General features: G+C 42.0%; 1 protein-coding gene and 1 long non-coding RNA gene across 3 annotated transcripts in view; both read left to right on the top strand.

Moving 5' to 3' along the window:
- Arhgef28 (Rho guanine nucleotide exchange factor (GEF) 28) overlaps nt 1–1818 on the top strand; it is a gene marked incomplete at its 5' end in the record, with an annotated part of 297038 nt that extends 295220 nt beyond the window's left edge. The window contains 1 exon segment of the mRNA XM_005386067.2: nt 710–1818. Within this exon segment, the coding sequence (XP_005386124.1) occupies nt 710–873 (164 nt within the window). The 3' untranslated portion in view covers nt 874–1818.
- Nucleotides 1819–28811: 26993 nt separating this feature from the next.
- Nucleotides 28812–47166, top strand: LOC102004950. 2 transcript variants are annotated; one of them, XR_261175.1, is made up of 5 exons: nt 28812–29113; nt 31861–31968; nt 34775–34922; nt 45588–45771; nt 46848–47166. It is a non-coding gene; the product is annotated as an uncharacterized LOC102004950 (long non-coding RNA). The 2 variants fall into 2 exon arrangements; XR_261176.1 differs by lacking the exon at nt 34775–34922.
- Nucleotides 47167–72089: the final 24923 nt, after the last annotated feature.

The following is a 72089-nucleotide window of genomic DNA, read 5'->3' as shown; positions in this document are numbered from 1 at the left end:
TAAACCATGCTGTTAGAGGATTTTACCAGGAGAAGGGAGAGTAGACAGTGCCCTGCTGTTGCTAGGTAACCTGAAAAAGAAAAATGCAAACCTAGTCATAGTTGGCATTGGCATGATTTTTCTCTAGAAGTCTGCCTGCTCTTGCTAAGTACTGTGTGCAGCCGTGAACACATTTGCACGATGCTGAGGCTAGGGGGCTCCTTCCTGCTTCAGCTCCTTTCTCCCCACCTCTTGCCCACACTGGGAAAGACCCAGACACATTATTTGAGCCTGGAGGTCAACTCTTGACGGCGACATTACAAGAGAAGTTGTTGTACAGATGCAAATGTGGTTTATTATGCAGAGCTGCTTTGTATGTTTGCAAAGGCTGGATCCATTTTAAAAATTAAGTGAGCCTCCCTTTCCCAGCTGGAGCACAGAGTTGACTGTCACGAATAGGAGCCTTTTTATTTACTTGAAACTTCCCAAGGAGGTGTTTGCAAAGGTGATTTTTAGCCACTGGAGACATTTGTGCATATAGTCAACATGTCTCAGCAGTACTGATAAAATCATGAGATAGCCCGACATGGTTCTTTCTCCCTGGGCTCAATCATTTTCTCTGTGGCTGACTGCAGGGCCCCCGCCTACCCTAGTCTCTGGGAAACAGTGCCATCTGCCTTGCAGGCTGCAGGCTGCCTCTCCTATAACCTGTGCTGTCTTTCTGTTGCAGATCTTGACACCTCCTGGGCAAAGTCTGCAGCCCTCCAGGACTCAGATCCATACTGCCCTCAGCTGCAGACGTTTATAGCAGAAGCAAAGCAAAATCTATCGACGCTGGTCTTGCAAGATGGGCAAGCTGATGATAGAGCAGAAGAAGATATTGTTTACCTCTAATTGTGTTGTCATTATTTTACCAAACAAACCCAGCTCTGGCACTTTTGGGAGAACCTTTCTTCCCCCTTCCTTCTGTGTGTGACCAAGCCCAAATTGCTTTAAGAATACTATTTACTTGGCCTGCATCTAATATTTAAATTATTGAAAACAGCTCTGTATAATCTTTAACTTATCATACCTACTTTCAGGTTTCTGGAGGGGAAACTAACTTGAATAAGCAGGAGTGCATTAAACGTTTCTTTGACTTTAGAGTAAAATTCCATATTGCATTTTATATGCGGTCACCTGGATTTGGAAATCAATGGCTTTTAAAATGGAGATGAAGCAATTTGGGTTTAAAGAGTGATCTTCACAAGGGATGACCTTTCACTGTCACGGCAGTTGGTTGTTGGTATCCAAAAAGGCACAGGCGGCTATGGGGAAGGCCTTTCCTCAGCTTGCTTCCCTGTGTCCATCTCTTTGGGCATCAGAGATAGAGATCTGTCACCATCACCATCCTGTCAGTATGTCCTGGTGGGCACCTCTTCTGGCCCTGTAGCCACCATCCCAGGAATACAGTCTGCAGGTGGTAAGGACTGGAGCTACGTGCTGAGACACACTGTCTTTGTCCTAACACTGGTGAGATCTCATGGCAGCGGTCACAGAATCCTTCAACCCAGAGCTCCCTGGAGACATTTGTGATATGAACAGTGAAACTCCTGAAAACCTCCACTTCCATCAGCCAGGCTGTCTCTGCTGCCCCCTGGACCACGAGCGACTATCACGCGCAAAGGAAGCCTTTCCTTTGTGACAGACACACTCCCAGTGAGCTTGCTGCTGGAGCGCCTTCCCCACAGAGGACACCTGGCTGGCCCTGCCTTTAAACCAGGAGATGTTTTCATTATGTTCTTAAGAAATATTTGTATATGTTTTGGTCAGTGTCAATAAATACCTTTTACGTCATTATTTTACTCTGAAGTCTTAATATTCAGAATAGGACCATAGTAAAACACACCTTTTACTCACACATAAATCTCTCCTTAGAAGTGAACATAAAGGAAGGTTTTTCAGTTCACCCAGAAATTACAGCAGTTACCAGAAGGTATTATGGAAAGGGAAAAAGAATTCACTCAGATCCCAATTTTGTTTTTGCTACTTGAAGTTATAAGTTGTATATCTACATTGTATTTTCACTTGTACAAGTTAAATCTTAAAGTTTTAAAGAAGAGATTTTGGGGGGCACTCTTGATGCCTCTGTTTATTTTTGACATAATTATAGGAAAAAGTTCAGTAATTAACCTTTTTTTCAGGATGGGTATTGCTTTTAAAAATTCTAATAATCACTTTACCTCCAAGCTAAACTCCTAAATTATAAAATGCATCTCCCATTCCTAAACACCTAGAAAGAAAAAAAATCCATGTTCTTTCTAGCTCTGATAAAGTCTATTTCAGAATCCTGTGTCTCTTGAATAAAAATCACATAGCTATTTTAGTCTCAATCCTTGTTCAGATAAGTTCAAATATCTTTCCTTTTCTCATGACAATGGATATGAAAACAGTGAAAATACGTAAAGATATTCAAAACCCATGGGTTATTTAAAAATAGCTGTCTCAGTCAGTTTTCAAGCCCTGCAAAAACAGTCTTCATGCAGTCCCCTTGGGAAGGCCTCAGTATTTTTAAGTAGCTATACTGTCCTATTAGATGTGATTTTTCCACTGCATGTAACTAAATTTCAAAGCTTTCTTGATAATTTCTTTTTACCTCATTCTCATTAGGTAATAAGAGCAGATCCTGCTCTGGTCAGAGCATTTGTGTCCCCTGAAATTCATATGTTGCAGATATAATCATCACCAAGGATGGACACCAGGAAGTGGGGCCTTTGAGAGGCCATTGGGGCATGGGGGTGAGGGTGGGGGTTTTCACCAATGGATTTAATATGCATGTGAAGCCATAGGAGAGCTCCCTCACCCTTCTCTGTGTGGAGGACTCAGGAGGAAGAACCCCCCTTTTATGACCCAGGAAGTTGGGCTCACCAGATACAAAGTGTGCCAGCACCTTTCTCGTGGACTTCCTGGCCTCCAGCACTGTGAGAAGTAAGTTTCTGTTCTTTCTAAACCACTTTGTTTATGGTATTTTGTTACAGTAGCCTGAACAGACTAAAATCTCAAGCTAGACTCACTCTGTGGATCCCACACAAACTCATTAATCTTATGAGAAGACCACCCTATTTGCTAGGTTCATAACTAGCTTTCCCTAGAAGGACCTACTTTACCCACCAAGCTAAGAATTTATGAGAAATTTGTTGACCGGGCCCTAAAGGTATCCCTTTGGAGGAGGCCTGAAGTGGAAAGTGTATTTTCTCAGTTCTGTCCAGGCTGCACAAATGTATGTGCCACTTCACTGTGACTCCAAGTCCCTCTGCACTGCCTCAGATCTGCCTGATTGCTGGAATCAGGCAACGCTGTCCAACACACCCACCCTGCTTATTCAGAAAAGTAGAAAAACACTACTGAGGAGTGTGTGTGTCTAGAACTATGTGCACACTTGCATAAGCACATTATGCGGGGTAAAGAAAGTAGCATCACTGAATCATGGGACAACACAAACAAGTAAAACTGGAATATATAGATTCTTTTCTGTGCCCTTTAAACTCAGAAAAGTAACCCAAGTTTATTGAAGTTTGGCCCCTCTTTGTCTTTCTCGGTGAGAGGCGGCAGAGCGTGGTACTTAACAAAAGGGAATCTGGAGCCAGCTCTGCCTCTCACTGGCTGTATGTCCTTGGTATGTTACTTCACTGCTCTGTTTCCTCATCTATAAAAACAGAGATAATTGCCTTATGGAATTGTTATGAAGATTAAATGATTCTAAGTGTAATTAGAATGGAGCCTGGGGCATAGTAATCAGTATATGCTAGCTATTATTATTATATCATTTAAAAATCTATTAATAAGAACTCAGTCTGATCTCAGTCCCTAGGCACATTGCTCCTGCCCCGCCAGAAACAGTGAAGGAAGCATGTGAGTGCACGCACACGGATGGTCAGAGATTGGAGTGAGGTTTCATGAGGTTAACTCGCAACTCATGCATCTCAAAACCTCCTCCTAATTCCTGTGTTCCATCATTGACTGTCTGCTAAAGGCCAAGCAATATGTGGGGGAGAAAATAAACATGAACTAGGTTGCAAGCTATTGGAGAACAGGAAGAGACAGTCCAATCAGAGAGAGGTACAATGATACGGGGAAGCGCAGGTTGCTATGTAAACACACAGGAAGGACATTTTGGGGCCAGATGTGAAGTGGAGGGAGTCATCCTGCAGCAGGAGATGCCTGTGGCTTGAAGGGTGCATAGAAGGGATGTGGAGAACATGTTGCCAACAAGAGAGGAGTGGAGACTTCACGCTAGTGAAGTCTGGAGGTGTGAAGCAAGGGCAGGCGGGATGCTGCGGCTGACATCTGGACTACCAGGTCGAGCTCCTTCCCTCTAGATTAAGGGGTCTTGTGAGAGCACCATCGTATTTCTGCCTCGCTCAAGCACTCTCATACAAGTATTAGGGAAACGTGGATGTCCTCCCCCACCTCCGTGGGTAATTGATCAGGTTCCACATGAAGCCCACCTCTAGGGTATGGAGGACTATTTACTTCCACACTGTGATGTTACTCTCTCAAAGCGAGAGCAGATACCTCTCACCCATAATCTTTCTATACCCCCTCTACCATAGTATAATAGTGGTTCCGGCCAAAAGGCCAATTGAATGTCTGTGTACTTGGTTCTAACCCCCAGAACCAAGAATCTAGAGTAAAGAGATCAGTTTAAAATTCCTGTTAGAGCTGAGGGGCCTGGAATAGCGCTTAAGGGTGCTGTTGTGGGATAAACTGAGGACTTGTCTGATAACCCAGATGGTGAGATGGTAAGTAGAGAAGGAAAAGGAGAAAGAACAGGCTTGCTCTGCTCTTCTGTTTACTTTTCTTTATTGTTGCCCCCAGCAATTCATTTCAGTCTATCATTTTGAGGTGTATGGAGAATGGAAAATTACAAAAAGGAGGGGGCATATAGAAGATTCCAGAATAATCTTATGCTTGGTATGAAGAGTTTACAGTGTTCTTTCCCAACTGTCTCTCATGCACCAATGTCCCTTTATCAGTGTAAGAGGGGTGGTGAAAAGACTTGGGCAAGCTGCACAGCCCTGGGCTCTGCTTGCTGGAACATTCCCAGGGCACTGTTGAAGCGGCACATTGTGCTGCAGAGGACTCATGCGCCAGACTCCATGGGAGAGGAGCCTCCTATATCAGACAAGCAACTGCGTGGGAGCTAAGTTTGCTCCTCTATGGCATGGGGATGATGACACAAGCCATGCCTATGGAGCTGTTGTGGGAACAGTATGAGTGAAGCCTAGGATGGTAAATGGTACTCAGTTAACACTCTTAAAAATGACTTATGCTTGTGATAGGGCTAAGGCAAAGACAAACCCAGGTGTCCTTCAGAACCAAAATAACCAGGGCATTTTCCTGTATTTTGAGAGACTTCTAAGATGAAGCCGGCCATGATGCAGGGCTGAGTTAGTGTTCCATACTGTGTACTGGGTGAAGGGTGAACGGATGAATAAGAGTCCTTGGAAATCTGTGATGAAAGAGTCAGAAGTAGAGCTAGAACCCTGACCCACTGCATTTCTTTGCCTTTGGCTGGAAAGTTCAAAGCAGTTTCTTCAAGTTGATGACTGAACATGTTTTGGGTGCAGCAACTTGAAGGAGGGATCATGGTTCAGTAGTTCTGTAGAAGTTTTATGGCTGAGAAACCTCAACATACCATGAATTGAATCTTAGTTGTCTGCCTACCAATAAAACTCTGAGAAACAGAAAGTTGGGAATTTTAGCTACTACCTGATGGAGACCACTATGAAGCAGCCCTGAGTAGGACTTAAATTAACCAATTGGCTTTTTATGCTTACTTGTGAATCTGTCCAAAGCCTAGGCCACTTGTCTGGAAGTGGGTGATGAACTCATGGTAAGTGAAATGTGAGACATTATTCCCTACTAAAACCTGTAATGGCAGATGAAGCTGGAAAACTCCAAAGGATAAGACAAGATCACAGTCAAAGACACCTGGATCTGGTGTCTGGATCTGGATCTCAACTAGATAAAGACTATAGGCTCAGACATCTCACTCTTGGGTGGATTAACTTAATCCTTATTAAGGATTAATTTAATACTTCACTTGGAGAAATCCTTGAGTGATTCCGCCGTTCTTGAGTATTCCCCTCTCTTCCACTGATAACCAAATAAATATGGGCCACCAGAGAGGGTCTTGGTCTTGACCCTAAGAGAATCTCAAATTCTGTGAGAGGGCTTTGATCCTCCCAGAGCCCTGAAATCATTCCATTTGCCTTTTTTTATTTAGCATTTGCCATACACTTGTTTGGGAGATTGCAGACCCACTCAGTCTGCCATAACTAAGGGATATCATTAACCTAAGAGCTACCCACAGCCAAGAGTTTCAGAACAATTACCCAAGGACAAAGGGTAAACTTGGTGAGGAAACAAAATTATCTTTTCCTTGCTAATTTAACAAGATTCTCTAGTTATATCAAAGATCTGTCCCTTGTCCTACTAAGTGCTCCCAACTCTTCCTTGCCAGTGAGTCTCTTCTGTTCAAAGGCCTGGTGACCCTACAAGGTCCACACTCAGCTTGGTTCTGTCCCCAGCCAATGCAAGGATCAGTTGTCTGCAGAGATTCAGAAGGTTTCAGTCCTCAGGGAAAGTTTTGGAAATTTCTTTTTGTTCAGAGCCCAGTGGAGTGAGTGTCTCCATTTTATTTCATAAAAGGAATCTGATTTGTTTGCTAAACTGCATTTTTACGTACCCAAGAGTTTAATCCAAGTTCTTTAGTTTCCTCTGCTAGGCTGGGTTGGGGTTGTTCGGCAGTTCCTACAAGGAAGCAGTGAGGAGGGGACAGGGCTAGAGTTCCTGGTTTGCTTCTGGTTAACAGCTCAAGTCAAACACTGAAGGATGGACGCCAGTATAATCTGAAATGCTACTTGGGAGTAAATGCCTGGCTTTATTTCTCTGTGCTCTCCTTACCACTGCTTGCCCCAGCTCCAACCCCATGGATAATGTCTAAGCAGGTTTTCTGGGAAGTTGCCAGTGCTTATTTTTTGCAATCTCTAACATAACAGCTTCAGCATAAACATGAACATAGCCAGCATCAGTGGGAGCATCTGCATAGGCCATGGAGCTAAAATATTCTCAGAAATGTGCTTGACAGTTCTCTTGGCAGCTTCATGGGCTCCTTGGAAAGCCATCGTCCACCTCTCCACTGTTGGCAATCTCCTGTTGGGGTAAGAAGTTGGCAGGTGCCAGCAAAGGACAATGGGCTTTTAATTAAAGTCCCTGGAGCCAAACTCAGAAAAACAAACCTCCTGAAGAGTTTCTTTTAAACACTTGCATTTCTTCTAAGTTTCCTGCAAACAATAAGTGTGTGTTCCATCAAGGCAACTGTGGTCATTAATCTTAGGTAGCACAAGAATTTCGTGCAATGTAAAGGTAGTAAAGGGATTTTTCTCCTTTCCATTTTAAAAAATCTTTCATTTTCATTTTTTGCAGTAGCTTGAAAAATTAGCATTTCTTATTCTTAGTTTAGGGCAGTTGTTTTTACTATGGAGAGCACATAACTCGATCTTTCCCTGCAAACATATCCCATGTGAAGTTTTCATTATATCTGACACTAGAATTAGTGTAAACATATCTTGGTAATGGCCATATTTTGAGTCACTCACTTGGAGGAAGGTTTTCTAATGTGAAGCCTGAGCCTGTTAAGCACTGTTGCTATGGATACTGTGAGAGTTAGATTAATTAAGGCCCTGACAGATGTTGTGAAGTGTGCAGAATGCACCCTGTTCTGTTAGTAATTAAAGAGTGTATGCATGTACGTGAGAGAGCAGAAAAAACAGGGACAATAGGAGACAAAGCAGTCAGACAGACAGATGTATTTGGCACCGGACATGTAGTACTTCCTTCAGTAAAACTCACTGCTGATAACTCTGCTGACACCACTCTATTTTCTCATCCACCCAACCTAGACAGAATAATTGCTCAAAATGGCCAAAAGAGTCCACCCAGTCTTCCTTTCTTGGTCTGATTTGTAAGAGGCAGAGAAATATGCAAAAACATGTTCTTGGATCAGTGGGTTCAAATAGCCCATCTGTCTGAGCACTCCAAAATCAAAATGGACTGTATAAATGGTTTTTAAACTACCTGGCAAGGAGGCCAAATTTGCAGACTGGAGCTAGATCCGTTGTCCAACCTGCTGGGAGTATTGTCATCAGGGAGCTGGGTGCCAGGAGAGGCCAGCTGCCCAGCTGCCTTGGAGAAACTGTCACGGGAACGTTTTCAGGACTAGAGAGTGCAAGAAACATCAATTTGGTTCAGCTTTCATCTGAGGAACATTTGTTTTAATTTGGACTAAGTCTTTGATTTTTAAAACACTATTTTTATTTTCCCTTGAGTAAAATATTAACCTTAGGTTGAAGTCTGAGTTCAGCAAATTGGGTTCCATCTGGATCCTGCATAGGGGTCCCAGTGCCTGCCGTCCCCTTGGGGCCTCCTTTTGGTTGGAAGGAAGTAATTAATGATTTTAAAAGGTCTACAGACTTTTCTTCTGGGTGGGTGCCAATCCTTGGACTGGCAGCTTCTGAAGCACGATCGCTTTTCTTTGTCTCACGGTGGTAGAATTGGGGATGTCTGAAAATGAAGAGCTAGAAAGCATCACAGAGGTGCTTTGTCTCTTGGGGCAGGGTCAGTCTCCTGGTAGCCCAAATTAGGTCTCCTCCCACCACAAGCCCTGGAAAGTGAATCAGAATATAATGATATAATGGGGAATGGGCTGGGAGGCCAAAGAGGGTGTGTGTGCATGTGTGTGTGTGTGTGTGTGTGTGTGTGTGTGTGTTCAAATGTAGAATACAAGCTCTAACCAAAGCTTGGTATCTATTTATACACATGGACCTTTAACCAGTCACCCTCAGACATAACTTGTGCAAGATGTACTAGGTTACTTCATGTCGCCGTACATCCTCAGTATGTGAGGGCTTTGGTCTGTGCACAGGGAAGTTACTTCCATTCTTTTCTATTTTATACAGCTGAAAGAAAGCTGAAGGAGGTATTCTATAACTCAGAGAAAAACAGATACCCTCTAATTGTGCATTATTGAGGGAAGAGAGATGAAATAGATCTCTGTGACTCTATCACAATATCAGGGTGGAGAATTCAAGTTTTCATCTTGATTCTATGTTTTCCTCTGCCTGTGGGATCTAAAGTTCACTTACCCCTAAGTTTGACTGTGAAATCTGTTGTACTTTCCACTTTTCCTCTTAATTGAAGGTTATCTCTATTTAACTCTTAGGAAAAGCACTTAATAAGGCTACAGAAATAGAGAGGTATAGGATTTGCCTTTTAAATCAGCTGATTTCTATGACTCTGATCATGAATAAGAAGAATAATCTATAAAAAACATGTCTCTCTGCCTTTTCTTTCCCCCAACACATATAGGTAAAGGGGTTTGTTTAAAAATTGGGATAGAAGAAAGAAAGAACAGTGGTTTAATATCTTTGAAGGAATATCTGATATAGTAAAAGAGCAACAATGAAAATCTTGAAAGAAATAAAAGTAGAACCAGTTCAGGGAGTTAATTCAAGAGGAAAATATCCATTTCCTCTCAGTCTTCATATTTTGAGAAAATATTTTATTCTTGGGAAAAAGCATGTATTCTGCATCTGTGTTTCCACATGTGTACAGAGGTGTGTGTGTATGTGTGTGCAATGTATTTGTACACACACACACACACACACACACATAATTTGTGATCACTTCAATGCATTGCTGCCACAGGAGACAAACCTTACTGCTATCCTTCTACTGCATTCTTTTATATGTTAAGATGAGGCCAAAAAAACCCAACTGGTCAGTTACCATGGTGCTGTGGACAAAGGCCACTATTCCACTGTCTTAGTCCACTTTTGCTGCTATAAACAAATACCTAAATAGAGTGGCTTATAAACAATAGAAATTTACTTCTTAAAGTTCTAGAGTCTGAGAACTCCAAGATTAAGTCACTGGCAGATTTGGTCAGAGCCTGTTTCCTGGTTCATAGAGGGTTCCTTCAAGTGGTGTCCTTGCATGGGGAAAAAGACAAGGACTGCTAGGGTCTCTTTAATAAAGACACTAATTCCAATTCTTGAAGGTCCAGCTCTCATGATTAGATTTCAACATATGAATTTTGGAGGGACACAACATTCATGGTGAAAAAGACAAGGACTGCTAGGCTCTCTTTAATAAAGACACTAATTCCAATTCTTGAAGGTCCAGCTCTCATGATTAGATTTTCAACATATGAATTTTGGAGGGACACAACATTCATATCCATAACACCCACCAATCCATGAAGACAAGTACAGAGCACAGTGTACTGTGTTCTTACCGATGGCAATTGACTCTTGTTTTAGTTGCTTTTCTCCTTACTGAGACAAAACATCTGACACCAAAAGTTAAAGGAGGCCAGGTTTACTTGGCTTGCAGTTTGTAGAGGTTTCAGTCCATAATTGGCTGGCTCCAAGGCAGGGTGACACATGGCAAAGGGGCATCACAGAATAGTTCCTGGTGCCTACAAGATAGCAAAAGCTACATGGCCCCTTGAGGGGCAAACAGGACTTTTTCTATCCCTTATCTCTAGATACATCTAGACTGCTGGAATTAGACTCTGCTTATTATGGGAACACAACAAAGCTTCTATCCTAAGAAGTCTGCTTGTGCAAGGACACTGCTTACAGAGCCAGAAAAGACCTGTTCCACAGCAAAAGAGCAATGCAGTTCAAGCAGCATCACAAAGCAGTAGAACCTGGTAATAAAATATATACTCAAAACATACAAAGAATTGTCAGAGTCAGGTAAATGGGGAGAGCTCTGAGAGTGGCGGTGTGAGAAGACTTAGTGACTGGCAAGAACATCAGTTTGTTTTTTGGTCCAGGTTAGTGACTTTGAATTTTTCATTGTCTCAGTAGGGTCACACCATATGTGAAGACCATATCTTCTGTAGCCATTGTATAGGCAGAAAGGTGTAGCACTTTTCTTTACCTATCAAAAATCACAACCAACACTACTATAGCAAAAAAACAGGTTATCTGGATGTGGTGGCACACACCTGTAATCCCAACTCTGGGAAGGCTGAGGCAGGAGGATTATTGAGTTAGAAGCCATCATGGGCTATGTGGTGAGTTCAAGGTCAGACTGAACTACATAGGGAGATCCTGTCTCAAAAACAAAAAAAAGGTTAATAAAAGAAAAATATTAAGAATGTATTTACTGAAAGTTTTACATGAGTTTAGTTTCTTACAGGACCCAATGACCCTGGGAAAAGCATTTTTATGCGTAAGTCCTATGAAGGTTGGATAGTCATGAAGAAATGTGACAAAGCATTAGGAGCTAATGGAACAGATTGAAAGGGACAACCAGCAAGACCTGTCCATATTCTTCTTGGCTTTTCTGTGCGGCACTCCTTTCTCCCAAGAGAGAGAAGGGAGAAGGGAAGCAGGAAACTTTCTAGGGTCTATGGCTTCCTTGGAAGATGAAAAGTTCTAGTTCTGTGACACAACCTGAGGGGGAAGAATTTTGATTTCTGTGACTTGCTTTGGGCAAAAGAGAAGTGTTCTACAGGTCCCATCTAATTTCCTTCATTTAAAGTACTCAGTGTGCCAAGGTGCTGCCCTTTAGATGCTGACTGAGCTCCACATCACAGTGACCAGGAAGAACTCCTGGCCTTGGTGGGCAGGAGAAGCAGAGAGCTAACGGTTCTGCAATGGACGGAACAATTCCATCCAAGAACAGTTGGCAAACTCCAACAGTTGCCTGAAAAACAGCTACTGAATTTCAGCTTTTAGAATATCTTATACAATATAAATTCAAAGGCAGGGAGGCATTAGACATATTTTATACCTTCTGAACAGTGGCAATTTATAAATACAGGTAATTTTGAACAGCTCTTGAGTTCTAACCAGCTTTCATATTTTTAAGAATAGTGTTAAAATTCAAAGAGAAGGCTTAGTGTGAACATCCTTAGAAAAATAATTTCCTTAACCTCGTCAACCCCAAAGTGACAGACAGACCAACACAAAGTCGACGTTAACAGGGCTCTGACATTTTTCTTTTAAAAAGCACATTTTCACCTTAACTGACATTTAAATTAAAAAGCCCAGCAGTGTAGCAGGGAGCAGATTGATCTGGAAAGCACCGGTAGGAGATAATGAGGGCTCTGCCATGCTCTTCCCAGTGATGGGGAGTGAATGATCTATTTCTGGCCAAAAATGAAGGAGATGAGGCAGTTTCTGCCTTTTCACTGCAGGAATTTGCATTGCATTGAAACTAAAAGTCATTCAAATACTGCCTTTCTTCTGCTCACTATAGCAGATTTTCATATTAACCTTGGTAACACAGGAAAAACACCCTGGTAGGCATTTCATGTGTCAGAGACATTAATGGTTATTTGCTTACATTTCTCAAAGTGCTTTAGACACACTAGCCTTGTAGCCAGCCAAGCAAAAATTCAATCTGTAAGAGGATTGGTGCTACTTTGACTTGCTCAAAGTAGGAGGTTTAAAAGCCTTGGGTCAACTGGGTGTGGTGGCACGCACCTATAATCCCAGCACTTAGGAAGCTGAGGCAGGAGGATCGTTGCACGTTTGAGACCAGCCTGGGTTACAAAGTGAGCTCAAGGCCAGCCTGAACTGCATAGTGAGACCTTGTCTCAAAAGACAAAAAATTTTAAAAAGGAACAAAAGAAAAAAACCTTGGTCAGAAAGCTAACCTGACTTGCTCCCTGGGGAACTTGCCCTGTGTTTTGAGAAGAGCCTGACTGTATGGCTGTGAGGTGTGGTTAATCAGATGACTGGGAGCAGGAGGAGGCTCTGCCCAAGGGCAGGTGCCTAGGCCCTTCTTGGTTGCTGTAAAACTCTCCTGAACCTGTTTTCCTTATCTACAACATGGTCCTGCGGTAGTGCTCACCATGTCACTGAAGATTAAGGGAGTGAGACTTGTACAGGACTTAAGCTCCAAGATCAACTCCAAGTACATCCAATCCTTAGCGTCTAATTAGCCCAGAAGCATTTATGGAAGCTTCACTGGTAGAGATCTTCAGGAATCAAAATAACAGGGCATGAGAATCCTTCCTTCCATAACAGAAAAAGTAGATGTTCATTTTCTTTATTAGGGGAAGTAAAAGTGCAAGAGGGCTGTCCTCAGAGTCACATTAATAGGCACAAAGTTTTGCTGTCAGAGAGGTTTCTCCTTTTCATCAAGTTCCAATCATTGGTCTAAATTAACTTCACTTCTGACTCTTGTCAAGAAGCCACTGACTCTAAAATCAGGCTTGGAACGGGATTCTGAGCTGCCAGATTATATCCTGGTACTTCCCTTGAGAGGGCAGGCTGCTCCTGAACATGTTAAAAAAAGAGATCATTCTCTTAGAGACCTCAAGTATCAACAATGGCTAGAAGGGAGTGCAGCCAAGCAGTCTCTTGGGTCCTTAAAATATGTGTATGTTATGCTAATTGGACATTTTCTAGACAGATCTATGTGGAATGACTCTTAGGATATTTATCTTAATTTGTTCCTTGGAGAAATATTTAATTATCATTTTTTTAGGTGCTTCTTAAATTGGTTGCTGTTAAACTGTATCTGAAAATAAACTCTTTCCTCCTGGATTTTCCCTCTGGAACCCATCAAGAGATTGACTTTGGGGCAGCTTAATGAAAGACAAGGGCCCATCAGCATTGCTTAAGGAGCTGTAGGAACTGTACTAATTGCCGGAGGCCTGAGTGCTGCTGGCAGCCTGCAGAGCCCACTGGGCACAGCCATTCCACCCTTTGCTCCAGCCCGGACTGCAAAGGAAAAGAGGGCTTTGGGGGACCGTGGAATTCTGACAACTGCCAGTGACAGTCCTGCAGATGGACATGTCTGGGCAGTGTCACATTGCAAATTAGCCTCTAGGAATGGCTGGCATAATTCCAGCACACACAATTTTCTTGCTGGCCCTATTTGTCTATAGACATTTTGCCTCCAGAAACGTCAAGAGAATGTGCACTGAAGTTGCAAAGAACTCCTCCAGGAGGAGCAGTATGGAAGTGCTGGCCAAGCACTAAGAGAGAAGGAGGTGCAGGGGTGGGGCAGAGGTGAGCTAAGGAGAATCCGTCCTGAATTCATGCGATGGGATTTCATCAGCTCAGATGTGCCAGAGGGAATCCTAGCAACTGAAAAAGAAAGTTACCCACACTTTCTCTACTTTTTAGAAATAGCATAAATAGGATGTAGTAGAACCAGGGGCCTTAACAAGCTTATCTTGAATGTAGGAAGCAGCCCAGTTTACAAACTAGAGTCAGTCCACCTTGATGTGAAGCCCAAAGTTACTGCTTGCTGCCAGTTATGACCTTTTTACTTACCTTCCTGAACCACAATTTTTCATGGCATCTAAGGACAGTGATATTATCTGTGAACCAAATGTTTGTGTCCTCTTAAAATCTGTATGTTGAAACTGCAATCCCAACATGGTGGTGATGGAGGGAGGGCCACTGGGAGGTAATTAGTCTAAGTAAACTAAGGAGGGTAGGGCTCTTATAATGGGGTCTTTTCCCTTACAAAAACAGCAGGGCATGGGACTGCTCTCTGTTCTACAGAAGTGAGGGTACAAGATGATAGCACTCTGAAATCTGGGAGGAGGCCCCCACCAGAACCTGACATGGTTGGCCTCATGATCTCAGACTTCAGCCTCTGGTACTATGGGAAACAAATTTCTGTTGCTTTTAAGCTGCGCAGCCTGTGGTACTTGTTACAGCAGCCAGAACTAAGGCAAGCTCATAAGGTCATTTAGAGGTGTATGCAATGCTCCCAAAGAATGCATACCAAACCCTTCATTACCTTCTATGATTATATTAATAGCTATTTGGGGCTTCCTCTCAGACTCTTCATTGCATAAAGCCATCATCCACCATTCCCACCAGTCTCCTAATGTGACTTTCATTCAGAAAGGTCCTTTTATTTGAGCAGTTAGAAGTGGAACACAGAGCTCTCACTACTACTCACAGTATCATTAAGTAGTAGATAAGAGAGCAGGTGTAAGCCACTTTCCCACAGTGGGAAGGAGACATTCTCCTAATAGAATCACCGTCAAAGGTGGGGAAATTACGTTGTTCATTTTCTCACTGGCTGTGTCTATGGGCTTTCACCAGCTCTCTCTTCACCCTCCTATCAAGGTGACTTGACACTGAGAGTCTTCACTTAGGAAGTGCTAATACCTGTCACCCAGCCCTCAGGAACAGACGTGAAGGGAGAAGAGCCTCAAGTTGCCATCACTGACAGAAATTTAAGGATGAGGTTTTGGTTTTCCTCTTAGGAACTTCTGCTAGAATCACCATAAAAATCCACACAGCAAGAGCGAATGGCATTTGCCATTGCTAATTTTAAAAGGAATGGGACCTTATTATTCTAGTACGTTACACAAAAATCAAGAGGGTTGAGACGCTGACTGTTAATTTAACATACAACAGGACTCACTTAATTTCCATCCATTTCCCCAGGCAGGATTAGCGCCTCCCAGACTAGATCTGGAGAGAGAAAAATCACTTTCCAAGAGCAGGGGCTTCTGGATGTCTCATATTGGGTTTCCTAGGAATTCCTAGTGGCTCTGTTTTCTGAGGCAGAGCTTTCTCCCTTACAATTTGTTGAGCCCGCTGGGATGTGTTGCTAAAGAAAATCCCCCTTATCTCTTTAGCCAGATTAGAGGCTGAATTCTGCTCTGATTTTCTTTGCAGACTTTAACTTGTTCTCACAGACCCCAAATTAATTGACCCCTAATATCTTTTCTTCTTTTGTTTAAAAAATTTTTTTATTATGTTGGAGACAGTGTCTCGTGTAGTTCAGGCTGGTCTCGAACTCCTGGTGATCTTCCTGCCTCAGCCTCCTGAGTGTTGGGATTACAGGCATGCACTCCCCAAATACCATTTCTTAAGCCAGTTATTTCAACAGACTCTTCCATTTGTTATAAGGCTAAAGGTCCATTTCTCCTAGGCCAAAATGAAGTTGTCGCACGGCCCTTGTTTCCTCTCTTTGCGCCTACGTCTCAGTGGTGTAGATGTAGCAACCTTTGCACTGCAGTTTATGCAGCGTGGGTTACTCATCCTACCTACCTGAGCTGATAAACTCTGGTTGCAGTGTTAAGAGCAAGCCACATGTGACAACTTAGGAGCCTGGAAGGCAGAAAGCCAGAAAGATGAAAGAGAGGAGTAGGTCTTTGATTTTACCGAAGAAAGTTGGCATGTTAGTGCAGATTTTTCTGTGAGATGATATAACATGTTTCCCAGTGGCAACATGCAATCTAGCTGCTGTACCACTGGTATCACTCAGTTTCCCACTGGAAGAAGCAGTAGGTAGCCCAGGTTTAGCCAAATGCTTTCAGACATTTCGACCTCCACTGCACCCAATGTGTGCCATGCCTGCTCTTTGCACCAAGTTCTGAAATCCATCTGCCTCCAGAAGGAAATGTTCTTGATTTGCTTCTGTTTGACCCTTCTGCTGAAAACAATTAATGTTCTCCCTCATAAGAGCCATTTGATGTCCCAGAAATGTAAGGGGCCTTTTTTTTTTTTATTTAACAAGCTGTTTTATTTTGAATGAGAAAGTCTCCTCCTGCCAAGAATTCCTCTCCATCCTGAAACTCAGAAATCACAAGCAAGTAAGTGTTGCTCCAAAACCAAGCCAAACCACCCCCCAGATTTGTCTGGGATGAAATAATCAGCCACCCAACAAAACTTGCTAATGGCAGACAGCATGGTAAATCCAAGACCTCTAGGCAACACAAGTTTTAGAATCTAGGTAGGGGATGGGTGATAGGTGAAGGGTAGGGAGGGATGCCTAATATTCTGTCTACATAAGAACTAGTGTGACATGCTGGGAGCTGAACTTACTAAGCAGGTCTGAGTGAAGATTGACATCTTCTCAATATGTCAGGGCCACCCTTCATCAAGCAGCCCCATGTGTACTCACACTGCACAAGCAGTACTTCTGCAGGTTCTGTGATCAACCTCAGCTTATAGATGGGTTGGTGGAGAGACTGGGTAGCTTGCCCAATGTCATTCTCTGATGGAGCTCATCTTCAACTGACCTGAAAGCCCTGAAGAGTTTTAAGCATTTGCTCCCCTTGAGTTAGAAGTGAATAAAACAGCTCACTATGGGCCTTGTACTGCAGAGCACCAAGTGTGTTGCATACATCTAAAGCTGTCTGTTCATGGGCATTCACAGTGCTGTAATGTCAAATTCAAAAGCATTTATTATTCCTACAAACTAGAAATGATAGTTGACATTTATTTAGCGTTTACCAGGTATAAGACATTATACCAAGAAACTTAAAATATATGACTTCACCTAGTCACCACCAAAAGGTAGGTGCCCTCATGTTGGGAGCTAGAATTAATTCCATTTTGCAGAAAAGAAAATTAAGCCTCAGATAAGTCATGTAACCTTCCAAAAGGTTAAACTATATTAGATTAACAATTTTGGGGGTAAAAAAAAAAATCAATCATATATATTTTGGCTTGATATTAACCAGCAAAATTGGGACTTCAGTGCAGGTTTACCACCTATCAAATAGTTAACAATGCACAATTAGATTTGGTTATCCTCTGTATTGATTGAAAAGCAATGCCTTGGATCAGGGAGGAATGAACTCTCAGAAGCCATTCAAGGTGTGCAGACTGACGCATGCCTCTTCAGTGAGCAAACAAAAAGATGATTGGAACGCAGTCTGCAGGTGGAATTCAGCCTCAGCCCTTCTGTCTCCATCTTCTTCTTGCTATATACATGGCTCCTTCTGTTTCCCTTTAGCTCTACCCTGTTCCCTTCAGGCCTCTCTGATTCCTGCCCTTGGATTCACCTCAAACTCGTGCTTCTCCTGCCTTGACTTGTTTTGACGGGACTCTTCCTTTGGATTGGCCCCGGGCTCTATGTTGCTCCGTGTGACTCATCTGCTCTCCTGGTTCCCACCTCTCCTCACCCTGGGCCCATGTACTTTTGCTCTCAGTTTAACCCCCGGGGTTTCTGGCTCCTGCTCCCAGGCTTAGCCCTGCCCAGGCAGCTCTTCACCCTGGGGCTGACCTTGATGTTCTCTGAGTTCCCACTTTTCCATGCCAGCCACCTTTCTGTTCCAGACGACTGTGGATCCAACTTCCCTCCCTTTCTCCCAGCCAAATGTGTGGGTTGAGACACAGCAGGCTTTGAAAGTGGTGGTGATAAGTTTGGAGGAGGTGGGAAAGTTCACCTGCTATGTTTGTTCCCACGAGTGGGAAGGACTTTTTCAGAGAGTGGGCAACTCTGGCAGAAGCCATGAGAAGCTGATGGGTATTTATGGTTTCAGGGAGAGGATAACTATGATAAAAGGGTACCCTACTAGATGGGAACATGGAGAAACAAATAGGGATTAAATTTTGTTGGTCTCCAAATCATTTAGCAGTTTAGTTCTTAGAGGAAACCACCAACCAGACAAAGAAACAGGCAGGAAATAAGCCTAATGAAAGAAGGAGGAAGCAGATTCCTACAGCTGAATTAAAAAGAAAACATCAGATCTTTCTTCCTGAGCAAGAGTAATGCTTAGGGATGAGACAGTAGGGAACATCAGCTGTCTGGCTACCTCTTTCCTTACAGAGCATTTCATTTTTCCATCCTGGCCGGCCTACCAAGCATTTGGCTTCATCTCCATGGATTTATATATATATATACACACACAAACATTACTGGGATTGAACCTATGGTTTTGTGCATGCTGAGTGCTTTAGTTACTTTTCTCTCATTGCTGAGACAAAATACCTGATGCCCAAAATTAAGAAAAAGAAGGTTTATTTAGCTCACAGTTTGTGGAGGTTTCAATCCATAATTAGCTGACTCCAAGACAGGGTGGTACAGGGCAGAGGGCAACAGTTCACGGTTGCAGAAGATAACAAAAGCATCAAGAGCAAAAGAGAAGGAGAGAGAGCAAGACTCTTTCCTTCCCTTATATTGTATGCAGGCTACCTGTCCCAGGGCAGGTGCAGAACTCACACCCATAATCCCAGCATTGGACCACGGAACAATCACAAACTCTAGAAGTCCATCCCATGATTGCATGAGGCTTTGTGGGGACATCTAGACACAAGTCATAATGTTCTGCCTCTGGCTCCCCACAAGACTCATGAACATCCCTTTATGCAGAAGGCATTTAGTCCATCTCTAAGAGTTGCCAAAGTCCTAACCATTTCAGCATTGTTGAAAAGTCCAAGTCCCAAGTCTCCTCTGAGATGTAAGACAGACTCTAATGGTGAGCCCTTGTACAAATGGAAAGAAAGATAGCTTCCAACATTAAGTGGTGCAAGATAGACATTTCTATTCCAAAAGTTACAAACAGGGATACAAAAGAATGGGATAGAAGCAAGTCTAACATCTAGTAGGACAAACATTAAGTCCTGTAGTTCCGTGTGCAGTATCTCATGCAACCTGTGGAAAGTTGTGAGCTCCAAAGGGCTTGTGTGGCTTCGCCCCTGCAGCACTTCCAGTGGTAGTGGTAGTAGCTGCCAGGGCTTCTCTCTTGAGCCTGCTTTGCTCCCTCCTTGAAGTTTTCCTCAGATGACCACATTCCTGGCCTCTAACTTTCTGGGTTCTCCACTGTGCTTTTGGCTTTATCCTTACAGCTTCACACAAGGCCTTTCAGGGGCACAAGGCCTGGCTTCCCAGGCCTTCTGAAATCAGGGTAGAAGCCACCTTAACCCCACAACTCTTGCATTCTCCATGCACCTAAAACAAGTGCCATGTGAATGACTCCAAGTCTGCTGCTGGAAGGAGCAGTAGCCAGGCTTTCCTCTTTCTTGGCTGTAGGTGTCAGGCTCCTGGATCACTGAGCACTCTGAATCCAGTTCTGAGGAACAAATTCTTTAGGCCACCACCATTCTGGAACATGGTGAGGGCACTGCCATTCAGGAACCTGGTGTGGCTGCTGCCATCCTGGAATATAGTGCTCTGTGGCTTTCTTCTCAAAGCAAAGTGTCTCACCTTTGCAGTTTTGAGGCTGCAAAGGGTGGAGACTTGCTGCTTCTTATGATGCCCTCAGGCCATCTTTTCCATTATCTTGTTCTTTCTCAGCAATCAAGATCTCCTCAGCTCTATCTTTGAAGTCCACAGCTTTACTGGAGATCCCCTTGGGCCAAACTCACAACATTTGAAATTATTTTGCTGTGCTCTGTTCTCTTGATTTTCAACATAAATCTGGCTAAAAACCCCCAACAATAGCCATGCCACTGTTTTAACATTAGGTTGCCTTGAAATTTCTTCTGCCAGATTAATGAGTCTGTTACCCTTAATTTTAGTCTCAGGCAAAGTCTCTGGATACAAGCAAAATGCAGACAAACTTTCTGCCAAGCCATAACACACAGTTTTTGAAGTCCAGCAGCAAATGCAGTCCTTCTTCCTAGCAGAAACCAACCTAGCTGGTTTTTACTAGTTTTCTGGTCTTCTGAGCTCTGACCAGAATCTCTCATACAGAACAGCCTACAGCCACATCTCCAAACCTTTCCAAACTCTTCCCACAAGTCATTCCCAAAGGCTCTTGAACCACATGGTCAGGTACAGTCACAGCAACAACCCTACTTCTCTGGTACCAAATTCTGTCTTAGTTACTTTTCTCTCATTGCTGAGACAAAATGCTTGATGCTCAACATTAAGGAAGAAAAGATTTATTTAGCTCACAGTTTGTGGAGGTTTCAGTCCATAATCAGCTGGCTCCAAGGCACAGTGGTACATGGTGGAGGGCAATAGTTCAGAGCAGTGGAAGACAGCAAAAGCAAAAAAAGCAAAAGGAGAGGAAGAGAGAGCAAGGCTCTTTCTTTCCCTTATACTGTATGCAGGCTACCTGCCCCAGGGCGGGTACAACACTCACACCCATAATCCCAGCATTGAACCACAAATCAATTACAAACTCTAGAAGCCTGTCCGAATGACCCCATGAGTCTTTAGGGGATATCTAGACACAATCCATAACACTATTGGGCCAAACTCACAACCTAACCAGGGACATCTGAGAGGAGACACTCACTGAAGGCCAAACTCTTCTTCTATTTGATTTGTGAGAGAAAACAGGTTTGCTATCAAAGGGTCATGAGAAGGACTGATTGCCAAGTAGCTATGTATCGTTTCCTGTCAGGATGGCAAATACCATATAATGCATAGCCTTTTAGGCAGCAGGGTTATTGAACAGAAGAACAAGGGCTGAACCTCTGTACCACATACCCAGCTCTTTAAATTTTTTTAAATTTTGAAACAGGGTTTGCTTCTCTAAATTGTCCAGGCTGATTTCAAATTTGTAATCCTCCTGCCTCAGCCTCTTAAGTATTTAGAATTATAGACATGTATGTGTCTGGCCCAGGGATGAAAAATTTTAATGATGACGTGGGAACAAGGGCTGAAAGAAAGGTCATGCTGAAAGGTTTCAGAAGAAATAATGCATCAAGTTTACAGGGAAATAGAAAGAATCCTGGAAATCATACTGGGGGTGATTGGCAGGTGGCTAGCAGGAAACCACGGCATGGTGTGTCAACTTACCTAGGACGTGTTCAATACCTGGAAGCTTTAGGACTGAGCTGCTGGACTTATGCATACAGGGTAAAAAAAGTGAGGAACTCCTTTCTTTGCAGTTCAATCATTCTTGCTCTGTCTCATTACATAGATATGTTGGCATCGCAATACTTAGGCATGGCAGCAATTAGGGAATAAGATGATCTCTATGAAGGCTCTGAGTGTGGGACTCATCCTGGGAACTGGAAATTTTAATCGGGAAGTATGAGGGGCCAGAGAGCAGCAAAGGCCAGGATTTGAGCCTGAGATTTGAGTCATGGAAGCCACAGAGAACTGGAGCCCCTCAAAGAGCTGATTGGTACCTCTTTGGAATTAGGCCACTTCCTCCAAGCAGGACTGAGCCTGACTCCACAGAAGAAGTGTTGGGGTGACCATGATTACTGTGGTAAGAATGAAGATGTTGGCTAGTGACTATCTCCTAGGGTTAAATAAGAGTATTTACATATGTAAAATGCTTGGCAGAGCATCTATTCATGTAAAACACTGCAAAAATGGTAGGTCAGGTAATAATGACAATGAAAATGATAAAGATGATAGTGATTCTTAGTTTATAAGTCAGGATTGATAGTGAAAAGAGATGTTTCTTTTTTCAACTTCGAACACCTTCTCTATTTCTTCTCTTCATTTAACTTTTCTCTCTAGATTCTTTCCCAAACCTTTGGTTTTCCTGCAGGTGCTATTCTAGCTGCATAGATGCAGCCCAATGCATGTTTCTTCTCTTCTCACACTGCCTCCAAAGCCTGGGTGTGCATCCCATCTCTGAGGCAGACGGTGCCATCAACCTAACCAGGGACATCTGAGAGGAGACACTCACTGAAGGCCAAACTCTTCTTCTATTTGATTTGTGAGAGAAAACAGGTTTGCTATCAAAGGGTCATGAGAAGGACTGATTGCCAAGTAGCTATGTATCGTTTCCTGTCAGGATGGCAAATACCATATAATGCATAGCCTTTTAGGCAGCAGGGTTATTGAACAGAAGAACAATTTAGAAGGGCTGAATTTTGAGACTCTTACCTGATATTCTTTAATGGAAAGTGTTTAATGTCTATTTACCGGAAATGATCTGCTGCAGTGCTATGGTTCAGTTGAACCACACTGATGAAAATATGCTGGTAGTAAATGAGCATTATACTCTGGTTGTTCTGTTTTCTGTCTTACAATGTGCAGTCTTGCCTGTGTTCTTTGTGAGAGGAAGGGGGCGGGATATCTTGGAAGCAATTCATATTGGAATCAAATTGACTTAAGGAGTTAATGTGGGTCAATAAATATCCTCGAGCATGTTTATTTCATTCTGTGTTCAAGTACGGCAGTATTTACAGCTTGACTCAGATGGATTATAATTAAAAAAGGATGATTACCTCACTGGACATTGAATGTTTTCTTATGTTTTTACATATTAAACTTATGAAGGCTTCACCAACAAACACACAGTACAGTCACATCTCTTCAGAATTATTCAGGAATTAAATCCTCCAAAGTAAGAATTTTCCAGATATCTGAAATTTATTCCCTTTAAGAGAAACTACATATATCTTTTAATAGCCCAAATAAAATCTTTTCTTAGAAGGTATGACATTCCTCTGGCTCCCTAACCAGTGCCTCTCAACATAAGCTAAGTTTCTCTTGATAAGTCAGACGTTAGTGTCAAAAATTGTCAAAATGGTCCTGACCCAAGACTGGCCTAAGTGTTATCAAAGTCATCACTAGATGATTCTAGGAGGCAAAGCCTTTGAATTCTTGATTCTTATTTTTAGAATATTTCTGTCCTTCTTTGCTGTTGTTCCATTGATGTAACTTTTCACTACTATAAGTAGGATGACGTCTATACTTTCTCCTTGAACTTGTCGTCCTTATTTAATTTTGAACAGAGACCCGATACCCAATCTTAGTGACCTTTTAAGTAATGGCAGAGTAAATAGTCCCAGAGTCACCTAATCTTAGGAGTAAAATATTTATATTTTAGCTCACTGAGTTCATGAGGCCTATTTTGGCTATTCTAATGGCCTTTGTGATTGTTTGGGTGTTTTAGTCAAGTGTTCCAGCTAGCAGGAGTTGCAAGGTATCTGAATAATAGGTAATTGAGATATAGTTGTATCCTTGAAAAAATAATCTATCCCTTTAAGTTGGTGTGCTTGTGTGTTCATTAGCTAGAAGAGAGTTGTGAGAGTCTGCGCTATCAGTCCAGCCCAATTTCATCTGTCCTTGCTTCCCCAAGGTAGTGCTTGGGTTTCCATCCACACAGTTAATGGGTTATTATACACAGCAGACCCCTGGAATTCACCAGAGATACATTCTAAAGTCTCAGTGAATCTCTAACATTGCAAATATTATTACAATGTAATGGTACCATTCATACAATGCAATAAAACTTGGTAAAAAAAATTTAAGTGCTCTTAATGACTCTATAAACATAGGATTTAAATTACTTATAAAGTTAGTTGGCTTTGTTTTTAGGGCTATCTCTTACAAAGAAACAAAACTGTTTTATTTCTCCAACATTCTTGCTTGGGGCATGACATAGGAAGCCAAAGTCCACTTTTGAGGTGGATGCCATCAGCTGTGACATGCAGTGGAGTGACTATTCCCACCACCAGGCTTCTGCTTTTGATGACTCAAGTTTATATCCAGCACGAACTACCAAATGTCACAGGCCAAGGATGGCCACCCCAGATGTCTACAGGTTCAGGCAAATGAGAGAAGTGACATGTTCATTCACACTCCTTAAGCTTCTCCATTAGGACTCTTGTCTATTTCAAGCATGGCCTTCTATATTCCTGCAACGAGCACTCATTCCAAAGCCATTCATTTCCTCTTCTTTCTTGTCTCTCATGTCCAGTGGCTGCAACTTGATTTCTGAGTTTTCTTACTACTAAGGGGAGACCACGATAAGAGTGCTGGTCAATGAGACATAGGCAGAGGTCCCAGGGAAGGGCTATGTTTTGTTCCTTCCCTTCTTACTGCCTGCACCATGTGCAAGAGGCTTTTCGACCATAAACATAAAAATCACCAAAAGATAAAACAGTAAGACAGAAGGAGCCCGTGTCTCTGACAGTTTTGTGGAGCTTCTAACTTTCTTAAGGAAACCAATGTTTTGGAATTTTCTATTACATGCAGCTGCAAGTACTAGTGACCACTGTGAGCACAAGTGGTCACAGTTCTTCCCATGAATTATTTCATAGTGGAACATTAAACTAGATTCTTTCACTCTGACATTTTTCCCCTGTTAAACACACATAGACTTTCCATTAGAAATATCTAACCCATCCCAAGTTTTTTTCCGATAGACAAATAACCTTGGTCTATTTATCTTTCCCATATTTTGAGAAGAAAAACCATAACTTAAAAAAATACAGGGGAAGATGATAAATGCTAGCTGACCCTCTACCTCCGCATTGGAGAGAAAGCAGAAAATGAAGAGAACTGTGGAAATCTGGGGGCTTCACACCCTATCCAAACAGATCTTTGGAACAGGATTCTGGGTCCAATAGTGTCTGTGTTTTCTAAGAAAAGAAACATTTGATTCTTCAAGAGAAGCTGGAAATGTAGATATATCCTATTTTTACAAATTTCTTGGCAACCAATTTAAGCATCTTTTAAACATTCTACGAACCACCACCATGCAGAATTACTAAAAGGTGTATGCCTAGATGACCAGGCTTGTGTAGGTTTGTGTTTCTTACTGTGGTCCAGGGGAAGCTCAATGAAACTGTACACCTAAGAACAAGAAGTCTACCACACTAACTTACACTACCATATTTCACCTACAAAATCTCAGCTCCACAAGTCAGCTGTAGGCAGCCTACAACAAAGAAACAGCTTGTATTTTTTTTTTTTTTTTTTACATTCCTTAGAACACCTTTCTGTGGATGGCTACAGAGCAGACTCCCTGTCTGTTGGGTCTTTGTAGGATATTTGCATCAATATCTCATATTCTGGTGCCCAAAATGATGTGTACTTATAGAACATTAACAGAGGGCACAACACTATGAGAAACACAAAATTAGTGTGGGAGAAACAAAACAAAACAAAACAACACAAGAACAGTATAGATGACACTACTGCAAACCCCCACATTCAAACGAAAGAGACTTTGTTCTCAAGACCTAGCAACCTGGTAAAACAGCAACCATTCTCAATAAACACAGGGAAGTGAGCGTTGCACAAAGGATATGTGGATACCCTGAGGGAATGAGAAGCAGAGTGTTACTACTCTGGGAAGCCTTTGTGCAGGGTGTGAACCCTAAACTGGGTCTTGAGCAGGAGAACCCGCTGGCTGGCGATCCCAGCTACCCAAGCCCAGAGCCCTCAAGGAATGAAAAACCTTTATCCTATGTGAACATTGTGAACCTAGACTGTCTTTCCTGAGACACAGTGAAAAATCATCTCTGCACGGATTGTTTATTTGTATACGCACAGCATATTTTGTGACAGGTTAGGTGAAAATGGAAAATGTGAATGCTGAGAAGATGCCAGATATGTTTGTTAAACATTAAAGTGATTTCTATGATAATGAATGCATGCCTACCGAGCTGTGAAAATTTTGAGTAAGATGAATTACCAAGTACCTTGGTGCATTTAACAACCCTGGGATGTTATGAGGGCCGGGAAGTTAAATATAATGCTGTACATCGAACATCCAGCCAAGCGCCCGAAGAATGTGGAACGAAAGCTAAGGGAGCCACACATCTTTAGAAAAATCTCCAAACTTGACCAACAACATGTGCATGCTTGATTCCTCAAGTTTCAGCAGGCCAAGAGCCAAATTTTCTGAATTCATTTCATACCTGTGATAGCTTCCAAAACTAATACCTCTTGCTTTTGTTTTGGTACACAGTAGTCATGGATTATATCATGACTAGAATGATAAGATGAAGTGAAAGCCAGAAATGGACAGGGCAGCTGTTGAATTCACAAGTAGGGTCCAGCTAACCTCAGAGGTGCTAGTTCAAAAAAATGAGTACTTAGAATGAAAACTTAGGGGAATGCAAATGAGGTTTGAGTAGGTGCTCTGCTGGATTTTCCATGCTATGAGCTGCATGGGAGCCCAAAGAAATGTGAATGGTGTACGTGTTTTCCCCAAGAACCCTAAAACATGGGCACTTCAAATGAAATGGATTTGCAAAGGAGATGGACATCTAGTTTCAGGTTCTGGCTTCATTACATTATGCATTAGCTGTATGATCTTGGGCAAATTTCTCAACCTCATTGAACTTTAGTGTCCTTATTCATAGGACGGGGCTGGAACATCTTTTTTTTTGTCTTTTTGAGGCAGGGTTGGAACATCTTAATCCAGAGTGTTACTGCAGAGTTCAGCGAGACAACACAGGAAGAGAGCTCAGTACAATATCTCAGTGGTGATGGCAACTTGGCATTACGGAAAAGACTGAAGTACTTCCTACACAATGGCTTTATTATCCAGGCAGATGGTGCAGGGGAGGAAAGTTTCCTTGTCACCCTTAGGTCTCCTGGACAGGCCTGAACACAGAACTAACAAATACAGATTAACAAGAGAACATATGCAAATATATTTAGTAAAAGTGTTATGCAATACAGATCCTTCAGAAACAACAACCAAAAAACCAAGTGAGTGCTGTCTACATTCAGTGATGAGTGGACAACCACACAGAAATGTCACTGCAATAAAAGGGTTTAAAATAATGCTGATAGGCCGAGGGGAAAACCCAGTAGGTGTCTGTCCAGATTCTCCTCGGCCTCTCTGTGTGACACTCCTGTGCCTTGGGTGTGGGGTCTTGGTGAGTATAGAACCAGGTTTGGCCTGGTGTGGCTTTGTATGTTTGGGGCCTAGAACTGTGTCTGCCCTTGGATTAAATACATTACTGGATGGCTTTCCTGGGAATTTAGTGTAGAACTGGAAAGGGACATCATCAGAGCCCTGGATCCAGGGGCCTAACAGGGTAGAGCTGAGCGTGATCATAAAGGTCATGCAGTCCACGAAGTTATGGAAGAAGAAACCGACTTGCCTCTACAGGTGCTCTGACCCTCAGGTGGTTGCTAATAGGAGTAGCACCTGGGAAGGGTTGGCTAGTGTTACTCATCTTTTAGAACAGTTCTTCTCTCCTCCACCCTCCACCCTCCCTCACTGGCTAGCATTTCTTTGCCACTGCTGGCTAAGGCAGCCCAATGGACGCAGAGCAGATGGGTTAGAGCCCAGGCTTCCTGCAAGAGGCACACTGTCTCCAGGGGCAGGTGGCTACCATCTAGCCTGGGATGGTTTTGATACAATTTTGCCTAAAGAAGAAAGAATGAGCAAAGATGATTTTCTTAGGATGCTGCTAATAATACTGAAACCAGAATTTAACAAACAAACAAACAAAGTAATTCCTCTTTAAGAAGTGGAAGAAAAATGAGTAAACAAGTCATTTCCTTTGGGAAGCACATGAAACTAGTCGTTGTATTTGAATCTATGCCTCTTGAGCTACCCTGTGCTTTCTAGAAAACAATTACATCAGAAAATTTCATTAATTTTATGTCTTTGGGTAATTTGCTGATTCTAATTGTCTTTGAGAGCTGGTGACTGCAGAGACTTTGTTGATAAGCTCACAAATGAAAATAGCATTTTCCCAGGGTGATGAAATGTGATTGAATTATTACTCCAATTTTTAATAACTCCAGAATGTTCGCACTTTGGGAGTGCAGCTACTGATACAGGTTGCAAGATGGAAATCACACAAGAACGAAGGAAGCACCAGGGTATTGACAAGAGAGGCCCATCGCATCTGCACAGAAATAACAACAAAAATAACAAGAATACCAGCTTCTGTCGGCCAAAAGCCAGATAGCATTTCACAGTTTTTGTGTGTTAACTCTCGGAGGTCTCATGACAGTGCTATGAGGAAGGTGCTGCTGTTATCTCCAGTTTGGAAATGTGGAAGCCAAGACACAGAGGTGGACAAACTTGTCTGCATTCACACAGCCAGTGCACAGGGGAGCTAACCAGGGAGGAACTTCTGCCCCTCTGCTTGCAGTGCTTACAAATTGGATTCAACTGTCTCGAGCTGAGCTTTCATCCTTCCCAACACACATCAAATTGAGCCACACAGCCACCATTTTCATAAATCAAAACCATTGACTATTAGCAGTTTTATGTAGTTCAACCTGAGAGCCCAGGCGTTATTTCTTATTAGGACAATCAACATTTTGTTTCTCTGGTCATTGCCACCTGTTGAAGTACAAGGGAATGACCAAGAAGATTCTATCGGGATGGGTCTCAGGATTCTTGCCTAGAATGTTAGGACAGAGGGCTGTCATGTCCAGAACTCCAGTAGCTCTACAGTAGCTTACAACTGAAACCTATCTAGGAGGTTTCTTTGTTTCTTATCCATAACCAAGAAAATCACAAAGTGTAAAGTTTTGTGATTTCCACGACTGAATAACTCATGCTAGATGAGTCAATTCATCTTCCTTTTACTTTGAGATAATTGGAACTAATCTGATCCCATATCTGCCATTCTTGAGAGACAAAAGGGATTTCATGTCATTTTACAACTGACATGAGTGATACAAGAAGCCAGAAATGGCCAATGACCCTTTAAATCCAAGGCCTTTGACTCTTCAGCCAGTAAGTATACAATTCTCTTGCCCTTTTACCTGCAATCCTTTCAATTTCATCTTTGCTGCCTTTAAAGGGATATCTGTATGACAAGAAAGTACAGGGGCAAGGGGTGTGTCTTTTTATTGCTATCAAGACCATTGTAAAGTGAGATAGCAGAGGCATAGGCAAAAGAACTGGAAGTTTATATAGAACAGTAAACAGTGATTATTACATCTAAAGGAGGCTTATGCAGGAAAAGTAGGGAGTCAAAGGCAGTGTCCAAGTCTTTATTATGAACTCACTCTGAAATTTGTAATTGTTTCTATGCAAAGTTTCCCATTTGGAATTGGCATCCACTTGTATTTCCCTTCAGTTCATGGGATGCACTGGGAATTAAGAGAAGACAACAGCAGTACTGTGCTTGCCTCCCAAATGTAGTCATTGTTGGTCGCAAGTCCTTTAAATGAGTTAAAGAAAACCAAAGCAAATTTCTAAGATGGAAATGATTGTCTCAATTGCTTACGGGCGTTGCTTTGCTGGTAATTGATGACTACTCTGTCTAGGAATATAGAGATTGTGTATTTCAGTGGTAATATGAGGAATGTTCTTTGATCAGACGTGATTTAATTATAGGCTCAAGGACTTTAGAATAGGAAGGAGAGTCTTTCAATATTATTCCACTGAAACTGTGTTAGTAACCACGTCGTATTCAAAACACAACTGGTTCCCAGAGGGATGTTTTATTTCTGGTGGTCGGTGGGGGTGGGAAATTATGGTAAAAAATCCCCTGGAATTTACTTGTTTAAATTTATTTTCAACCAATCAGAGTCCAATAGGTTGAGAGGCTTTAAGCTTGGAACAATAGGGCTAAGTTTCCTGAGAGTCTCCCTTTGCAGTGGGCCCCCACTGTACCCAAGACATGCTTTTGTCCTGGAGGTGGGCAATTTCAGTTTATTAAACCCCCTGGCTTTCCTGTCTGTTTATCCATTAGAAATCGTCTCTTAGGACTGAAGTGAGGTGGAAGATGTTGTCATGTGTTTTAGATCTGGGGGTGAATGAAGAGATAGATACCTGAGCAGGTTCAAGGTAGTCTGGACAATGACCAGCCATGTGCCTGATGGCCACAGCAGTTGGCAAGAAGGAAGCTCTAGAGTCTAGACCCTCTGAGCTGCACATAGGAGTGCAAAGCACTGTTCCTTCCAGTGAGGTAGGAAACCCCAGAGGGGATAATGAATCAAAGTACACAATGTTCAGGATCCTCCTAGCGGGTGCAGATCCTCTTCTCCAGCACACTCTTGAAAGCTTTTGTACGCTGTCTGGTACAAGTGAACTTCCAGGGAAGCTATTTAAGGTAACTGTCTGAGAAGATACGAATGAAGCCTGAGCAGGGCTCCACCCAGCTGGTCTTGGAGACAGTGGGAAGTGGTTATAAGCCTCAGAAATTTGGAAAACATTGTCTGACTTTCATCATGTTTTGAAATTTTTCCAGAATCAAGAAAATAGTTATGAGCTCTGATTTTATGTCTTGGAGAACTAGGAAAATGTAAATTGCAGTTTTATTGTGTCAAAGTCAGAACCCATTACAGTCACAGCATGAAGCCAGTTAGGCCTTGTACTAGTCAGGTTTCCTAATGCTGGGATTGAATATCTAATACCACAATTTAAAGGAGAAATAGTTCAATTTGGCTTCTGGCTTCAGGGGATTCAGTCCAGGGTCCCTTAGCTCCAAAGCAGAAAAAAACATTGGGAAGGGTGTAGGAGAGAAAAATTGCTTAGCTTATGGCAGCTAGGAAGCCAAACAAGGAAATAGTGGCAGAGAGAAAAGTTAGGGTCCATTTATGATACTGAAGGTCATACTTCTTTTTTTTTTTTTGGTCTTTTTGAGACAGGGTCTCACTATACAGTTCAGGCTGGCCTTGAGATCACTTTGTAGCCCAGGCTGGTCTCAAACTTGCAATGATCCTCCTAACTCAGCCTCCCAAGTCCTGGGATTACAGGTGTGTACCACCATGCCTGGCATAAGGTCACACTTCTTAAAGTACCTACCCACACTCAGGTATGTGCTTTACAATTCTCCAGGTGGCTCCCAAGTGAATCAAGTTGCCCAGTGGTGGTAAACCTTTTAGAGACAAGTGCCCAAACTGTAACCCAGAACCCACTTATTTATTGCAAAGTGCCAACATTGAAATAAAACCTGAATACTGAGGTTTTAGTTTAGAAAAAAATAACTCGTACATTAACATCTTTTGCCTCAAAAAAGGCCAAATAACACACATGCCATAGGTTCACTACCACTGAAGTTGCCAGTCCACTTTAACTGTCACAGGCCTCACTACCAGGCAACAAGATGAGAGGCATAGACAGCACTTGGTAATGAGAGACTGCTTCTGTGTCACTGGAATTCAGTTCCAAAGCTGAAATTTACAAGCATAAGTAGTGCTACTGATGTCAGGTACATTGTCTGAGATGCAAATACTTTTAAGAGAGCAGTGAGGGGAAGATTCCAGAACTTTCCATATTAGGGCAGACTACAGTTCCTCATGACAAGGCATTTGTCCCATAATTCTCAGTGGCTCTGCATGGCCTGTGGGAGAACTAGAACCTTGTAGTATCCCCAGGTGGCTGAGAAACCATCATGTCACCTTCATAACAACAACAGCTGCTTTTTTTAGGGCCCACTCTGTGTTTAATACTGTGGAACAGATTTGTGCACACTCTCTGGTTTATTTCTTATAGTACCTTATGGTGTAAACATTATGTTCTCTAATTTACAGATTGCCTAAGTGACTTTCTGCCTCATAAGAAGAAGCGGAGCCAAAAGGCAAACATGGGCAATGTGACCCCCTGAGCCGGAGTGTGGAAATCTTCCTGCACTGCGCTGGGTGAGAAGCCTTTGGGCGCTCTAAATTTGAGGCCATTCTGAGGATATTGTTAAGTCCTGAGTCTGTCAACCTGTGTGACAGTACAGGCTTGGGTCAGATGAGAGGGAGTCTCCTAAAACTCACGTACAAGGTAAAGGAGACCTTGCGGCTGCATTTCAGCAAAGCCCCAGCTGGCCCTGGTGTGCCTGTGTTCCTAGGTGTTCTCTGCTCGCTGCAGAGTGGGCTTCAGGGAGGTTGGCCTGCCGTGCACACCAGCCTGCAGAATGCAGAGCCCTGTTCTCTGAGACAAGGGGAAGTGTCTGTGACCGTCTCCTGTTCAAGCTTTGCACCTCCCTGCAAGATCTGTGTTTTCCCAGCCTGTGATCACTCACCCAGGCCAAAGTGGTTCTTGTAAGATCCTGAGTGTTGCCAATAAGATAAGGAACTGCTATCAGATTTCACCCATGAAAGTTCTTCCTCCCTTTTTGCACTCTAGGATTGATGTATCTTGACCTTCAAGATAGGGAGACGAAGAGATCATGAGGAGGGAAATTTATAGGCCTACTTCCCAGGGCAATTTCTAATGTGTAGCCGTAAATATTTTCAAGAAGGATAAAAGTGGTTACTCTAACTGCCCAGCACATACCACAAGGGCCCTGGAAGCAGAGAGGTGGGGCCTGCCAGGGAGTGTGAGCAGACCAACCCCACTGGGCAGCAGAGACAGCCGAGAGCTTCCTATGTGTCCCAAGAGGGAGGAGGGAAAGGGGGCGTGTGGCTGTTGAAGGTGCACCCCCCAATTTGTTCTTGATCTCCCCAGACATGCATGCTCTTTGCCAGCCTGGATCTATGACATCAATTTCCATTTCTCCCCATCCCCCAAGCAGTGAGCAACAAAAGAAAGACATTCTAAGAGCCCATGAAATGTTTTTATTGAGACCCTGTTCTCCAGAGAGAGATTGAGGAAGCGATTTAAGCAACATTATTATAAAATAAAAAGTACCTTCCTCCTCCCTGACAGGAAATGTGAGAAAGAGAGACAAGCTCATAAAAAAACACTAAAAAAGTTTTCCAAAACACTGGAACAAAGAAGAGACATTAAATCATTAGGTACAAAAGAAGCAAGCACAGCAGGAGACTCAAAAAGGATTTTTTAAAAAAACTGTATATACGCTTGCCTTCCTTAGAGATTATGCATCGTATTTCAAATATGCTAATTACAAAGATTCATCAAGCTGTGTGGACTAGCTGGGAAGGAATCCTTTATATATAACATGATAGTTTCTGAGCTCTCCTGACTTCTTACACTGACAGAGTTAGGGGTATATTTGGCAATGCTACTACAAAATTTTCAGGTGCTTCATATTTGGTTTGTATAACACTTGAATGATACATCATACTTTGATGGCATCTAAATACATCTGCTTATTAATGAAGCTAATTGGAACACAGACACAACATAATACAGTTACACTTCCAGATTAATTTGCCACCCCCTACCCTCACTGGACTGAATATTCTGCTGAAATCATGACAAGGCAATGCTGATCTGCGGCTTAGGGAACTTTTATTTTCCCCCATTCGGTTTGGCTTTGACATGGGTCATTGATGTCTAACCTTTCAGTAGGTCTCCTAAGCATTTCAACACTGAAGGATTCAGTGAATTTTTTTACATGGGATATCTACCTCGTATATTTTAATGTATAGCTGCTTGGAGATTCTGCCCTAGAATTGGTTGAGACAGGCATAAGTGCTTGAAATGTCAAGATACTTCAAAGCAAGCCTTTCATCGGAAGGGCCTTCTAATAAACATTTCTCCCACTGGGCTTGGTTTCCTTTGTGGGCTCTGGGAGCACTGCTTTTCTCCCTGTGGGTCATACAAGTCAAGAGTGCATGGGGGAGACAGGCCTCACCCGTCCCCTCTAAGTGCCCACCTGTGGGAAGTGGAAACTGCGTCAACTAGTTTCAAATGGGGTGGCCCATGAGTGGTGGTCAGGGGGTCAAGAAGTACACAGGTGGCCCCCTATTTGTGTGGTTGGGGATTAGCAGAGAAGGGGGAGAGAGGACGAGTGAGTGAGTTTGGGGGTGGGGTAGTGGGACAGTGTGGTAGAATAGGGGTTTCCTTTGTGGAAGGAAGTAAGTAGGAAAGGTAGACCTAGGATGTCATGTAGAGACATGGCAGGTCCGTGGATATAAGGTCTGGTCTTATTTCCTACTTTGAATCTCTGGAGGGGCCCAAACAAGCTCCCACAAAGCTTACCTGCAAATGTTTGGTGCTCTGGTGGCACCCACAGTATTTAGGTACAGAACACGCTTGGTGTGTGCATCCCCCCACATCTCAAAACCTGGGACAGAATAGGTGCAGAACCTGAGCAAGATTTAAATGGCTCACTTTTGCTCTTAAGAAGCTTTTAAGATGAATAAACCCCCATAAAAATCAAGGTAGCAAGCGGTATTATTTCTCAAGGCATGTTTGAGTCAGAAAGAGCCTGAATTTTAAAAATACAAAGTGCTGCCTTGCTTAATATATCCAGTCCTCTAACAAGCCGCCAAGCAGCTATTGTTCTCTCTTAAGCCCATGGACATATATCTTGCTGAGAGATGTGGGTCCAAAGTCAGGATACTGCCCGGGAAACTTGAGCCTACAGCCTGTGCAGGAGCCGCCACCTCTGTGTAATTCCTTCCAGAAGAATAGGAACCCAGGCTGGGGCAGCAGCAAGAGTTCCCCAAGGACACATTGCCACTTATTTTCAGTGTGATTATTTTCCACTACACACTGTGAGAGGGGCATTTTTTAATGCTATCTTTCTGTTCATATCCTTTCATTTAGTGTGCCCTGAGAGACGGTCAGAGTGTCCAGGCTCACTCTGCAGTAAGAACTCAGCAAGTCTGAAGGACAGAGCATGAAGCTTCCCAGACAGCCAGGGAGTTCTGCTGACAGGACTAAACTCCAGGCCTTTACCTAGCATCCCAGGCAGGTGTGTTTACTAAGCAAAAGGGAAGTGGGAATGTCTCCTTTGAGGATGGCTTCTCTTCCTCCTGTGGGCCAAAGACATTGCTTGTTTTCCTCCTTGATTATGTTGATTCCTAACAGTACAACTTCTGCACTGATCTCCAACTTTGCCAGATTCTAGGGCTCTGCTTGGATTTTGGGGTGACTTCCCTCAGGATCCTCTGTGATACTGCAAGCCAGGGACAAGTCCTCTGGCATGGTTGGTTTATCCTTTATGAAATGTGGTCTAAGATCAACATCTTTCCCCTTGGAGCTTTTCTCAGACTGTCCCTGAGGACAGGATGACAGAAAACAGCCACATATCTGGCCCCAATTTATAAGTGCAAAGCAGGCTCAGAACCTATTCATAGCAAAACAACGTTTTCCCACCAAAACGCATCTTAGATCCAATTCTGTATGAAGTGGCCTAGAGGTTGATCCATGAAGCTTCCAGTGTTGCTGAGGATGCTCCTATTTCTCTGGGTCAGGACAGTTCAGTACATTTTAGAAAATCCCTCAGTTGCATTAAAATCAAAGGTTCTGAATACTTCCAAGCATCGGACTCACCGGGGCTTCTTAAAAATGGCTTATTAGGCATCTATTGAAGAGCTTCTGAGTGAATATGTCTTAGGTAGGACCAAAAGTTTGTAGTTATAAATAATTCCCAGGGATACCCTCATCTTAGTCCATTCTGGCTGCTGAAACAAAGCAGCCATATATCAGTTGTCTTAGAAACAATAGTAGTTTATCATACCAGTAGTTCTGGAGGCTGGGGAGTCCAAGGTCAAGGTGCTATTTAGTGAGGGCCATCTCACAGACAGCTAGCTGCTCACAGGCAAAAGCACAAGAAATCTCTTTAGGAACTCTTTTATAAGGGTATGGAGCCCTCATGATCTAATCAGCTCCCAAAGGCCTCACTTCCTACTATCACAATCTTGGGAAGTGAGTTAGTACTTCAACATATAGATTTTAGGAAAAAATGTTAGCATAGCACACCCAAAATTAATGTCCTGCCTGTCATCTCAAAAGAAGAATTTATTAGGAAATAAGAGGTGGCAGAAGTAATTAGATACAAAGTCTTACTTGAGTAGGGTCAGTCCTTAATCCAATTTGACTGATATTCTTACAAGAATGGAAGAAGACATCTAAAAACAGAGACACAAGGAAGAGCACTGTCTTCGTTACTTTTCTGATTGCTGGGACAAAATACTTGACACCCACAAGGTAAAGGAGGAAAAGTTTATTTCAGCTCACAATTTGTAGAGGCTTCAGTCCATAATTATCTGGCTCCAAGGCAGGGTAGCATGGGAGAGGAGAAACAGTCCATGGCAGGGGAGGTAGGAAGCAGCAAGCAAGCAAGGCAAGCCTCCTTTTCCCTTTTGTCCCACCCAAGCTGCAAGCCTTTTGGGTAGGGCCACCTACACCCAGGGTGGGCCTTCCCATTTTTCAAATGCTAAACCAATCAGAGGACTAATTGAGCACCCTTAATCCCAGTATCACACACCCTATATCAAGCCAGCTCTGAAAAGTCCCACCTTTGATCACATGAGGCCTTGAGGCGACATTTAGGTACAGACTATATAAAGTATCATGTGACAACAGAAGCAGTGACAGGAATGATGAGTATATGAACTAAAGAATGCCTTTGACTTCTATTTGCAAGTTCTAAGAGAAAACTAAGAGAAAATAATGGAACAGGTCTTTTCCTGGTGACTTCAAAGAAAGCTGCACTGTAGCCTGGACTTCAGACTTCTACCCTCAGGCACAGTGTGAAAATAACTTCTTATTGTTTCAAGTCATCAGATTGTAAGAGTTTGTTCCTGCAGCCCTAGGAAATTAACACACCAGAGATGCTGATATTGGTGACCTTAGAATCACTTTGAGAATCACTGTTCAAAACCAATTAGCTCATCTCCTTCTTCCATCCCTAATTTCCCTTAGAACACCCATGATAACTTTTTTTCTGAAATAATTCCTACTTGCATCTGCCAGTGCCTGCTTAATTCCCTAAGAAGAATTTTCACCAGCTCCTGGTTTCTTAATACTTTCCTATTTCTAGTTCCTGATCTTTTTACCCCTCATTGCCCCGTAGGGCTCACTTGTGCTATGTTGTGGTCAGAGAGGATCTCCTGATGGAGAATTGTTACTTCAGTTGTCTAGAGTTTCTTGTACTCTAGCAAAGGCTGAAGACATGGGTAGCAGAACCATCACAAGAGCCGTCGGGGAACTGGAGGGATGGGGTGGAAGCGAAGGGATTTTGGCTCCAGGAAGACAAGCATTAAGAGGGATTTATCTGCCTTCAAATATATGAAGTGTTACTGTGCATTCTGCACAGACTGCCGCCATCCCGTCCCCTCCGAGAACAGCCCAAAGGAAGGTAGGCTTAGGGAGGAGAATTTTGTGTGGACAGAAGGAATTTCTGGTGGAAGGTTTTAAGTCACTGGAATGTCAAGGGAGAAGTTTAAGTAAGAGCAGTCACCTCTTCATTAAATTTGATTTAGACAAGGCCTTTTGAGGAGCCAGGTGAATGGATGAGGTAGACTTGGGAGATGCTTTCTGCTTTTTTTAGTTTATGAACTTGCAAAAGAAGAAAAAATGTCCAGTTGGGAAAAAATTAACTCTACGGAAGAAAGAAATCTTTCTCTGCTGATATGGTTGTGACCTCAGACAGAGAATCTGTCTGCATTTCTTCATTCATGTTTTTAACTGAATGCCTAGAAGATACCTGTTTGTGTTCAGCAGTTAGATTAGTAGATTTGATTTTTAATCCCTTTCGTGTCTTCTAGTCTTTAAAGTCTGATTTATCTATCTGGAGGATGACAAAAGCAGTGCATTCTTGTTTTCTATTACTATATCCAAATTATCACAAACATAGCAGCTTTAATTTTTTTTTTTTTTTTTTGTCTTTTTGAGACAGGGTTTTGCTATGCAGTTCAGGCTGGCCTTGAGCTCACTTTGTAGCCCAGGCTGGTCTCAAACTTGCAGTGATCCTCCTGCCTCAGCCTCCAAGTGCTGAGATTGCAGGCATGCGCCACCACACCCGGCTGTAGCAGCTTTAAACAGCACATATTTATTACATCATAGCTTGCATGAATCAGGAGCCTGGACATGACTCAACTGGATCCTACCCCAGGGTCTCAAAAGGCTGCCATCAGGGGATGAGTGACCGTTCTGGTGCTAGGGATCCTCTTTTAAGCTGCATGAGTCAGCAGTTTTCAGCTTCTTTTAGCTGAAAGGCTGAAGTCTCCACTTTGCTCGCTGGCTGCTGTGGGTAGTTCTCAACATCAGATGTCTGCCCTCTGCTTCTCAGGCCCTCACGCAGTGTGGTACTTACTTCTTCAAGATCAGCAGGAAAATCCCTCTGTGACATAAACACATTCTTTGCAACCTGCAGGCTTGTCGCGGGTCCCATCCGCACGGAAGCGCAAGGATTGTGCACAGGTGAGGCTCACGGATGCTTTTGCTCTTCCCAAAGGCCCATCTTCAGGTGAGGATGGAACCTAAGGGCTTAGACTGTATGTGGAACTTACCTCATTGCAGAAATGTAGCAACAGAATTGCAAAAGGGAATGCAGAAAGTATGAATGATCCTATTTCACACACTAGTTGTATTCCAGATCCTAACCATTAGAAATTAAGTTCTGTAATGTGGGAAGATATTGAAATCAGTGATTCTCTATTCCCTCTGTTTCTTTTCTGGCAATCTAGCATAGAAGGTAGAGCTTGGAGTCAGCCTGCCTAGGTTCACCTCTTCGCTTTGATATGAACTGTGTAATCTTGAGCAAGTTACTGAGCCCTTCTGTGCTGTTTTCCCCATTTAAAAGTGGCGAAAATCCTGGCTCTGGCCTTGTGAGTGGTGGTGAGCATGGGATGAGTTCATATATGTAAGTACATAGCTAGTACCAGCTTGGCTCAGCAGAGATGCACACTGTACTAGCTATTGCATATTTTGGTCAGGACATCAGGTATCCTGTGCCACCCACTTCTATGATACTTCCATGGGTGTTCTTTGGATTTCTTGGCTTGTAGCTACGGCTCTGCACCTTTCTCCTGTACTCAGGCGAGCGTTTCAGAATGTAAAGAAAACATGCTTTCTTCTGGGGGTAAGTTTGAAGAATGATTTTTAAAGAGTTATTTATAAATTTCAGTATTTGACACTGAATAACAATAGTGACAGGTGAGATTTATTGAGCATTTACTGTGAGTGTAGTTCTGCTCAGTGCTGTGACCTGATCCTTATAACATAACAGTTGATCCTCATAACACCCCCAAAGAAAGGTGCTATTATCTCTTTGACAGAGGAGGAATCTGAGGCTTAGCTACTTACCCAACCCAGCTCTCTAGTAGTGAAGCCCAAGAAGGAAATGAATGGCAGCATCTGGACTTCAGAACGATTCTCCCTACGCTGTACCATTTTCCCATTTTATTGCTGGCAGCTCATCTCTTGACTTACATGTTGTGACGCTGCAGTCAGGGAGTACTGATGTGAATGACACAAAAGGAGCAAGGTACTATGGGTTTGTGTTTTCTTGCTTAACAAGGTGGCCACAGCAAAGGCAGAGGAGGTAAACCACTCAAGATCCACACACCGGATGAGTGTTTGCCATGTGTCGGCCCTGGGCGGCGTTCCTCACTCATCACTGTCTCTTTCAACCCTCCTACAACGCCATGGAGGGCTGTTAGTGCCTTTTTTTTTGCAGACTCTGAAGTTGCTAATGAGAAGTTGACCCGAGTCAAACTTAAAGTCTCTCAGACGCTGCAACGTGCACTGTTCTCACTGCACAATGCTATCCAACATCGTGTGTCTTGGCGGGGAAGGAAAGAACCAAGGCGGCACAGTGCTCTCAGAAACGGTGGGGAGAGAAGTTCTGTGGGGCTCAGTGGAAGGGAAGCAGCAGGGGGCCCCATCAGCCCAGCCTGGGCTTGTTGCATTTCTGATGGATTTGACGCAAAGGGCTTTCTGGAGGCCCAATCCTTCCAGGTACTGTTGCAGTCACACTGGGCAAGTCACTCAACGCCTTCAGCATCAATTTCTGCATTTTCTCCAATAAACCTTGCCTTATTTAGAGAAGAAAGGGGAATAATTTTTGACAGCACTGGGTAGATGCTACAACAGTTTGCACTTTTCATTTAAATGGATCCCCTAAGTGTGGAAGTGGAGAGGAGAGAAGGAAGAAATGAGGTGCTGGTGGAGGAGGGACTCCGTGGACAAAGGGCAAAGTGGTATCTAGGAGCATTATCAATGAGTGGTTAAGAAAACAATCCAGTTCTGCAACCACAGAAGTGACTCTAGAATGCTATTTTACACTTTTTCCGGTTTGCTTCCAAAATGCAGAAAATAAGCAAATACATAGAAGACATACTGCTAAACGGGTGTGTTCTGAGGGCTTGATGGTGAACAGAGATGCACAGCTTCTAGATCAGCAACATTTCTTCTGCTGCTGCCCTGACTGCTCTTTCCTCTCTCGCTCATTGGTTTCTCCTGCTGCTGTTTCTGTTACTGCTGTTGTATCATTGCTATCAAAAAGAACGACATCTGCCAAAAGCACAGTCACTTCAGTGTAGATACTATTAAGAAAACTGTCCTTTTCAGAGTCTCGCCTTGGGTTACAACCTACCAGAGACTAAGGCTTGCTGTGACATCTCTGGATGCTCTGCCCCAGACACAGGGTGATGATGAAAGCAGCTCTGCATCTCAGGAATAACTGGGTGATGAGCTTCTCAGGTGTGTTGGAGATTGACAACAATGACACCGGGCATTACAGTGGGTCAAAGATTAGGTGCAAGTGTCCTTTCTTATATGTGTCATCAGGCTTTCAAGAAGCCTTGACAGTATACCTTAGAGACACAGATTCTGGACAGTATACCTTAGAGACACAGATTCTGGAGGCAGGTTTGGTACTTATGGCCTTAGGTGATTTAATCAGTCTTCCTTTGCCTCAAGTTCCCCCTCCTTAGGTGGAGGAGGAGAGTGATAGCCACACAGACTCCTGCAGTGATGCAATGACCAGCACACGTGAGGCTCCCAAGTCCTCAGAAACACTACTACCCCTATTATTTGGTGAACACTGAGATCCAGCAGAACTCAAACAGTCATACACATAGAAAACCTGAAGAACATAGTAAATCTGCACCCAGATTTGTGATACTATCTCCTGGATGTCTGTGCCTTCTTATTATCCTGAGAATTAACGATTCCCTCAGTTCAGGCTTTGCATCTGTCCCTGTTGTTCTTGAAGCACATATTACTGTAAAATTGTGTCCAGAAAAAGCATTTTTAGTGTGCCATGTTTTCCATCTCTTGGCATGAAGGACTTTAGGGAGAATTGTAGGACTGATATTGGGGAGGTCAGTTCCTTTAATGTCATGGCTTCACTGTGGAAAGGCCCCAACTAAGCAACTAAGAGTCACATCTGTCCATGTGAGCTGGAAATTACAAGGTTCTAACTCCTGTAGATCCCCACATGTTCCAAATATGATTCATAGCAGAAAACGAAGTTCAAAAGCTGATTCAGAAGAAACCATTAAGCATGTCCTGAAAGAAAACAGTTGATTTCATCTGTTTGGGAAAAGCATTTCAGCATAAAGGGGCCTCAAATGGAATGGTTGGCCTTTTACGAAAAGCCAGATTTTGCTGGAGTCAGAAGGAAATGCAGACAGGCAGGTTTGCCGATGGCCTGAGATAAGACCCAGGGAGCCGGGCAGGCAGCCTGAGTACAGAGTCTTGCGCTCATGCTAGGAGCTTATCAGCTAGGGAGAAAACTGGAAATGATTATCCCTGGCTTTCAGTTGAATGCAATGAACAAAGTTCAATTGCTTTCTTTCTCCCCAAAATGAGAGAGAAGGGCATTGCCCCAGCCTCATAGTTCCCTGCTTCCCCTGTTTGAGCAGGCACAGGACTGCCTACAAACTATGCCATCTAAGTTTCAAAGACTCACGTGGAGCCATGGTTTCCAGGGTCTGGGAGAACTCTCCAATAGGCTGTGTCCCCTCTGCAGTCCCAGCAGTTCATCCAGGATTTGCTGAACTCCACACTCATCAGACAGCTTTCTTATAGGGAAAACCTAGCCAAAGGATGTGTATTTTGGCAAGCTGCTTTCTCAAAGCAGCATAGTTAGGCTCCACAAACAGCTCAAGAAGCAAAAGTCACCCAGGAGCAGTGTGTTCAGTTATTAATCTTTTTTCTACTGCTACTCAATTGCTCTCTTTCTTTTTTGTTGAAACTTAAGCAATAATACTCCCTAAGAAATTTTCCATTTAGAAAAAGAAAATGTCAAAATGGTAGAAAAAGAATAAAACACAAAGGACTCACAGGAGGGACTGGGCAGACCCTGTTTGATATAGCATCCCATAGCTAACAGGGCCAAGCCATATCTGGAAAAGACACACTGCCAAGGCAGAGAGCAGCAAACAGCCATACTTCTGAGTGCTGTCTTGTTGATTTTATTCCAGCCTGTTCAACCCTGTCAGAAAGATGAAGAAAAAGAAATTAAAATGTAGCAATAATAATAATAAAAAAAAAGAAAATGCATCACCTAGAAATGTGTTCAGTTGTAACTGAATGCTCACCTTATTGGGGCTTTAACAAATAGAAATTCATTTTTCTCTTAGCATTATACATTTGGAAGGAGGTGTTTCCTGAATTTGGTCAGTGGCTTGGTCACGGTTGAGGTCTTTATGATTTTCTAGGCTTTTTCAACATGTTTGATACTTCCTGATCACAAGGTGCTTGATGAAGTTCTAGGTAATCAAATCTGCCTCCAAAGCACACAGGGATAAAAAAGGTAGCAGGAACTCATCCCTATTGTCAGCATAGCAAAAAATTTTCCATAATCTACCAGACTTCCACTTACATCTCACAGTGATAAATCTTGGTTTTTCCTAGCTGCAAGGGAGGCAGGGAAATGAGTATTTGGCTACTTAGTCTCTGCAATGGGAAATGACAAGGGTAAAAAGAGTGAACATTAAATAAAATCAACCAATAACATTTGCTAGCAAAAGGCAATGTAGAATCTAACTTAAATGAGATATAGTCCCTGCCCATGTGTCTCTTAGATTCACAGTACATAGATTTGAATACAATCTAGAAATCTTGATTTTAATAAAGCTCTCTGTTTAATTCTAATAATCATCCAGATTACAGAGCCCCTGGTCCACATAGGAGTCCTTTCATTCCCATGAAAATGGCATGAGGATTAGAGAGACAGTGGAATGCTGAATGCTGCCTTCTTCTAAAACAATTGACCCCCTAAACTCCCTCTAAAATAAGGGAAACTAGCCAGTGGTGTGGAAACACTCTCCCACAAGGTGATAATATTTGGGGCCTGGAGAAAGCTGTTAACCCTTTATAGGGCACCAGACAATAGTACCCCAATTTATTGTCATATGAACAGACAAAAAGCCTAGGGACCAAAGCCTTCCGTTCTGTAAAAATCGGAATAATGAACCAGGTACATAAGATGCTGAGGCAGGAGGACTATAAGTTCAAGGTCAACCCAGGTGATTTAGTGAGACCCTGTCTCAAAATAAAAAAGAAAGAAAGGCTGAGGATACAGTTTACTGGCAGAGGGTTTGCCTAGCATGCCTAAGGCACTGGGTTTAGTCCTCAGTACTGTAAAACACAGAACAAAACAAATCACAGCAATGAGTAAGAAGAATGCACCCTGAAGCCCTCTAAGACACCATGCAGAGTTGGAGACTGAGTGAGGTGTGGGGGGCACACAGCTGGATTGTTTCCACCTTTAGGAGGGGTGTCAGTCCTTTCCTCTTCTGGGCCACAACTGTGTCAACCGCAGATACTCATTTAGCATAAGAAGCTGGAGGCTGCTCTCAAATGTTCCCCCTTTCTCTTCTCTCCAGCAGAGGCAAAACTAAATCCTGAGCTGATTCTGTTCTTTGTCTCTGCTGGCAAGAGGAGCTTTGTCCCCAGGTACCTGAGCTCCAAGCTCACACCAAAAGAGACAGCTCAGGTGCTGCTAAGGCCTTTGCTTCAAACTTTACTGGAGTACCTTCTGAGAGATGCGGGAGCCCCATGTAAACTGGCTGGGAAGGATTTCAACTGTCATCCTGGATGAAGAATTCTGTGGGCTCAAAAGGGGAGCCCCCAGTTCCAAAGCCAGTTTTTTTCCCTATAAATTGATTTTCCCATATAAAGAGCAATCATTTATCAGGTAGGTACACACCTGTTTCATCCTCCCTATAGGTGGATGAATGAATTACTCCTTGCTGATTACTTACCAGTCAGGCATTAGACACGACCTGACATGCTCATTCTCTTATCTAACCCTCCAAGGGCTCACTATCATTCCCGTTTTGTTGATCCAGGGTCATGAAATGACCTGAATTCCCCAGAGACAGTAAACAGCAGGGAAGATTCAAACCCTGTTCTTTTCTGATATTTTCTTTCTTCATGCCTTTGAGCACAGATAACTGATCAGGTTAAGAAAAATATTTTAACAGCTATGTAGATTGCTGGCATCCTCATGGATGAGAACTTTTTGGTCCTATCTGCATCCAGTTTGTGCTGCTGTTCAATATTATTTGATCATAAATCTGCAGATGTCAGTTATTTTCCCACTGCTGAGTGCTATGGATGATGAGTGGCAGCCCATATACACTCACCACTGGGCTTTGAGAAGACATTAAGAGAAAAATACATCAAACTTATTTGCAAGACTGTTCTTATCTCAAGGTGCTTTGGGCTTACAGAAGGATTTCCTTTAAGTGGGAGTGGTGGCGGCAACCAGATCCCTTCCTACTTACCTGTCCTTGACTTGGCACCAATGAGAACTGAGAGTCAATACCCCGAGGCCTGAGGCCTGGGTCTCTCAAGAGCCTGAGATGGAATGGGGCTCTGAAATGTGTCCCAGTCATGGAGAGCTTCAAAACTCCCCCACAGAGCTGGATGCTGTGACACACACCTATAACCCCAACTACTTGGGAGACCAAGATAGGAATATTGCAAGTTCAAGGCCAGCCTGTGCAAGTTATCAGGACATTGTCTAAAAAAGGACTGGAGATATAGTTCAGTGGCAAAATGACCCTGGGTTCAATCCCCAGAACTGCAAAATCCCAAATCAAAATCAAATGTGACACAGCAGAGAGACCAACTTGTCTGTTGGCCAAGCAACATTCTGGCTTTAGAACTGAATCTTGTGTTTTGGGACCTCTCAGTCCTAAGTAAACCAGGAAGGACACTGTCATGTGTTAGGCAAGGACAAAAGCTTTTAGGTGAAAAGCTTTGTCTATGGGAAATATTCTATTTCCAAAATTTCTCATTTCGTAACACTGTAAAACTATGAGGTTCACCTACGGCAAGAAAACAATCCCATTCCCTTTCAATTCTAGCAAAACAAATGTATATCTCTGCTTTTGTGACCTGCGTTCCCTGTGCTTTGCACTTTGGTACAGGGCATGGCTATAATCCACACAGACTCAAGCATCAATAGGCTGTGTGGGTTTATCCCATGGCCCTGTTATTTGAGAAAAGATGTAGCTAATTGCATTGTGTTTCCTGCTGCCTTTTATGAAACAACTTGTAAGACTTGAGCAGAATCAAGACTCTTTGAAGTGTCCTGTGATTTAGATTCCAATCAATTTACAAGAGATGTGAGATAGATCTGAATGTACTCAAATTAATGTGTACCTTTCAGAAGCACCTCATCCCCTGCGAACATCCTGACTGGATTTCATGGAATCTCATTTGATGCTGATTTCTCACGGGCTCTGGAATCCAGCCATGGAAAGAGAGATGCAGTCATCCCTGCTAGCTGAGCATGTTTGGCAGCTTTAGCAGTAAACACCGAGGAGACTGGCCTTTGCTCTGACTTGTCTCAGGTATTGAATCCACCCGACCACAGTTTTCTGGTGGGCCCTGCACGCCTAGCCCAGAGTCGATGTCCTGAAAGTCCATGTAGTGCTAATCAACCTGCCGTTTTGGACCAGTGTGGCCAGCCTGTGAAAAATTCCACAAGTGGGAACATATGACATGGGACCCCATGGCCCTTCCTGTGCTGAGCCACACACTAGGACCAGCACAGACACGACCATCTTCACCTCCACAACGGATGTGAGCAGCAGAAAGTTTCCTTTTGTGTTTCAGATGAGGAAACAAGCATGGTGAGCAGAGGTAGGGAACAGAGCCAGTGACAGGGATGAATGAGCACAGGGTCTGATGTGCTGGTCGCCGGGCTACTGCAGCGGACTCCAAGAATGCTTCTTATTTTAAAAAGGGCAAGAGCAACTGCTAGAAACACAGAGCATTAAAAAAAATTAGGTAGGGAAAGATAATATTTAGATAGAAAAAGAAATTTAAGGTGTCAAGGGTAGGGCATAACAATTGTGCTTGGATTGAGTGCCTACTTCCAGATTTAAGCTCTGCTGACTTATTGCATGGCCTTCAGTGAGCCCAATTAGAAAAGAAGGGGCAGGAAGCAAACTCCCAGTTGTAGTTGCGCTGTCTTGGCATTTGTTTTGGTCGTCATCATTTCTTTGTTATTATTATTATTCTCATGGCATTTTGTCTGTGTTAAGGAGAGTTATAACACTAAGATTAACAGGATCTGTGGGAGGTGGGGAGCAATCGAGAGGAGGGCACATTACATTTCTTGCCAAATCATGACATATTTGTTTTCTTAAACATGTCTTTAAAAATAAAAAAGATTCTCAAGCCCCAAATTCTGCTAATTCTCATTCAAGAAATGTGGGAGCCTGGGCCGTGGTCGAGTTACGCTGAGTAATTTTTGCAGCTGGAGAATATGTTGCAATGGGAACCAATTAAACTCCCACTTCCAGGGCCAGGTTCCTTTCACATTTAGCAGCACCACCTGGAATTAAGACAAAATACACCAATCACAGGGCTACAGGGCAACCCTTGTGCTATCCACGTCTAATTTCTCTTTTTTCTTCTCTAGGCTTTCTCCTAGAAGCTGAACACATCCAGCACTGGGGCATTAACCAGCTCAAGACGAAGTCTGTCTCAATTTCCACCATCTCTAATTGTTACAGATTCTTTCTCTAGGTGAATCCACAATCTACCTTCCTCTAACAACACCTACAATTGACCCAGCCCTGCTTCTTTAGCAACAGGAAGTATCACCTCACCTTCTCCCACAAGAGGGAGATAGCGCCTAAACCCATCACTTTGGTTGTTAGTAATTTATTCCCTCTCAGAATTTGTTTTCTGGGTAAGAGTGCTCCAATCCTGAAGATAAAGTTTCAAGTTTCAATACTATGTTGGGAACAATGCAGTTACTGTGTGGACTGTTCTTTTGGACACAAACAACCAGCATTGCTTAATGGATTTGTGCAAACACGTTCTAATGGGCTGAAGTATGAGATTTGGTCATTTTAGCCCAAGGCCAGGCTGGCCACATTTCAGGCCTGCAACTGAATCACTCATTCAGAATTACTGTTATCACCTGGATTATTTGTTTTGTTTCTTGTATCTGCAATCTTTTACTTACTCGAATGCCAGTAGGGCCCATTGTCTTTGACTGTTCCTAGGTTCGGGATGGAATTTCAGTTTCCAGTCCAATGTCTTTGTCTAAAACCTGGAAATAGAGAGGTTCTCTATGGAGGGATCCAGAAGGGCACAGCTCCCTGGGGCTGAGACAAATTATGAGAGGATATTTGCTCTGGTTTTTAAAAAGGGGCATTCCCACTTCCCCACTAATAAAAACCTTGCTTTCAATAGCCACTTCCATTCTGCAATGGAGTTCAAAGTGTTTTACAGGCATAGTCCAATTAGCTCATTTTATTATTTTTGTTAAGTCTGAATGATGTACTATATTATTATCCCCATTTTACAGACAGGGACATGCAGGGAGCCTTGAGCATGGGAAGGAGCAGGAGGTGGGACTCTGACCCCATGCCCTTGTTATGGCTGGTCCTCACCCCAGCCATGCCTCACCCACCCTGCTCAATTTCACCCACTCTTCAAAGTTCACTTCATGGAGCCTTGGCTTTGTGGAGATTTTCTCTTCTTAATCACTTGTTGTGTGCCCTGCAACTCTTGATTTGATTCAGGTCTTTTGTTTTCTATATAGGTGTTTTGGGGCATTTTGTGTCATTAGAATTTATTGCAATTGTTTATGCTTTATCCTTCAAATATGGAACAGGAGTTCTTTAAGGCACAGGATATGTGGTCTAGTTCTTGTTTAGGCCATATAACTTTTGTATATGGTGGTACTGGGGGGGGCACATAGTATTTATTCCACAAAGTCTTAGATCTCTCCTTAGCACAAGTGGTGTAATATGGCACTAAGGAGGATTAATTATTCATGCCTAAGATGTGAGCCTGAAAATAAACTCAATCTATCAGTAATAATTAAGCATCCACCATATGTAGGGCACTATATTACATGGTAGGGAGGATACAAAGAAAACAGAATTCTACTGCCTTTGGGAATATCCAGTCTCATTGTCTTGGTCTCTTTGAGCTACTATAGCAAAATGCCATACATGGGGCAGCATGTGAACAACAGACATTCATTGCTCACAGTTCTGGAGGCTGAAAAGTCCAAGATCAAGACTTCAACAGATTTGATGTCTGACAAGGGTGACTTCCTCATAGATGGAATCTTCTTGCTGTGTCCTCATATGGTGGAAGGGGCAAATGAGCCCCCTCAGAGCTCTTTTCTAAGGACACCGGTCCCATTGATGAGGATAAGATATATCACCTTCCAGGAACCAACATCTCAAAACTGTTGCATTATGAGCTGAATTTCAACAAATGAACTTGGGAGTGGGGTCAGAAATATTCAGAGCATAGCACTCAGTGAAGAGGTAAGGGCCATACTGTGACGAGGCTGGGGCATAGGACTTGCAGCAGGCAGATGTGGTTTTGAACCTCCGGTCAGCCACTTACTTGAGGAGATTGTTTAAACTCTTTGAACCTTTAGTTTTCTTTTGTGAAATGAAAATAATAATAGTGTAGAGATGGTAAATGAGACAATGTCTATAAAAGAATTTGGCACACTGGCTCATACAGAGTCAAGAATAATAAATAGTAGGTATTTAATATTATTAGATGGCTGATAATTCTAAGTAACTTAAAAGTTAGTCACAGCAATGACATTTGCGGAAGTTCAAAGAGTAGCTGCAAACCACACATTGAAGAGGGGACCAGTGATTAACCTGGAAAGAGTGAGAATTTAGTTTTGAGATGGAGTAAGCCTGGAGGATGTCTAGGGAAATGTATGAACCATGCTCAGGGATGCAGGGCGGCTAGGGTGAGGGAAATAAAAGATTCCCACAGAGGAACGTTAGCTGTGAGTAATAAGAAAAGAGAATCGTTTCTCCGGTACTGGGAACCGAACTCACGACCTTGCGCTTGCCAGGCAGGCACTTTGCCACTGAGCTAAATCCCCAGCCCTTACCACAACCATTTTAGAGACTTGAAAGCTGAAGTTCTGCGAGAAGCTGCACGATCAGTTAGTGACAAATACAGAGACTTTGGCTGGTGTTGGTGAGAATAGGCCCCCGGATTCACTTTCGATAGAAGATAAATTGGACATAGGATTTTGGGGAAGCACTTTCACAATATTCGTTAAATTGTCAATTTCACTTTGAGATACTGGTCCTGGAGACTCATGTGCATATGTAATCAAAGAAGCACGAAGAAAGATGTTCATTGAATACTCCAGAAAGTAGGATACAGTTCACATATCCACTAATCACAGTCCTTGAATGCTCTAAGCAGAGGCATGTCCATGTTGTGGTGTATTAGTGAGCACTTCAACATGGTGAGGTGACTGTACATGAGTGACATGAAACAAGCTCTAAAAGAAGCTGTTTAGTGGGGGAAAGTTACAGATTATAAGCTTATTATAATACCATGAACTCCTAGATTCCCATACACGTTTACAGCTGTATTTGCACATGCGTATTAATACATGGCAGAAGGCTCTGGAAAGAGACGAATCACACTTCCAAAGGCTACTATTGCTGAGTAAGAGGGCGACAGATGAGGGAAGGTACATGTTAAAGGAGGACTTACATTTTAGTGTATGTAGTGTTTGCAAAAATATATTCAGCTACTTCTCAGTTCAGCAACTAAAATAAAATATATGCTACATTAGTACAAGCATTATGAAAAACACCAGTGAGGGTTCCCCCAAATTAAAACTAGACCTACCTTATGATCCAGCAATCCCACCCCTGGGATATATCCAAAGGAAATGAAATCAGTGTGTCAAAGAGACATCTGCACTTCTACATTCATTGCTGCAGTATTTACAATAGCCAAGAAATCCATCACCTGATGAGTGGATAAAGAAAATACGGTACATATATACAATGGAGTACTATTCCACCATAAAAAGAGTGAAAAGCCCATCATTTCAGGCAACATGGATGGAACTGGAAATCCTTATGTTAAGTGAAACAAGCACAGAAAGACAAATATGGTGTGATCTCACTCATGCTTGGAATCTAAAAAAATGTGTTCTCATTGAAGCTGAGATAGAACAATGTTTGCCAGAGGCCAGGGGAAGGGGAAAAAGACAGGGAAAGGTTGGCCAAGGAGCAAGCAGTCCTAGTATGCTCTTGTATAGGGGGTGACTATAGATAATAACGTACTGAATATGTCAGAAAACTAGGAATAAGGGTTTTGAAAGTTTCACCATAGAGAACTGATCAATGTTTGAGGAGACAGATATGTCTAACCTGATTTAAACATTACACATTGTACACATGTACCTAAACATTCCATGGCACCTCATTAATGAGTTGAAAACTAAATGCTACCTCTGTCTTGTAAAATACTTTATTGATTAAAATGGCTGAAATCTGTTAAAGCACACATTTTGATTTGGAAATAAAATTCCTCATCAAGCAAAAAACCCAGTAAGTTTCAAGATAGTATAAACAGTATATACTGTTTTTATAAAGTTCATGGATTGGTATGATTTATAGCTAGGTGTCCTCCCCCTCCAAGCCACATGCACGTGGGTAGGAATTTGGCAGGTGACTGGACTATAGGTGTGTGATACTTATCACTTGATTAGTTCACTGATGGGTTTAAGTTGGAAGTGATGTTAAGAGGAGAAGCCTGTTGGAAGGCTCACTGTGGGTCACTGTGGGTATGGGCACAGATATATATATATATATATATATATATATATATATATATATATATATAATTTGTATATCCCTCTTTTTGCCTTGGGAACTCGCTGCTGCTGCCTCCTGCCTGCCATGGACTGTTTTTCCCCTGCTATGCCCCTTTCCATTCCGCTCTGCCTCAGAGCCCTCAGACTGTGGACTGGAACTTCTACAAACCATGAACCAAAATAAACCTTTCCTCTTTTAACTTGTGGGTGTTTTGCTCCAGCAATGAGGAAGTGACTACAACATACTGTTATGCTACAAACACACACATTAGTAAACAAAAACCAAAAAACAGAAAAACAGAATACTAAACTGTGGTTATGTCTAAATAATGGAGTTATGTGTGCTTTAAATTTTTTTCTTTATAATTGTAGCAGTTACTTTTGCCATAATCATACTGTGTAACAAATCACTCTAAAACTCATTGCCTAGAAACATTTTTTTTGTCTCACAAGCAAGTGAGTGGGTGTCACCCAGTTTGAGTTGAGCTCTACGAGTTCGGTCCAGGCCTGCTGTATGTATCTCCTTCTTGGATGAGTGGGCTAACCAAGCATGTTCTATTGGTGATGACAGTAGTCCAAGGGGCACATGGAAACCCACTCAGTGTTGGTTACTTTTCTCTCACTGCTGAGACAAAATACCCAATGCCCAAAATTAAGGAAGGAAAGGTTTATTTAGCTTACAGTTTGTGGAGGTTTCAGTCTATAATCAGCTGGCTCTGAGGCAGGGTAGCATACAGCACAGGGCAACAGTTCAAGGTGGCAGAAGACAGCAAATGCAGCAAGAGCAAAGGGAGCAGAAAGCAAGTCTCTTTTCCTCCATTATATTGTATGTCAGCTATCCGCCCATGCCCACCCTGTCTCCAGGCCCTCCTCTTGCACAGGCTCAGGATGAATACAAAGTAAGGACCCTGGCTCCCTGCTGAGTCACACAGGCAACCTTCTAAACCTCTCAAGTTAACACAATGTACACACCCTCTCTCTGAACGCTTTGCATTGGAGTTGACACACTGTCCTTTTTGCTCATATGGCCAAGCTAAATCAGTGAGGGAAAGAAATGGACTTTGTTTCTAGTGGAAGAATCTGCGTATTCACATGGAAAAGGGCATAACCACAGGGCGTGGTAGAGTTGGGGAACTATAATATAATCTGCCACAGTTTAAATGCTTTTAAAAATTTCCCTCCTTTCTTGAATGCATATTACTTACTAAATAAAAATCTTATTATTTAATATGTGATTCTTTAGCAAGATGAGTTAAAAACCATCTTTCTAAAGAATCATTTAATATATGATTCTTTAGTAAGATGAGTGATAAACCAAAGTTGAGAAAGGTGGTATGTTGCTTAATGTTTGTGTGGTTTGACTACAGAGTCTGCTGGCTTTGTGGTTTATGACTGCTGTCATCCATGGTTTTCTCCAGCACCCTTAGGACACACCTGAGAACCTGTTTTCTGATTTGGACAATTTGCAGGCTGTGAGAGTCCAAACAATTTGGGAAAATGATTTGGAATGAGACGTAATGTTCTGAGGACAGTGAAACTATGAGCAAACATGGCAACCAGGCACTGTACTCTAAGGTGGACACACACCTAAATTACCTGAAGTCCCTTTTTGTACAGTTTTGTAAGCCACAAGTGCATGTCAGCTTTCAGGCTGCACGTGGCAGCTATAATGGCAACTACTATGTCATCATCCCAAGGTAGACAGCAATGACACAATTCATTATCCAGGCTCTTTCTCCTGATTTTTCCCATATCCTTTTGCACCAAATCACAGAAACAAGAGAAAAGTTTAGTGCTGTTCATCTTGCCATTACTGTGTACCTTGTCCACAAAACACTATGCTCCCTTTGGAGAATGTGCATGGGACAGAAAGTACTACTCCCTTCTTAACTCTAACCCCAGCTAAACCTGTAGCTCAGACACTGAGTTTATTTTCTTGAGAGGAGCAAAAATATTTAACCCTCCACTGGGGTGTAGTTGTGTGTGCATGTGTATGGTGGAAGGGAGAGAGAGAGAGAGAGAGGCATTTGGTGTGTGAGAAAAAATTTCATGACGCAAATAGTTATGGACTTTTTAACTTCCCCCTAATCTTAGTCATGCTTTAGCCAAATGACCTGCTAAGTGTTTTAGTCTTCCTTCATATATTACTCCGTGCCTCCTTCTCTCCCAGTCCAATCCATCAGCCTCTGTCTTGCTTCGCAGGAGCCCAGTGTGAAGGTCAGATTGTGCAGATCACCCTCCAGATTTAACTCTGGTCTCATCTGGTTTAGTCTGACATAGAGAAGGAACTGAAAGCCTTGGAGGCAGAGGATTTCCTCTCAATACTTTAGACAGTCAAGTACACACTGTACTCCAAAGAGACATGTCCTGTAACATGGTCAAGCAATAAAGAAAATACTCTTCTGGCTCTGGACCTGGACTTGTGTAAGAGCGGCTGTGTGTCTCTTGTTGGTGGTGAGGGTGCATGCGATGAGAGTGCCAGGTTCAACCTCTATGTCCTGTGGTCTGTCCATGGGTGAGGTAATCACACAGTCATGCAGGTTCACATCTTATTAACTGCATGTCTGTGCAGGCGTAAAAATGTACATGACACTACCAGTTTAGAATAATGTTCTTGGGACAGAACTTCCCCACCCTATCTTTTCCTACTGGTTCCTGGAGAGGAGCCGGAAACTCCTTCAGGTGGGTAAACTGTGCAGACCCCAGCACCTGTCCCTCCTCCGTAGGTACCAAGACATGCCTTGCTGTGCTGTCTGAGATGAGGACACAGGGCTCACAACAGCTGCTCCCTTCGTGGTACTGCACAGATGTGATGTCCCTGGCAGTGCCGCACAAGGTGGCACCACAGAACGAGAATCAGCGCTAGTTTGATGAGGAGCTGTTGGGAATTTTCCAAAGTAAGAAATGATTATGCTGACAGTAATGAAGGGCCTTACTGATCCAGTGTTTCTTAATAAAACAAAGGCAGGGGAAATGCTTTCTGGAATCTTAAAAAAGAGCTGAGGAATAAGATCCATGAGAGGCCAGTATTTTAGCAAGTACATGCTGAACTCTGTAACAGTTCACATAGAGGATGTCCTGTGATTTTCTGCTAGCGGAAGACATTATTTGTGGAGGTTTCATCTTCTTTCCCATGATAATTGATGCCATTAAAATGATCTTGTGAAGTTATTTAATTATTCATATTTTGGTTAAAGATAAAGGGAAAATGCAAACATTTGTCCTGATTATCTAGCAAGGAAGTATTTTTGTTTGGTTCTAAAAACCAATTTGTGATTTACTAATAAAAGCCACTTTTCTGGGTAGGGGTTATGGAATACACAACCACCCAGGTGGAACAGGGAGCATGACAGGTACTACTGGAGACAGCATAGCTCAAGTGCTGGTAAAATGGATATTTCAGAAAGGCAAGAGAGGGCACGGTTCAAAGTATCTCAAAAGGGTTAAAGGCTTAGTAGTAACTTGAAATGAAAGTCTCTGGGTCCCTCCCAGTGTTCCAGGCCAGAGGATCTCCCAAGGGAGCCCTGGATGGTTAGTTCTGCGGTCTTATTTCTGGTCCTGTCGTGATTGACACTGCCAGTTTGAGGCTGGTTTCAGGCAAGAAAAGATTTGTGCAAGTGATAGTGTAGCGTTTCTGAGAGTGCTCTGAGGAGCAATTTCTACACAGCATCATTAAATGCAGTGCACCGTGAATCCCCAGGTGGATGTGAGGATGGGAAGGGGAGGTGATGTGTATAGACAGAGTGCAGTGTGTGTCCTGTTCCAAAACTCATCTCACCATAAAACCTCATTCCGCTCTCCTTGCCTGGAAAACCTTTCAGATTCTTATGTCCTATGAAAATTTCTGTAGCCCATTCTGGTCAAGTGGAAAAATTCAGGACTGTGAATTAGTTTCTCAGGGTTTCAGTTCTGAGTGTTTAATAGAGGGCATTTTAAGAAGCACTCTGAGTCTCAGCTTTCTCATCTTTAAAAGTGCAAGATGGCCCTAAACGAGAATCTGATGTTTCCTGTCAGCACTTTCTCACATTCATTTTTTCTGCCCCCAGATATATTCTGAGGACTCTTTACAAAGTCACCCTGAAGACCTGCCCAAGATGTACAAATAATGACCTACTACTACTCTTTCTGTGTCCTTTAATTGTTGTGGTGATCAGGAATGAACCTAGGGACTTTGCACTGAACTACATTCCCAGCCTCTTTTTTATTGTTTGTTTTGAGGCAGGGTCTCACTAATTTGACCAACTTTTGTTCAAACTTATAATCTTCTTGTCTCAGCCTCTCAGAGTGCTGGGATCATAGAAGTGCACCCCCATACCTGGATCTTACATATATATTGACTACAAGTGATTTTGTATTTAAACATCCCACCACTAGGCAAAAACCTTCCTGGAAAGAATAGTCCATACTGTTGAATGTTCTCTTGATAGATTACTTTAAAAAAAATATGAATCACACCTTGAATTTCCTTTTTTTTAAGAGAATAAAAAATAATAAAAAACATGAGAAATGGTACAGAGTTTCACTAAACAAGATGATAGGAATTCAACAATGGTTGTTTCATTGCATATTGTTGTCTTCAAATTAGTAGTTCAGATACCAGACATAAGCATGCAAAATTGGTCAAAAAATGAAACAGAAGAAAAAAAATTTAAGCATTGGCTGTTTCTTTCAATAGACCAATAGAAATCAGCAGTACAATTATGCCAGCTATCCTGTGTATATACATATATAATTTTTTCCTTCATTCTTTCTTTCTTTTCTCCTTTCCTTATCCCAGTTGTTCTTTCCCTTTGAGCAATTTCTTTCCCTTTCACAGTATCTATTATATCTTTTGGATTTTATTTACCCTTTCCAGTTCTTACACTAGGGAGACAATATGATGTTTACACATGTGGATCTGTTTTTCTTTTTGTTTTTGTTTTTATTTTGTTTTTCTCCGGTACCGGGAACTGAACTCATGACCTTGCGCTTGCCAGGCAGGCACTTTGCCGCTGAGCTAAATCCCCAGCCCCTCACATGTGGATCTGATTTATATCACTTATGTGTATGGTCTCTAGTTGCATCCATTTACCTATAAAAGCCTCAAGTTTATCTTTTTTATAGCAGAGTAATACTCCATTGTATAAAAATACATCTTTTTTCTCCATTCTTCAGATGGGCATTTGGGCTGTTTCCAAGACTTAGCTATGACAAATTTTGCTGCTATAAACATGGACACACCTTAAATTTCAAATTCCTTGCAAAACGTGTCTTATTCATTCAAAATTCATTCAATACATTGTCTACAGGGCCAGAAGCATTTTCAGTGTGGTGGAAGAAACAGTTCAGTGTGGAGGAAGAAACAGTTATTTACTCTGGGGCCACTTGATAAAGAAATGATAAAGAAACTCTTGTAGAGCACATAGGACCCCATAAAATAGCTGTCTGGTAGAGGCTTCACCATGACTTTATCTTCCCAAAGGAACAAACTATCACAAGCACAGGTGGGCCAGGCTGAGTCCAACATGAACTGAAAGACACAGTTTCTTGAACTTCTGTTCACTCATTCAACAACTCTTTATTGAACACCAAAAAGGACTCAGGGCTATAACAGTAGCCATCATCACATCATTGTAATCACAGTCATCATCATCAGGAAAGGATTCCTTCTAACACGTTCTTGCCGGGAATATTGTAAAACTCTGCTTATTTTGCCAGTAAAAAGTCACCTCGTTATGGCTTTAGTTTGAATTTCTGATACTTGATATTTTACAATTTTTAACTTACTATATTTGCCATTGTGGAATTTCTATGTGTATGTTAGGACATTTTGAATGAATAAATAAATGCCTGGAGAGCACCTGACAACCCATGGCCATTGGAGCAGGGTAAACTTTGAGCTGATCATGAGGTCTGCAAAGTGGATGAGCAGCACTGAGTCCCTGCCAGATGCCAGACACAGCTGTGGGTCTTCTTTCTGCCCAGCAATGGGCTGTCTGCCACATTCCTACGCCATACCAGCTGCTCTTCTGTCTCTGTGCCCTCTTGGAGTGGTTCAACCTCCAGACTGCTTGAGGTTGATGTGTAGCACTCTGCTTCTGTAGAGGTGGGGTTCACCTATCACCCAACAACTTCACTTGGGTTTTGAGCAATCTTTTGAGCTGATTTATCTTCCCTTGCTCATAATTCCAGATGAATTGAAGGACACCATGGACAAGGAGTGTGAGACACAGCCCGTCTGGCTGAAGAAGCTCATGCTTGAATGGCTGCTCCAAGGAAACCCAAGTCCTCGAAGCAAGCTTCTTGGCATCATTTTATTTTTTCTACATTTTTTATGTCCAACATAATGCACACTCCAGGGGAGTATGCATTGCATAGCTGCAGGCATATACAGCTGCCAGGTATATAGCTGCAGCTCTGTGACCCAGAGGACCTGGGTGGACAACCCACTCCTTAGTGGTGAAATTCTTGCCTCCTCTTTCAGCTGCCTAGTTTTTTCTCCTGGCTTAAAAATGATCTGGGGTCCCAGAAAGTCCCTGGTTGGCAGGGTGACAAAGTGACCTCCCAATTTTGCTCTTCTGCTGCTCTCATCATCAAGCAGTTCACCATTTAGGTGGACTCTTGTTCCAAGGAGAATGTTTTGTGTACATGATTTTTGCAAGTGAAGAACATAATGTTTACTGCCTCAAGAGGCTTAGTGGGGCCCTCCTTGGAGTGGCCTTACTTCACATGTGTGTGTCAAGGTTTGGGGGTTAATAATTCTTTTAATTGCTCCCAACTTACAACTGACTACTCATGAAGCAGAGCCATTCTCTCTCCTGTCTCTTACCTTGGCATAAGTGTGTTGAAGACTGACCTCCTCTTCGTGATAGGGATAGAGTTCTGAGGATTTTTGTGTAATTTTAGGGTATCTGACATCTATTTCATAGCAGGGACAGGAGAAATTCTATTATCAACTATGTGATGGTAATCTGGTTCATTAGAGATTGTATTCAACTGCACAGATTGCCCCCAATATTAACATAATTATTATTCAGGTTGACCGTATCCGTCTTCATGTTCTCACATTCTTCTTCTAATCACCCATGAATATGGATAATCATTGGTAGAATTTTGAAAAAGAAAACCAAGGTTTGGATCAATGTCCCAATTTTTGTAAAATATTTCTTTCATTGGAAGTACTGCTAGTTCACTTGTTGGCCCCACAGTAATTATCTTTGAAATAGCTCCATGTTTCTAATTCACACTGGCAGAGAAGCCGGAAAGAAGGACGGATGGATGCGAGGAGAAGAAAGTCCAGAGAGGTGCTCATCACAGTTCTCTTTGCCAGCTCTCTCACATTACCTTCCATACCCACCGTGTGTCTTTCACAAGTCCAGTCAGCCCACTGTGTGCATAGAGTCCACATCTGTAATTTCAACCAGCTACGGATTGAAAAAAACAGCATCTGTACTATATCTGTACAGACATCTTTTCTTTGTCACAATTCCATAAACAATGCAGTGTAACAATAATTTACATGATATCTACGTTGTATAAGATATTATAAGTAATCTCAAGATTATTTAAATACATATGGGTGGATGTACACAGGTAATAGGCAAATACTCTGCCATTTTGTATAAAATACTTCAGTACCTGCGCATCTTAATATTCATAGAGGTCCTGGAACCAATGTCCAGACAAATCATTGTAACACATTTTTCCCACCAGTAACAATGGCAGTAATTATTGTGCATGTCTTCACAGAGCAGCTGAAGAATTAAATGAGTGAAAAACTCAGAAAATCATGCTGTATAGAATAAGCACTCAATATCGTTAATCATCCTCACTGTTGTGAGGATGATGATCAAAATAGTCCTAAAAAACCCTAAACACCGGAAGCCTCTAGTCACCTGCGAACAGTGGAGTATACTCCAGGAGCAGGTGACCCATGGTGCCCTGAGCTATTAATTTCTAAATAGCTGAATGGCTACAACAGAATTCATATTGTTTGATCTCCTTTTCACCTTAACTCCCTAGTTGCTAAAGTAAGTTTTACATATATATGCGCCCCATCCCTGGATTCTATAAAAATAGTGGAAATTGTTTTTGCAAAGCATTTGGGAAAGAAAAATGCAACTCAATTGTGATTTTCTTTCCAGCTATGATGGTACTCAAGGTTTTTTCCCTTGCCACTAACACAGATGAAATAGAAATTCTTTCCTTTATTGTCCTCCTGAAAGAAATGAGGCTTAAAATGTTTGGAAGCAAAAGGGTTGCTTTTAGTGCCTACTGTATTAAGCTAGATCACTCAGTTCAGTCTCCAGCTCATCACAATTTGTGTCCAGAAATTTGTCAGCACAGAAAAATGCTGAGCAGGCAGTGAGAACACAACACAAAGAAATGTAGGAGATCTTTGTTCAACTAATAGCCAATCACACAGTAAGTGATGAAAATGACCTGCGTGGGGCCAAAGCAGCAGTGGACACAAAATACTGAAACAGCTTCCTGGAGCAATGAGATGACATCTCTAGAACAGGTAAAAGAACATTGAAATTCACTGGGAGCCTTTGTAGCAGCTCATGGTCTTTATCTTCTGAATCATACTTGCTAAAATTTATTGGCTATTATCTGTGCTCTAAACACTCTCCTAAGGGGCTTACAATATCTTAATTTTCAAAATCCTAATGATAACCCAAGAGGTAGATATTAGTATTATTTCCATTTTATAATTGGGCAAAGAGAAATCACTAGAGGTTAAGTAGCTTTCTGAAGATGATATAGATAAGTAGAAGAGTCAGGATTTAATCCGGATCTGTGTGACTCAGAAGCTTACATTTGTGACCCAGGAGGTCATTATGTCTCCTACATAATACTCATAATACTCACCTTCAAATACTCACACCTGTAGTGGACAGGTGATTTCTCCAAAAGGAAATTTTCAGCTGTAAGAGGAATAAGGAAGCATCACCTCTTATCCTACAGCTGTTCCAGATTTGTTTTTCAGTTTGAGTTTATAAACTATGCATTTAAAGAATAGATCTTTGTACAAGTAAAATATATCTTGAGCCCAGTATTGCATGGTTAAGTGAGTTAAGCCAGGAGCCCACAAAGAGCTATGTATCACTGCTGTTCAGCAAACCATAAATAATAATGGCAACTAATAAAATCAAATTCATGTGCACCAATGTGATTACTGGAGCATTAGCCTTCCCAGGGAGAGCCCAGCACATCTGCTGCTGTAACTCAAAAGAAATCAGACTCCTGGTATTTCTAGTGGGCAGTTTCGAATAGCTACTTTTTAAGAAGTCTGGAATAATCTTACATACTTTGGTGAATATGCAATTGACAGATAATTTACTTCTCGTTCATCAACATTCTCAATGAGGGAAAATGTTGGAGTGATTAATATGATGATTTAATGGTGAAGGAAGGAAAAAAATCAATCTGGAAACCTGGTATTTGGATAATTTATGAGCAGCGTGGCATGGAAAAGGTTGCATCAGTTTTTGAGCAAGTAGGAGTTGTGCTTCAGTAAGGAGCTTATAAATAAACATAAAGGCCCAGCAATCTTGAACTTCAGAATTAATCTCATCTGAACCAATAAAGGACTCAGTTTCAAAGAAGAAAATCTGGAGCAGAATGCCCCGCTCAGCTATAAGCTGAGAGAGGGGAAAGGTTTGGAGAAATTAAAAACCTTTCTTATTCATTTTTTTTCTTATTGATAAGCTTAAACATAAAAGCATTGAGGTTCTTCATGTATAATCTCTGAAAATTTTAAGAGAGTAAACCTTAGAGGGAAGTCTTTAAAATTTATTGAGTCCCATCTCCTTGTTTTCTGAGGAAAGAGATGAAATCCCAGGGAACCAAATGGACATAGCTACATATCCAGCCAGCTTTCATTTCTATTCAGAAGATTTTAAGAAAAATATTCATGATAGTGTTAAAGTTTTTACTATAAAAGTGACAAATGCCCATTGGAACAAAACAACAACAATAAAACAAAAACAAAAGACCCAGCAAAATGGGAAAAAATTGCTCATAATTTTCCATGCAAATCACTGTTCTATTAATATCTTCACATATTGCCTCCCATTTTCCCTTTCTGCTAATAATGAGTTTGTATTTCACTATAATGGGTTCATCCTACAAAACTTTTTATTCTGATTTTGCCTTGGGGATTTTCACTAAGAAATAATGGCATTGCAGTTTTATGATTATAAAAGTGATACACGTTTATTGTAAAGCAATAGAAATCATAAAGAAAGCTAAAAGGACCCAAAACTTCAACATCCAACAATAACAGCTGACAATGTAAATTTATTTGCTTCCAGATTTTTTTCTGTGGCTCTCTTGAAGCCCAAATATCTCTCTGTTTCACCCACTTGTGGGGTCGTGTGTGGTCTTCTAACAGTTAGTACATTTATTCCCTCTGCTGCGTTTGGTCTCCAATGCTGCCCCAACTTCTCTGCCAGTCACTTCTTGAGTACCTGGGTAGCTCAGGCATCCACATACGTATGCTCTCTTGTTATGAACTGTGGATGTCCCCTGATCACAAAGACTTAGTGGAGCCACATGGTCATATCCCTGCCAGGAAGCAGGCCCCTCTATGAGGAGCCCTATTGTACTCTCTAGCGATCCTCTCCTGTTGGTGTCAACCAGCCCAGAGTTCTTCCGCTTGAGTCAGATGGAAATTGTGAATTGGCAAAGTGAAGCTCTGACAGCAGTCCTGATATCACCAGATGACACTGGATAATACTTGGTGTCACTGACAGAGCCAGCTGTTGGTCACTGCTGCTGCCAACTGTCACCATCTGATGCCAGCTTGTGCTGAAGGTCAGCTCTCCCAGATGCTGGTCTCTGGTGCTCGCCTTCATTGGCTTTTGGCGTCTGGAGCTCTTTGGCGCTAACAGCTCTTAGTGTTTATTGCTATTTCTTTTGATGTGACTGCTCTGTCCACACTACTCAGGACTTTTATCCTAATTTATAGGACTCTGGAGCCTGTACTACCCCTGCTGGTTTACAAGAAACCATCATGAGCCTTTAAGAAGGCCTTGTGCTGCAACCCAGAGGCATCAGTACACAGAAGAGAGCTGTCCCAGACTAAATCCAAGAAGTGGCAGAGAGCACTGCTTACATAGCAGCTGTACGCCTGTGTCCCTGTGTCTGCCAAGGGGAGCATTGAAACCGGGGCATCTTCGAGAAGGCTTGCTGTGAGGGATGGGTATGCAAATAAGGCATGCAGAACCTGCCCTTTCTGATGGTAGTCATTCCAGGGCACCCTCCAGTCCTCAGAAAGACAACAGTAGCACCTAAAGTGGTGGGAGCAGGGAGGGGCACCATGCTGCCTGGCTGGCTGCTCTCATGTCAGAGTGGAGAGAGGAAGCTTGATAGTCAGGGGGGATAACACTAGACAGCCAGGGAAGATGCCACTGGACAGCCAGGGAGGACTCTGAAGCAAGCTGTCCCAGTCCATGGTGGAGTGGGAAGAGGAAGCAGAAGGAGATAGGGGGAGGGGAGTGACAGCCACCAGCCAAGCCATGCCCTCCCTTCAGTCAGCATGGGAAAAATGAGACAATCAGGCGCTTTTTGTTCATCTCATTGTGACTTGAATCTGCAAATGAGCTTGTTATCAAGAGGCATAAGGGCCTCCTTACCTGTCCACATGACCTGCTCAGAAGCAAATTCAATGCCTACCCTCTTTGCACACCTCTGTAGGTTCTGCCTTCCCATCTACGCCTTCTCCTAGCCTTCTTGTCCCAGAAAGAATGACCTTAGCCAAAAGAATGACTCAGGCCATACCCGCCTTCACTTTAGCTGACCTGCTATGACCCATTTTGTGTGGACTTTTGGATGCTTTAAGAAATCTTTGATGTGCTATAAGGTTTTTATGTGGTTATCCAGTTGTTCCAGCATATTTATTAAAGGTAGGATGCTTTCTCCACAGAATTGCCTTTACATCTTTGTCAGAACTCAGTTGTCTGTTATGTGGGTATCTATTTTGGGACTCCATGTTGGTTCCTTGGTAGTTTTTGTCTATATTGATATCAATACCATTTTGTGATGACTAATGTAGCTTTGTGACAAGTTATGAGATTGGGGAGGATTAGAACTCTTTGTTCCTTTTTCACAGTCGTTTAGACTATTCTGAGTCCTTTGTATTTCTACAAAAATGTGAGAATCAAAATGTAAATTTTTATAAAAAATAATATTGACATTTTGATTAGGGATTGTGTTTTCTGATCTTTATTAGTTTCTTCTACTTATGTTGGGCTTCATTCTGTCTTTTATTTCTAATTTCTTAAGGAAAGATATGAAGCAATTAATTTTAGAACTTTCTTCTTTTCTAATAAAGGCACTTAATGTTTTAAGCTAATCTCAGGTACTGTTTTAGCGACATCCTACAAATTTTGAGTTGTGATATTTTCATTATCAATCCATTCAAAATAATTTCTAATTGTCTTTTACTGTGTTACATAAAGCATACAATTTACTATATGTCTGTTATGAATCTCACTCTTTATATTTTAAAATACTTTGTTTCTAAATCTTCTTGGATTTTCCAGAGCTCCTTCTACTATCAATATCTAATTTAATTCCATAGTAGTTGAAGCACCTATTTTGTACAAGTTGAATCATTTTTAAATTATTGAGGCTGGTTTTGTTCCCGAAAATATGATCAATCTTGGTAAATGTTCCACGTACAATTGTGAAGAATGCTGCTGTTATGGAATGGAGAGTTCCATAAATGTCAGTAAGTTGGTTAATACTGTTGCTCAAATATTCTCTGCTTTTATGATTTTAATATCCTTACTTCATCAATTATTGAGAGTGGAACATTGAAATCTCTCATTATAATTGTGGACTTGTGTAGTTTTCTTTGTAGTTCTATTGGTTTTGTGTATGTGGTTTACAACTTTCTTATTGGGAGAATAAACCCTGGAATTGTTAATTTCTCTTTATCAGCTGACCCTTTCATATAATGAGATTCTTGATAACTTGGTAATTTTTGGATTAAAATAAATGGCATATCTTCTTACTCTTACGTATTTGTACTTTTCTCTCTAGGCAGTGTATATTTGGGGCTTACTTTTTAAAATCTACCTTGATAGTCTCTGCCTTTTCATTGGAATATCTGAACCACTTATATTAAAAGTAATTTACATTATGTTTAAATTCTGTCATCCTGCTATTGTTTTCTGTTTGTTCAATCTGTTCTGGATTCTTCCCTTCCTCATTTTTAAGTCTTATTTTTATTAATTGAATAATTTTAGTGATTCCATTTTATCTCCTCTGTTGGCTTACAAGTTATAAATTCCTGCTTTTCATTTAAGTAGTTGCTTTAGGGTATAGAGTATACATCTCTAACTTGCCACATTCTATTTTCAGTTGCTATTTTATGACTTCATATAAAAATTTCACAGTAGTATACATGTTTCTATTTTTCTCTCAACTTTTTTGTTTTGTCTTTTTGAGACAGGTTCTCACTATGCAGTTCATTCTCACCAGTTCAGGCTGGTCTCGAACTCGCAAAGATCTTCTTGCCTCAGCCTCCCGAGTGCTGGGATTACAGGCATGCACCACCATGCCTGGCTTTTCTCTCAACTTTTGTGGTATTTTTGTTATACAATTTACCTGTACATATATTATAAACACCATATTTATTATTATTATTATTATTGTCAAAATAGTGAATTATTATGTAAGGATATATAATTTCTATTAATATTTAGATTTTAAATATCCCCCAACAGCTCATGTGTTAAAGGCTTGGTTGCCAGCCTTGGGTGGCATTGGGGAGTTGTGGAACTCTTAGGAGGTGGGGCCTAGTGAGAGAAAGTTAGGTCATTGGAGGCGTGAACTTGAAGGGGATATTTGGACTCCACTTCTCTCCCTCTCCTTTTCCCTCTTCCTCCCCCTTCCTCTCTCCCCTCTCTCCTTTCTGGTCACCATGAGGTGAATGGCCTTTTCTTCCAGGTAATCTGTACCGTGATGTTCTTTCCACCACAGGCCAAAAGCAATGTGGCCAAGAAATCATGGACTGAAATCTCTGAAACCATGAACCCAAATAAATCTTTCCTTCCTTAACTTGATTACCTCAGGGATTTCACAGCAACAGAAAGTTGTATAACACAATTATAATGGAAACATCTAATGTATCTACCCACGTAATTATAGGTTCTGGTTCTTATTTCACTTGTGAAGATCGATATTACATATCATTTTCTTCTACTTGACTCACATTTTTTAGTATTTTTTTGTTGGCATTTGATAATAATTAATTATGTTGGCTTTTGTACATCTAAAACAATCTATTTTGAAATGTCTTTTCTGAAACACTTTCCCTGGATATAGAATTCTAAGTTGACAGCTCTTTTTTCTTTTAGTGCTTTAAAGATACTTCTCCACTGTTTGGCTTTCCTACAAGAAACCTGATATCAGACTTATTTTTTATTGCTTTGTATATAATGTATCCTTTTTCTCCTGATGAGTGAATATTTTTTCTTAATCACTGCTTTTAATTATTTATGCTCATGTGATTCTTGTGCTTAGGATTTGTTGGAATTCTTGGGATTTGGAGCTTATTGTATTCATTAGGTTTAGAAAAACTTTGCCAAATATTTCTCTAAACTTTTTTTCCTGTCTTTTCTCTTTTGGGGACTCTGATTATACATGTATTATGTTAAGTTGTCACACAGATCACTGATACTTTGCTCATTTAAAATGTTTTTCTTTCAGTAGTTTTTCTTGATAGATCTTCAAATTCACTAATTGTTAGTTATACAATATTAAGTTTGCTATTAATATCATCTAAAATTTGTACTCATATATTTCATTTTTAAGTATTATACACTTTTTAGAAATCTGACTTCAAAATCTTCTATGTTTCTAGCTTTTGAACATATGGGATGCAGTTATAACAACTATTTCATGTCCTTGCCTGATAATGCTAACATCTGTGTCAGTTTTGACTGATTGATTATCCTCCTCATGAGGGATCATATTTTTCTGCTTCTCTACATGCACATTAGTTTTTTACTCTGTTCCAGACATTGTGAATTTTACCTTGTTGTGTACTGGATATTTTTGTACTACCATCAATATTCATGAGCTTTAGGGTTGAAGTTAAGTTAGTCAGAAACAATCTGACCCATTTGGTCTTGCTTTTAATATTTTTGAGGCAAGAGTGAAATAGTGCCTCGTCTAGGACTCATTTCCTACTGCTGAGAGAGGAGCCTTCTGTGTGCATATCTAATGAAGTGAGAGGTTTTCCTTCTATTCTATGAATGCCAGCCATTGTGACTTCTAATCCCATTAAGTGGTTCTTTCCTCAGCATTTTTCTCACATGCAGTTGCTTAGTACCACCCAGCTGAACACTCAGGGGCGATCTCCACAAATTTCCCTGTGAACCTCTCACCTGCTTGGCAATGTGTTCTGACTCCCTCACTCTCTGCTCCTTTTGGGTTCTGTTCCTTCACTCACATGATCTAGAAACTCTCAAGGCAAGAAGCCCAAGCTACTATAAGACTCAATTCATTTGTTCTGGCTTTCAGGAGTAATGTTGATTTCATTGCCTGAAATCTAGGGTCTTGACAATAATTACTTAATATATTTGGTGTTTGTCTTCCTTTTTGATAATTTCAGGCAGGAGTCTATGTGCAGTACCTATTACTCCATCATTGCTGAATGTAGGAAGCATACAAAAAATGTAAAGTTTTGAGCCATGTTGCCACACGGCTCTCAGAAAATAAAGGACACAACCCAAGGGTTTTTAAAAATCTTTAATGGCTACATTTTATTTTAAAATGTGTTTATTTGAAAAATAGAAAATACTCTTTTTAACTTGCTATTCTTTGGATCACTAATGAAATATGATGCACTTTCATCTCTACTATCCATTTGTATTTTCTCTTGGGTGGTCTCTTTGTTTCAAGGAGCACCCATAGTATCTGAGTCAGCACCAAGGGCAGAGAAGTCAGTCCAGCACTGCAGATTCCAGTTCCAGAAAGCTGCTCTGCGAATGGGGTGGAGAAGCAGAGCCAAGGTGCTCTGGAAGCCAGAGAGAAAAGCTTACTACCTAACTTAGAACATAACTTAACTAGCTCTTTGTTACCACCAGAGGTGTAATTAAGGCTCAAGAACCAAATTCTGACCACAGTTCCATGCAATGCTGAGCTGCCTGTGTGCACTTGGGGTGGAAACCAGAGATCTGGATTTATGGGCACATTTGTGGAAGTGACTGGGAGGTTTTGGCAAATAGATCTGTGTTAGTCAGATCTGAGATTAGTCAGACCCTGGTCTGTAATATCTGCTAGGTCCAAATAATACTCTCTCCTTAAAATAAAATGCTGATCATTCTCACTCATTTCTCTGGGGGAAAATAAACCTTTACAATTCAGTTGGTTTCCCCTCAACACCATGCTTCAGAAGCAGACAGATTGAAGATAAGTTGAAAGGGAGCTATCTCTTACTCAAAGTTTACTTCAACAAGCTTTGAAAGTTTTTTTGTTAAACAGCCTACATATCTTTAATTGTATTGAATCTGATATTACACATACAAAAGTGTTTATATTAATGATGGTATCTCCCAAAACGAGCACATATCAAGTAAAACCGACAGTTACTTTGAATTTGGAAGGTCAGGTTATAATGATCTTTAGATTGTCCAATCTCAGCCTGCCCAACAATCTTGAAGTAGGCCTGCCGCTCCCCATGCAGCTCTCCATGTTCCTGTGGGAAAATGGCAAGAAGATCGAGAAATAAAGATGAGACAAAGCTGGGGTGAGGTGGAGCCCCTTCTCTCAGGATGGGAGGAGAAGGAACTGCCCAAGAACTGTACATCCTTATACACTCAGGAGGTTGATGTCAATTTCAACCTCTCTGCCTAGCAACCAGTTTGCAAGAAGGAACAGCTTGTTTACATGGCTGGAGGAGCTCCCTGGGTTCTCCAGCAGGCTTTGTCTTAGCCCTGTACCTGTGATTGATTTCTAGCTTCAGCTGCTCCCTACATAAGCCTTCTGTATACCAAATTATAAGGTCAGTGTAACACATAAAGTCATGCATGCAAACATACTCACACATATCCCAGGGCCATTGCTAATTTGTGCATCTATGGAAAGCTAGGAGACGTTTAAAGCCATCCTTGCAACTCATTTGTATTGGTGTTTCTCTGCTCAGGATGCCTTAGGAAAATACCATGTCCGGGTGGCTTAAAAACAGAACTTTATTTTATAAAAGTCTTGAACCCTAGATTGCAAGATCAAGGTGCTAGTAGAGTTGGTTTCTGCAAAGGGCTTTCTCCTTGGCTTGCAATGGCAGCCGTCTTGCTGTGTCTTAGATTGGCTTTATTTTACCTTTCTGGTGTCACCTTCTCTTTCACCCCAGTCCTGAGTTCCCTATCCATCCTTTAACCTTAATTACATCTTTAAAGACTTTATTTCAAAAAAATACCTAGAAGTTTAAGTCTTCAACATATGAATCTTGAGGGGAAACAGTTCGTTCCACAAAAGCTTGTAAGGTATTCCTGTGTTTGGGGGAAGTGAAGGAAAAGTAAGAGTTTAAACTTAGTTCTGGTCTCATGTTTCTAGGAGACTGCTACTGAGGTGTGAGAGTCCTGCTATTTCACACCCCAGAGTGATAATGGGCCAGGGAGGAGGACTGTCTCTGAGAATGAAGGAACTCACTAAGGCAGAGGGGAAGTTGAGGAACCTAGGGTTTGCCTCTAGAGAAACCATGGGATATTAAGAAGGTTTTATTTACTCCATTGAGGCGACTCTAGGAAGCTTTAAAGGATGAACATGGGTTTCCTAATGTTTTAATCTTGTAGGTTACAAGATTTACTAGGAAAATAAAGGTCATCAAAGCAAAAATATGTCCAACAGAAAATTAGCCAATTTTAAAACGAGGGACACCTGCAATATCACTCCCTGCTTAACACTAGTGTCTATCCAGTGGTGTGCTAAGCAGGCTTGTCTGGAGTTTGGAGGCAATGCACACATTTTCTCCTGATTCCTTATCCTTGGAATTAACCATGGTGGAGTATTGACAATACGGTAATTGGCAAACACTCTGAATCGGAACTTTTGGTTTTCCTGAGAATTTCTTATTAAAAATTTAACAGCAAATGACTGGATGTATTTATGTTTATTGGTTTAATATCATTATTGGACTAGTTATTGCCTATTATTGAAAACACCTAAAGGGCAATAAAAATTTGGTGTAAACAAAAGGAAAAAGAAAACTGAATATCTTTCAAAAAGCAACCTTGTGGACCTTTATCTCTCACACCAGCCTATCTAGCTTGGGATCTATATACAGGCTGAGGCTCCTCTACTCTAGAAGGCTCAGGAAGCGCTGGCACAGCTGTGCATTGCAGGTGCTGAAGGATCTTCAGAGGGGACATGGGGGCCCCTGGGAAGTTGGCTTGAGATGCCCAGCACTTAGCTCCTTCTGCACAAAGAACTGAAGTGTCAGGTGGAGAGCTGCACTGTGAGGCCAGGGACTGGGTCAATGCTGAAACCCAGCAAGGGAGAGACTGGAATCTAGTAAGACTCAGAGATCTTACAAGAAAGAAAGAGGACCAGGGCACTCTGCCAAGTGCAACCCTGACTCCCCAGCTGGTAGGGTTGCTCCTGGGTAAGGGAAGGGTGAGTGTGGGAATCCTAGCAAAGCTTCTCAGTGTGAACATCCCAGCAGTCCTTCCTACTGTCCCCAGGAATCACTGGCTTCAGCCAAGCTGGGGAGCTACCTCAACTCCATATGGTAGCTTTGCTTCTGAGAAGGAACTCAGCTTGTGTCCTCCCCAGCCCTCAGAGTCTAGATGGTTGTGATTCAGTGCCATCTTGAGAAGACAGCTACTGTCTGAATCCCTACCTCCCCAGGGGTCATCTAAGCACGCCCACCCTTAGGCTCCACAGACATTCCTCCACACTAGCACGTGGGACGGCAGCCTCCCAAACCTAAGTGAACCAGCAGAGCATTTGTGACCTCGGCATCCAAGCCACGCAGTGCCTGCTCTATAGGGGACAGGTGGTTCAACTGAGAAGGGGTAAAGGGCGCCACTCTCAAGACCTGGGAGATCAAGGTGCCTGTACTCTGGGACCTATAGCATGCCAAGCTCTGTCCCTGAGACAGAGGCCTTTGCTGGCAGTAGAGTTTACCCCAGCAGAGCCTGAGGAAATGCCCCCTCTGCTCCACAGCCACCATGCCCACTGTTGGAATAGCCTCCTAGTGGGCACCCCATAGCCACTGCTGTGTGCATCGTTCCGGCCTGGGCTGCTACAGAGTCCCCATGTCCCATGTTCCCCTGGGCATAATGGGCCTCTCTGACATTGCTGTCACATGCACAGCACCCAAAGCCGCTGATTACAGCCGAAGAAGCTACAGACAGACTACACCATGGTCCCCAACTAACCAAAGGCGCATTACAAACTCATACCCCAAGGCACATTTTCAGGAGAAAGTCACCTTATAAAAATGATAGAAAAGCCAGGTGTTGTGGCATACCTATAGTCCCAGTACTCTGGGAGGCTGAGGCAGGAAGATCACAAATCTGAACCCAATTTAGTGAGATCCTGTCTTAGAATAAACTAAAGCTAAAAATGAGCTGGAGATGTAGTTCAGTGTAATGTCTCTGGGTTCAATTCTAAGTATCAAAAAAAAAAAAAAAAAAAAAAAAAAAAAAAAAAGGAAAGAAAAAGTGGTAAAGATTACCAACCTACCAGATACATAAATCATAGTGTAAGGTTATAAGAAATGTTTTTCACTAGAAAAGGTAACACAACACCTCCCAAGGAACGCAACTGTCTAGCAATAGATTCCAAAAACCACAATATTGACAAAATATCTGATAAAGAACTTGAAAGAACAGTTATAAAGAAAATCTATGGGAGTCAAAAGAATGCAGACAGTTAAACAAAATTAGGAAGAGCATTCATGCTATGACTAAAAAATTCCACAAAGAGATAGGGATCCTTGAAAAAGGATCAAACAGAAATCTTAGGATATAACAGTTTAACAAGTTTATATCTTGCAAAAGATGTGGGATTTTTGACACTAATGAATGCAATGTCAAGTACTATTTGAAACACACATCCATGACAAACAAAGATATGGGAGTGTTTGATCAGTTAACTAAGAAGAGAAATTAATCAAATGCATACTTAGATGTAATAAGTTATATATCAAAAGAAAATTTATTGATATATAAATGTCAAAGAAAGGCCCTAGTGGGAAATGATAAAACTTTGAGGTTTTTTTTCAAAACTATTCCTTTTATTTATGCCACTGAGTTCGTTTTGTGAGGCTATAACAGAATACTACAGAACATTAATTTAGAATAAAAATTAATCTATTGGTTCATGTTTCTGGAGACTAGGAAGTCCATGACTAACAGCTGACAGCTGGCGAAGGTCCTCTTGCTGTGCCTTCCATGGCAGGAGGTGGAAGAGCAGAAGAGGGTGAGAGATGGAACTTGAGGCTTCACACCCTTTTATAATCAACCTCCAACTATTCATGAGATTGGAGCCTTCATGACCTAAACACCTTTCCCTAGGCCCCACAGCCCTGGTACTCTTGTTGTGGGGTACACATTCACACCATGGCAGGTACAGTAGTCCAACCTGGAATCAGTGTCCTCACTGGGGCTATCAGGGAACTCCTTTTGAAGTTCTTTTTATCTCCAATATTGGTTCTAAATTTTTATTCTAAAATCAAAGAGCCTATTTTAATTTCATTTAAAACATCAAACAAATCATGTACATTTTAAGTGAATTTATGAACAGAGGGTCCTTTCTTAAGTTTCAATTGTGCTCAGACAATAAAAACATGGAACTATTTATTGAACATCCATTCATCCACCATTGTATTATCCATCACTCATCAAGGGAGTACTGACAGTGTGTTAGATACTAAGAGTATCTGGGAATCAGTGAGGTAGATACAGCAATATTTTTGCCCATAAGTGTTTGTACTGGTAGGATATGTACAGTTAAATTATAGTACAACTAGAGAGAAAGTAACAATCAGATCATACAAGGTCACATCAATTTTGTACAGAGAAGAGTGATTTACTAAAAATA

This window comes from Chinchilla lanigera, unplaced genomic scaffold, assembly GCF_000276665.1.
Source record: "Chinchilla lanigera isolate Chin_1 unplaced genomic scaffold, ChiLan1.0 scaffold00024, whole genome shotgun sequence".
NCBI classification, from domain to species: domain Eukaryota; kingdom Metazoa; phylum Chordata; class Mammalia; order Rodentia; family Chinchillidae; genus Chinchilla; species Chinchilla lanigera.
This window is presented reverse-complemented; position numbering and strand designations above follow the sequence as displayed.